General features: G+C 44.2%; 1 protein-coding gene and 1 pseudogene across 2 annotated transcripts; one reads left to right on the top strand and one right to left on the bottom strand.

Moving 5' to 3' along the window:
* The first annotated feature begins 22105 nt into the window (after positions 1 to 22105).
* SFXN1 (sideroflexin 1) lies at positions 22106 to 62135 on the top strand. Of its 2 annotated transcripts, none has more exons than XM_028102740.2 (11): positions 22106 to 22248; positions 34846 to 35020; positions 41981 to 42151; positions 42893 to 42991; positions 44350 to 44425; positions 45020 to 45105; positions 46465 to 46592; positions 48544 to 48593; positions 55568 to 55617; positions 56027 to 56074; positions 59977 to 62135. In XM_028102740.2, the coding sequence occupies exons 2-11, from the start codon at positions 34857 to 34859 to the stop codon at positions 60071 to 60073; spliced, it is 969 nt and encodes a 322-aa protein (XP_027958541.1). In that variant the 5' UTR covers positions 22106 to 22248; positions 34846 to 34856; the 3' UTR covers positions 60074 to 62135. The 2 variants fall into 2 exon arrangements, with proteins under 2 accessions (XP_027958541.1, XP_087879594.1); XM_088023468.1 differs by lacking the exon at positions 22106 to 22248 and adding an exon at positions 28924 to 29194.
* Positions 28828 to 31069, bottom strand: LOC114208598 (nuclear transcription factor Y subunit beta pseudogene; annotated as a pseudogene).
* Positions 62136 to 71916: the final 9781 nt, after the last annotated feature.

Below are 71916 nucleotides of genomic sequence, written 5' to 3'. Positions count from 1 at the left end.
CAGGGCTCTGCGCCTCTCCGCCGCACTATCCGCTAGCTCCCGGGAGCCCGTGGGAACGCCAGGCAGAGAGCGCCGAGCTGGCAGCGGCGGGCGCACGGGCCAGCCGGGTTCCCGCGGGGCACAGCCCACCCCGCCCGCGCGTCCCCTCCCCTGCCCTGCCTGGGGGCGGGCTTTGCTTGACAGGCAGAGTTGCGGGCGACAGCCGCACGTGGTCCGTTGGATGGTGCCGCGGGCGAAACGGGGGGCGGGGGACGCCCAGGTGAGCGCTCGCACGCCCTGGGGTACCGGCTAACGCGCGGACCCTCGGACCCCTGGACAGCACGCGACAGGGCCCGCCAGACGTTAGTACCTCGAGTAAGCCCGAGACGCCTGAAAGCGAAGCTCGGCCGACCGACATTCACTGGGGTCGACCCCACGCCCTTCCCAAAGACCGAAGCAAGCAGGGACCCTGCCCACTCACCCACGCACACCAAGCCCTGGAACGGCTGGCGTCCGACCTGCGCTGTCTCCAAGTGTCCCCCAACTAGGGTGAGGAATGCCCCGCCGGCGCCCGTACTCACCGCTCTCGGAGAGGGCTCGGCGCTGCGGCGCGCCTGGCAGGTGCGATCCACTGCGCCCGGAGGCCTCTCACTTCCCGCTCCGCGGGGACAGCCGGCGCGTCGCGGGCTGCGGTCAACGCCGGACTGCAGCCGGTGCCCCGCGCCGGGAGAGCGCCCCAACATCAGCACCACGAGCTCGGCAGGCCCGGGGCGCCCTCTGCCGGCGGCGGCGGCTTCCCACGGCCCCGCTGCACCCTCACAGGTACAGACCTCACCCGCACCGGCTCCCGGGTTCACGCGGGACCCGCGCCCGGACCGGCATTTCCCCGACCACGACTGCCAAAACCTGGAAAGGGGGATGCGTAGTATTCCTCATTTAGGACTCATTCTACTAAAAAATGCCAAGAATGAAAAAGTCCTTTTGCTGGCTCTGCATTCATTGAATCGGTATATTTTCCTGAGCACTCATTGTGTGCCAAGAGCAAGGGCGATAGGGTGAGCAAGATGCAAGCTTTACTCTCAAAAAGACGAGACAGAACTGGCATTTACTGAGCTACCTCCGTGTCCCGGGCACACACCTTACGTTGTTCACCCCTTAAAACAATCCCTTCTCATAGGCCTGGTCATCTCCACTTTGCCCAAGTGGAAAATGAGGTTCAGAAAGGTGTTCAAAGTTACAGTTAATGTAGGTGCTGGCTGCCTGACTCCCGCCTGCGTGTTCTTTTCACTTACGTGTCACTGCCTACTAGGGAGCTCAGGCTCTAGTGTCAGAGCCAACGAACTAAATAAGTAATTACCCACTGGTCTAAAATAGAGCTCAGGGCAAAATGGAGGCAAGAGAGCCCTAGTGGAGAAGGACCTCCCCGGCTTCTTCCCAGCTGCCCTGGACAAAGCCTCACAGGTCAGACTTCGAACGAATTTGTACATTAAGTGGCACCATCGCCGTGCCTTCCTGGGCAAGGGGAGTCCATGTCAGACTGCCTGGCTTCCCGCCCTTACCCTGCCCTGCGGGCTGTGTGGGCTCTCTCTTCCCTGGGCTTGGTTTCTTCCTCTGTAAAACGGTGATGGCATAGCAGGATTGTTCTAAGTATTAAATGAGATGATGTTTACAGAGGGCTTGGCACTGAGCCTAGATATTCAGCCCCCCATGGGCAGAAATCCCTGGGGGCTCATTAGAAAACCAATAGCCTTGCCTCCTTGAGAACCCGGCACCACATTGGAAGCTACAGTTTTCTCTGTAAAAACCCAGAACCTGAGTAATAATTCCATTAAATTAACCAGTACAACCTGCACCTTGGTTTTAAAGGAAAGGACTGTCTTCCCGGGGCAGACCATCCTGTGCCTCTGCCCCCAGCTCTGTGCGCCCACCATCAGCCTCGCCATCACACCCAGCAACACCATGAGTCATGAGTCAAAATCACAGACAATTTTGCCACACACGTGCCCAAAGAACCACATTCTTATAGAGCCGTAAGCCATGCCTAACATAATACTTCCAGATCATTTTCCTTAAAGCAGGCATTCCCCCACGCTTCTTGACTTCATCTTTCTTTCCCTTTTATGAATAAGTACAAATTAAACGTATGCTTCTGATTCAAGATGGTCATGTGGGCTTGAACATTTAACTCCCCACATTCTACCCACCCCATCCTGAAATGTTTCCCGTGCACTCCACCTGGAGATACACACGGAGGAGAAATTCAGCATTAACCCTGGAAAACAGGAAAAAAGTGAGGTCCTTTTTCCAAGATAAAGGGCAGATGGGATTGGACGAGAGGAGGGAGGACTTCCCTGGCATTCTCCATATGGGAAGAAAACTCCAAAGGAACACACTACCAAGATCGAGGTAACAGACGCTGGAGGCCAGGATAAGGCCAGTTGAGAAGTGCCCCCAATGCCCAAGTCCTCGCAGAGCCAATAACCCCGGCAGAGCCCACCGCTCTTTAAATTAAAACAAGGATGACAACTACAAACAGAATACCCAGACCCCCAGAGTCTCATCTATAGAAAGCCCAGTGGTGACTGCTCAGGTTCCAGATGGCATCACATTTAATGATATACCAGTCCACTGGCCAAAAAAATACTTGATATGAAATTTAACTTTTACCCAAAAGCTCGTTGGAAACAAACGACATTCATAACATACTCCTTCCCATCCTCATTTCTCTCAGGCTAGGCAGTTGCTCAAAAAAAAAAAAAAAAAACCTCTCTTTCTTTACTTGAAAAATCCCCTAAATTCTTTCCAAACTAGTCCACGCTGACCTCAGTCATTTTCTCTCAACTCATTCCCCGGACAGGTCTAGGTGATCAAATCAACATACATCACTTCTATAGTGGTCGAGGGGTCTTTCTCATCCACAAGTCAATGTCTGCCACTTTCAATGTCAGAACATCAAATGTCCTCCTTACCTGTAATGCACAAAAAGGCTCAGGAACCCAGCTAGAGAAGGAGGGAAGAACCTGTGAATACCCAAGGGGATGATTTTTGTTTCCTGTCAGCAGGAAACCAGGAGAGTTGAACAATTTCTCGTGATTCCAAGACAAACACCTGAGATCTTGTTCTAGCAGACTTAGTTCACTGATTTTTGAACATGATTGCCGAGGGAACAGAAAAGAGTAAAATGTAGCTTAAATCCCATGGTTGTTTTTTTTTTCTTTCACTTTGCAGAGTGTGAATTTCAGAGGAACTTACAATTTGGCTAGAGATTTCGGCTTTCTTCCATTTTTTTCTCTCTTGAAGCCAAGGTGAAACAAAGGCTTCCGTTTTGTTCTATAAAAATCTCCCCCACAAACATCAAGAACAGGAATATAAATGCAAGCAGGTATTAGCATTAGATCATGCTGGGAATGTAAACCCAAACACAAAAGCACCTTTATTTCCCAAATTGGCATGTCTTTTAAGCACCGCTGTGATTTATGCACTGCAGGAAGGAGGAAGTTAAAATGATGCTTTTCAACAAATTTTTAGAGTTTGTAAATCAATACAAAAGACACATTATCACAGGGCTATCTTAATCTCATAAAAGAATAAATAAACAACTGAACTGTCAGGTATAACAAAGATACATTTGGGAGGCTTTGGGATTATTAAAGCTGATTTTATACCAAAAATTACTGTTTATAATGTCAATGAAAAAAAAAGAATAAAGCTTGACTGACCTTGACTAAGTAACTAGAATGCTTGTTTTCTACCATAAATATAGCATCTCTGAAATTCCTAATCCCATGTCATATTTTCTTTTCCTATAGTTACTATACAATTCCAAAATCAACACGATTAAAAATTTTGAAATCAACAAACATTACTTGGTGTAGTGGTTGAGATATAGTTCGGCACACATCATGAGCTTTCTATTGTTGCATATGTTCCTATGTTCGTGGTTCCCTTTTTCCTCTCGCTCTTTTTCTACCTTCGTTAAGCTTAACTGAATAGTTTTTATTTTATCTCCTGGTATTGCCTTATGTTCTATAATTCTTTGTTATTTTCATGGTGGCTTTAGAGTTTACATCATATATAAGATTTTTATGATAGAATTTATATAATATAGATCTATATAAGATGCATGCATTATATATGAGTATATATAATCTGTATTATGTATCAGTATAGGATATATATATATATATCTTATATTGTGTCTTTTCCAAAGCCTATCTTCAAGTGATAGTATATCATTTCATGTATGTACAGTTAAGAATCTTACAATAATATTCTTCCATGTCTCCCCTGCCAGTCTTTCTTAATGCTGTTGTTGTCATACATTTTACTTCTATATGTGACATAAACCCTATTAATACAGTTACAAGTTTTCTTTAAACAGCTAATTATCTCATAGATTTAAATAATAAGAAAAAATATATTAGTTACCCCTGTGCCATTTCTTTTTTTTTTAAGACTATTTATTTGACAGAGACAGAGAGAGAGCAAGTACAAGCAGAGGGAGTGGCAGGCAGAGGCAGAGGGAGAAGCAGGCTCCCCACTGAGCCAGGAGCCCGATGCGGGGCTCCATCCCAGGACCCTGGGATCATGACCTGAGAGGAAGGAAGACGTTTAACCGACGGAGCCACCCAGGCATCCTATCCCTGTACCATTTCTGATGCTCTTCATTCTTTTGTGTAGATTCCTACTTTCATCTGGTACCATCTTTCTGCTTGTCAGAGGACAACCTCTGACTTGTCTGGTAGTGCAGGTCTGCTAGTGATTGATTCTTTCAGCTTTTGTATCTCTGAAAAGTCTTTACTTTGCCTTTGTTTTTGAGAGTATTTTTGTTATTTTTGTTCGGGTTAGAATTCTAGATCAACAGATCTTTCCTCTTAGTGCTTTAAGAGGTTGGCCACTGTCTTCTCACTTGTATTGTTTCCAGTGAGAAATCTGCTGTTACCTTTACCCAGGTCCCTCTCTACCTAACACGTCTTTTTACCCCTGGGTGTTTTCAAGATGTTTTTTTCTCTATCGCTGGTTTTGATCAATTTAATCAAGATGCACCTTCGTGTAGTTTTCTTCAAACTCTTGATGTGCTGGAGATTTTGTTGAGTTTTTCAGTTCTGTGGGTTTATAGTTTTTGTCTAATTTGGAAATTTGGGTGCTATTATCCCTTCAAGTATTTTTTTTCTGTCTTCTCCTGTTCTCTTTTTCAGGTGCTTTAATTACATATATATTTGACTGCTTGAGGCTGGCGTACACCTCACTGATGCCCTTCTGTTTCATTTATTCTTTTTCCTCAGTGTTTCATCTGGGGTAGTTTCTATTGTTGTATCTTTAAGTTCACTATTTTTTTTTCTTCAATGTCTAGTCTGCTGTTAATCTCATCCAGTGTATTTTTCCTCTCACATTTTGTAGTTTTTATCTCTATTAGTTCATTTTGCATCTTTTTTTTACATCTCCTATGTCCCTACTTTACTTTCAGACTCTATGAAATATACTTACAACTGTTTTCATGTCCCTCTTTGCTAATTCTAACCTCTATGTCAGTTCAATTGATTGCTGTTTTTCCTTATTATAGGTTGTATTTTTCTAATTCTTTACATGCTTGGTAATTCTTGATTGGATGCCACATACTGTGAATTTTATCTTGTTGAGTGCTAGCTAGATCTTTTAATATTCTTACCAAGATTCTTGAGCTTTGTTCTAGAACACATTTATACTTAAAGACAGTTTGGTCCTTTCAGATATTGCTTTTAAGGCTTGTTAGGTAGAACCAAAGCAGAGTTTAGTCTGGGGCTAATTATTTTCCATGACTGAGGCAAGATTCCTTTGTGTACTCTACCAAACATCTTGTGAATTTTGAGGTTTTCCAGTCTGGCTGGTGGCAACAAGAACTGTTCCTGGCCCTTATGAGTTCTGGATACTGTTCCCCATAATCTGCACACTCCCATTTCCTCATATCATGCACCAACTGGCTCTCTGCTGAATACTCAAAAGGACTCTGAAGGTATCTGGAGTCCTCTCTCTCTCTCTCTTTCTCTGCAGGTCTCTATTCTCCAATAGTCTGTTCTGCAACCTCTAGATGCCTTGGTGTCCCTAGACTTGCAGTTCTGTCTCTTTAACTCAAGGAGTCCACCAGATTCCACCTCTGTTCCCCTTCCCCACACCCTGGCCTGGAAATCCTCTTGAGTCAGTAAGCTAAGGTGGTTGTAGGGCTCCACTCATTAGTCTCCCCATCTCTCCAGGATCACTGTCCTTTGTTGCCTGATGTCTGGTATCTTGAAAACCATTGTTTTGTGTGTTCTGCCCATTTTATTACTTGTTCCAGATGGGAGGATCAATCTAGGCCTTGTTACTCCATCTTGTTTGGAAATAGAAGTATTCACACTTTGGATTTCAAATCTAAAAAAACAAAGGAATGTAAGCAGTCAAGGGAGATTGGGATTGGAAGTGGAGACTTGTTGGGTGCCTGGGTGGCTCAGTTGGTTAAGCGACTGCCTTCAGCTCAGGTCATGATCCTGGAGTCCCAGGATCAAGTCCCGTATCGGGCTCCCTGCTGAGCAGGGAGTCTGCTTCTTCCTCTGACCCTCCCCCATCTCATGTGCTCTCTCTCTCTCTCTCTCTCTCTCTCAAATAAATAAATAAATAATAATGAAATAAATTAAAAAAGGAAAACCCTCTTAAAAAAAAAGGAAGTGGAGACTTGTTAAACAATACTGATTTTCTTTTTTTTTCTTTGCACCCCAAAACTGCTACTGACCCATGCCTCTGGGCTGCCACAAGCACTAGATCTATCTCTGGCCCATGTGTTATTATGGCTCCAGAATTTTCCCTTTCCCTCGCCTACACCCCTCAGTCTTGAGAGATATATGGAATCAGTTTGGCCCCACATGGCCTTCTAGGGCTGTGGACAGAGTCAACTCTAAGAAAAGTTAGAGGGCTTACAAATGCCATCCTGCATTCCATAAATATTTATTGAGTGCCTATTATTGGCCAAGTACTTTTCTAGATGCTGAGAATGCAGCAGCAAACAAAGCAAACATCCTTGTCTCACAGAGTTTATATTTCTATAATAAATGATAGATACATTTCACACAACACAATATAAACTTGCTATGAGTTTCAATTTTGTTGAAAAAAAAACTCATGCTCTTACTAGCAAAATCATAAACTAAGACAGGCTAATTTAAGAAAGTTGTTTATACTGAGTAAATATAGAATCTATTGAAGCCCTTGAAAAGTCTTCTTTAGGCCATTTACAGAAAACATGAAGCCCAGGGGATACACTTTGCAGAGGAATTGCTGATTTGTCTGTTGGGTCCATGAGACCATATATGAGTGGCGAGCCTCAGAGAATCCTTCACAACAGAATTCATTAGCTAAGGCCCTTCTCCCAGACTACCTCTGCCATTGGGTAAGTTACTTCCCCTCCTCACCACATAATCACCAGCCAGTCTTACCGCCGCCCCCTGGCCGGCAGCTGTGAGAAGACAGCATGGGTGATGGAAAAGAAAGAGCAATGAGTCAGACAGGCCTGGCTCTGAATCTTGGCTCTGCTAATATCTAGCTGTGGGACCTTGGTCAAGTTCCTTCACCTTTCTGGCCTCCTTTTTCACCCCCCTGAAAATGTAAATACTACTATTTACCTTCCAAGTTTGTTGAGATTAAATGAGACCCCAGCTACAAAATGTCAGGTTGGTAGGTGGAGATTAGGAAATGTTCCCTCACTTTACATTCTGTCTTAGCAAACACTGTTTTTCAAGTGTCATTTGTTGAGCTTTGCCAGCTCAGCATATGGTAGCCTGCCCCTCTGTAGCTAAGTGGATGGACAATGATCTGAGGATGCTTTCTTCCTAAGATCTGAATCTTAAGCAGGAGGACAGAGAAGTTGAAAACATTTGGTGGTCATTCATCCCACTGGCCCTGACTGGACTGTTTCTGCTGTGAAATTTCATGTAACTCTTGCTCCCAGAGAGCGCTTTGCTCCCCATCCACTCCCTGGCCTATCCTGCATCTTCCCTTCTGTTCAGTGTTACCTTTCCAGGGAATTTCCTTTCATTTAGGTTAGCCATAGTGAATTTCTGTTGCTTACAACCAGAGAGCTCTATCTGATGAGCAAAACAAGAAGGAAAAAACCAACAAAAACCCATATTTCATGTTTTATTTGGATTTAAATCAACTAGAGCCACCAGTTTTACTTGCTTGGCCAACAGGGAGGAATATTAGACATAGGACATGCCAGAGTTTTCCTAATTAACAGAAGAGCCTGTATATTCTGTGTAACAGTAGGTCTTCCCAATGACTTATTTCATTTAAAGCCATCATTCCCTATAACAAACACAGTCAATTGATTAAGTGAATACATAGTATATTTACCTGCTTCCAGTGATCCTTAGAGTTGCCCCCACCACCCGTACCTGGAACCCTTGGAACTAACATGCGCTGAATCCCCACATTTTGGACACTGGAATTTATCTAATTGACTGTTTCTCCAAAGAGTAGAAGCATCCATCCCAGCTTTTGGAGGCTGGATTGGGACCAAGGGAGGCTTCCCGGAGAAGACAACCCCCAATCTCATTGTAAAGTAAAGGTAGGAATTATCCAGATGAAGAAGGAGGGAAAGGTATGTTTGGCAGAGGAAACAATAATGAAAAGACTTGGAGGAAGTGATGGTGTCAGAGAAGAGTGGAGAAACGACAGACGAGGCTGGAAGATGGCAAGACATATAAAGAGGGCCCAGCCCTGCTTTGGAAACCCAAAGTATTTTTAGGGTCAGTGTGTTTTTAGTCAGAGGCTTATGGGGGGTCTCAACATATCCAATAGGCCTTGTGTTCATGAGGCAGAGAAGCTAGAGCTGAAGCCCCCATATATCTCAGTGGCTCTAGTTTGGAAGACATGGAGAACTTTGAGGACTAAGAAGATGGCCAGCAACCTTACAGACAGAACCCTGGGGGCCTCAAAAGCAGGTTTCTTTTCCATACCACCCACAAGTTGTGCAGCCCCGGGCTTCAGCCACCCACTTCTCTGAAGCCCTTGTGTCACCAACTGTCTACTCAACATCTCCACCAGGTCATCCAGTTGTGTTCTTTGTTAGATTCGTCATCTTCCTTCAAAATTTGCTGTTCTTCTTGTGATTCCTCTCTTGATGGAAGATACCTCGACTCTCCCAAGCACCACAGCAGAAGCCTATGCATTACCTGATGTCTTTGCCCCCCTCCCTCCATGTTCGAAGTCGTACACTCCCACCCGTTCTTCTTCTTGGATTCATGGAGACATCTGCCCCCTTTTCTCTACTTCTATAACTACTCTTCTAATCTGGTCTCAACATCTCTCACTTGGTTACCACAGCCAGCCTCTTAATCATCATCCCAGCATGTGCCCAGGACACCAGTTGTAAGGTGATGGGTTCTATAGCTTTAATCATCAGAGACACTTGCGAAGTGGGATTAACAGAGATGAGCAGGATCGTTCACTGATCCCTCCACGTTGCTACCTGAGGCTACCAGATATGGTAGCAAATATTATTCACCACTTGTCCCTTTAAAAAAAAAATCTATTACTTCCTTACAAATTCTTTTATTAGGTCTTATGTTTCTTTAGGCATCACCCTGTTGGATTTAATTCTAGTAAAAGGAATTTTATCTGCAGTCTTGCAAAGTAATCCCTCCTAATTAAAGGTAAAGGGACAACAACAACAGCAACAAAAACTGGCACAGCTGTACCTGGGGGGAAACCCTAAACAAGACAGCCTTTTTGGGAAACAAGTTTAAATATAGTTAAAGGCAGGAAATATTTACAAGAATCTAACTCAGTTTTCTGTTTAATAAACACACGAAGGACTTCAAGTATCTATAAAATCTCTTTGGAGATGCCTGGGCTCAGGGCCTTCCCAGGGTAATGTACCTTCATTCACACAAGGCCTTTCATAGTGATTGGCCATCACAGGGAACACTACTCAAATTATCATCTATCATTGCTGGAAGGTTTATAAACTGCATTTTTCTTTGTCAGATGTCACTTTTTTTAAAAGTAGAGTTAGCAGGTTACCTAGAGAATATGAGACACAGGGGCAGAGCTTAGATCTCTAAGATCCAGGGTCAAATTATTGCAGAGCACAGCAATGCCAAATCAATGAGGTTTCTGACTCAAAGCAGTATAAAAATGTCATCTTGTATTTGATGTAATAGTAAGGGTTGTGTTGATGCTCCCGTGTGCTGAAATGAAACACAGAAGAATCACAGCTACTAATGCAACGGAGTAGGCAAGAAACTGATGTCTTTAGCGCCATCTATGGGCCAGCTCTGGTGGAAGTTTTATTGTCCTTATTTTAAATAGGAAGGAACAAGCTCAGTAATATTTGTCAATTTCTCTGACATCACATACTAATAAGAGATAGATCTGGGCTTCAGGCCTGATTCTATCTGATTGAAAAGACTGGGATCTTTCCAGTTTCTTCACATTTATGCGTTCATTCATTCCATGGGGATTTATCAAAAACTTACACTGGGTCAGGCCTCCATCACACACACAGTTTTTAAATAAATGTGGATTTATTTAAAATTTATAACTATAACTTGTTATGAAAGAAAGAAAAAAGAGGAAATAATATAGGCTAGGGTTGACCTTTTTGGTAGATTATATTATCATTCAAAATATTTGCTGTCCTTCCTTGGGAAAATATTATACTTCCCCAGCTCATTGACTTCAGGTTTGGCCATAGGACTCATGGTGCCCTCTATATAGGAACATTAAGCATCCACACCTTGTTGCACCAAGGAGTGTCCATGTGACTTATTTTGACTAATAGAATATAGCTGGAAGTGATGTGCATTTTTGTCAGGCAGATACCTTAAAACCAGCTCACAGTTTACCATTTCTCTTCTCTCTGCCCTGAGTCCACAATGTCCCAGGTAGAGGCTATCCATTGGTCTATCCCAGAGTGAAGCCTTTGTGGATCAAGCTGACCCTTGATGGACATGCTGTTGCTGTAAGCCACTGAGATCTGGGGGTCATTTGTTAGTACAGCACAACAAACCTACCCTGATTTATGCACCTTCTTAATTGAGGGTTGGTCAATGAAGAGTCCTTTGAGGAAGTAACATATGAGCTGACACCTGAGTGATGGATCCTGCTAGGTAAATAGCAGGAGAGGAGAACTTTCCAGAAAGGACAAAACAGCCAGTGCACATGACTTAAGATGAGAAAGAACTTGGTACATTTGAGGAAACAAGACCTGGGTGTCTGGAGTGGACAAGAGTAGTGAGAAATGAAGCTAGAGAGATGTCTGGGCTGGAGCATAGGGAACTCGAGAGCCAAGTGAGAAGGCTGGATTTCATTCCATGTGTGATAGGAAGCCACTGAAGGATTCCAAGCAGTGAGATGAAGTGATCAGATTCAAGTGTTATATATATATATATATGTGTATATATATATATATATACACACACACACACACACGAATGAAATATAATATGTATATGGAATAGGTTCGTTATACTGTTACAAAAGATGTATACAACAAAATTTATAAATGATACTAAATTATATAATACTTTTATAAGTTTCATAGAGGCAACTGATTTTTACAAGATGCTTCATTGATTTTTGCCAAACTCTTGTATTCTTAGCCCAGTTATGATTGCAATTAATCAACAAGTTTAGTTCTGACATATTAGTTGATATGGTAAAACAAAAGTGAAATAATTAAGATATGTGTTGGAACGTCACTCAGCCAAGAATGTGAGCAACTTCCATAATTGAATTAAATCTCTATTTTGAGCTCCCATTCCAGTGAGGTGGTTGAAAGTTTATCTTCATTAAAGTTTTACCTACCTTCCCATTTTCTTGGGGTTGCATCTAAGTTCCAAGGCCCATTGAGAGGCGGGCCCATTGAGCCTTCATTATTTCAAAGAGGCCACTATTTACACATGTATATGACAATGCAAATGTCAACATTTATATATCCCTCATTCCTATCTTCAGGACTCGTCAGGTCTGCAAGAGCTGTTTCCACCACTCATCCTTAAGAACCTGACAATCTCTATGAAGCTAAGATTCCATCTCCCTATATTCATTATAGGGTCTGCCAGAGAAGCAGGAGACAGGTTCCCTCTCCCTGGAACTTATTAATATCTGGATTTTCAATGCTCTCCCTCTTCTTTCCTCCACTTTTAGCCTGAGGAAATCATTCCCAGTCTCGGGGAGGAGTAAATCCCTACATTCCTTAAATATCCCAATCCACAGTTTAGTAGATAGTATAGTAAAAACTGGCTCACTCTTTGGAGAAAAATAAAGTTGAATCCCTACCTCACACTATATACAAAAGTAGATTCTAGATGGATTCAAAATCTAAAGGTGAAGCATAAAACTGCACAACTAAAGAATTAAATATGGGAGAATATCTTTATGATTTAGCATTTGGGGAGACTTTCTAAATCAAGACCTCAAAAGCTCAAAACATAAGGCAACAAGTTGACGGATTTGATTACATTGACATTGGCACAATTATGCCCCCAGCCAAGGGAATAAGGAGGAACTGGAATCCAGCATGGGCTCTGCTTAGGAGCCAGACAACCTGGGGTGGCTTCAGTCACAGATAGGAGTGGCTTTTTGTAACTCATTTGCCAGAGAGGGTGACCATAAAGACACTATGTGTGTGTCAGCTGGAGCCCCGATTCTGTTTCATCAATATTCTTCTCAGAAATTCCCATATCAACTCAAAGGTTTCTTTGCAGCCTCTGCTTTTGGTTTAGTCCTGAGGCTATTTCACTTGCCCTTACCTCTGCCTGGCATGCTCTTCCCCTGATCTCTGCATGGCTCCTTCCCTCCCTTCATTCAGGTCTCTGCTTTAACTGTCACCTCCAAAGAGAAGCCTTCCCTGAATACCCCTTCTGAATTACTACCCCCATCCTCACCTTGCTCTGTCCTCTTAACCAGCTTTCTTCATTCCACTTTTCGCTCCCTGAAATCCCATATGTCTTGGTTCAGTGCCATCTCCCCCACTGGAACGTAAGCTCCACAAAGGGAGGGACTCAGCCTCACTGGTGCCTGTCTAATGCAGGCACAGAGGAGGTGCTCAGGAAATATGAGGTGGGTGAATAAATGGATTGGATCTAAAGAGCAAGCAGGATATGGAATTCTTCTCAGAAGAGTTAAAAAAAAAAAAACGGAACAGCGAGTACTTAACCAGAGCAAAAAGAAATGTGAAGTATTATTTTCCCTCATTTTTGCCCTATTATGTTAAGATTAATTTGACTAATGAACCAGTTCCTTAAAACGCATAACAGAGTGAGTCAGCTTTCTCAGAATAATCAACATTGTGTTTAGCCCCCAGGACCTATTTAAAGACATAACTGGCTTCCAAGTGATATTTAGTGTTGCTTTATTTTTAAACAAAGAGCCAATTCATGATGTGTTTCTCAGATTCTTTGTGTGTGAGACATGCTGGGCTTTCACTCCCAAACAGGAATGCTTTTAGGATTATTGTCTTCATACTTGAGGAAGAAAAGTCTAAGGCCTGTCTACCTGTTGACTACCATCCAGCCCTTCAAATGAGCAGATGGCAGGTCAACTTTGCAGTTAGCACTTAGATCCTGAGGCAAACCCCCTGTGTCTCAAGAATGGACAGGTTACTTGGAATCAATTGAAAGATGATTTTGTTGCTTCTTTGGTGTCTGGTCCATCCTGTTACAGAAGCAGGTTCCATCACTGGCTGCACATTGAAGCTTTAGAAATCCAGATTGCAAGTCCCAACTTTTTAAGATTCTGATTTAATTTGTTTGGGGAATAGGGGGAAAAAAATGGGAATTTTTCAAAAGCTCCCAGGTGCTTCTAAGCCAGGGTTGAATCATTGTTTTAAAAGATCCCTCATAGGACTTGGGCAAAACAACATGAAATCTCACTGCCGCCAGTACTTTGCCTGGAGAAATACCCTTGGTTTCCCATTCGTCCACTCTGCTCCTCGGGCCTCTCTGCTTTGCCGGCCCCTCTTGGTCCTTGACCTCTGACCCTGACCCCATTCTCTTCCCTCTTTGGTGAAGGAACCTCATGAGGATACTCCCTCCAGCTTTGACCTCAACCCTGGTCCCAGGCAGAATTCCTGCATGTCACCTGGCTCCATACCCCCTATCTGGGTGGGAGAGGGTTACCCCTGCGCTTTCTTCACTCACGCTTGCCCTTTGAGATCTACCACCAGGTCCAGCCCATGCACCGAATTCCCTGCACGAGCCACAGGTCTCCCACCCACATCCAACTGGTTGGGCCTTTATCCTATGGTACATACTCTTCCCTCTGCAAAGAATGTTCTTCGGAGCCTCTTCACCTCACTTTCTCTTACTAGTCCTTAGAGTCCTGGTTCATCTAACCCCTCTGCCAGGAGCCCTTTCCTGACACATACCCAGAAAGGGCCCGTGGCTCCTCCCTCTGGACTCTGTGTCTGCTACTTAGACCACGTGGCCCCTGCCTGTGTCGTGCTCACTGCCTCACTGGACCCTGAGCTTCTCACCAGTAAGACCATGTCTAACTCGCCTCGGTGCCCAGAGTGCCTTCCTGGGTCCTAACCCAATGCAGCATCATCACAGAGCATGGCGAGTAAACCACTAAGCAAATGGGGCCTCGGGGAGAACTGGGAGATTTGGCTTGGCTTACAGGTGAATCTGTGTTGGGGCCACAAGCAGTAATTTATCATTTTTATTTTTAACCTTCTAAAGTTTAGAATTATCAGGATGCAGACTTAGTACAATACAGCTTTGTGTGCAAGGAGCAAATTAGTGAACAATGGCCTTGATCCAGCCAACAGATGTCTTTTGATTATCTTACCTGGTGTTTAAAATCGTAACTTAGTTGTCAACATTCAAAAGTTAGGAAATTCTACAGATTTTACAGATTTTGGGCTCCTCAGAAAAGGAGGCCCCACAGCGTCCAAATTCCCAGGGCCACAATTTGCGGGGCTGGGCAGACTCTGCCCCACCTGGTGGGTGTGCCCTGCTCCCGTGGCTCAGCTCCATGCTCTCTGCTGCTCTCATGACCACCCAGCTGACCCTCGAGGGCCTTTGAGCTCGAGCCCCTGATCTCCATCAACCTGCTGCATGGCTATTGGCATGCACTCCACCGTGTGCCATAGAGCTAACAGCACCTAATCTAGAGTTACAACAGCCGTATGGCATTAGGTAGATGACCTCACAGCTCTGAGCCCCTTCTATGCCTTCCAGCAGCTCACCAATGAAAAGAGGAGACAGACCATGATCACAGAAATATATGCAATGAAATAAGTACTTCAACGATATTAATACCAAAGCATGATTAATTCCAAAGATTCACACCAAAGCACCCAATGGAAAATACAGAAAGCACCTGGCAAATTGAAGGGCAGCTTCCTAGAGGAGGTGTCTTTTGAACTGGCCTTTGAAGGATGTGTATCAGTTTGTCCAAGAATAGAGACTCTCTGGGAGAAAGGCATTCCATGCAAAATGTGTGCAGAAACAGGAGGAAGAAAACAGCCTGGTGCATTCCGGACACAGTGAACTGGTAGATGTACCTGCAGTGGTGTAAGGCAGGAGGTGAAACTTTAATTTAGAGTTTGAGATCAGTATCAAAAAGCCTAGAATGCCATACCAGGGAGGTTGGACTTTATCTGGAGGGCAAAAACAGGCTTCCGGTTGCAGATTAACAGAGCTTCATATCTTGGAAAGATCACTCTGGAGGCAGAGCTTATGGGTCAAAGCACATCCACCAAACATTGAGAACTAAATGCAAAAAAAAAAAAAATCTGCTTTCATATCTGTAAGAAGTTTGTATATGAATGTTCATAGCAACTTTATTTATAACCCTAAACTGGAAACATTATAAATGTCCATTACCTAAAAATTGTGGTAAATTCTTACCAAACAGAGCTCTACACAGTGAGAAAAAACAAACCACAACTAAAACCAACAACACAGATAAATCTCAAACACATACTGAGGGAGGGACACCTGGGTGGCTCAGTCGGTTAAGCGTCTGCCTTTGGCTCAGGTCATGATTCCAGGGTTCTGGGATCGAGTCCTGCATCGGGCTCCCCGCTCAGCAGGGAGCTTGCTTCTCCCTTTGCCTGCCACTCCCCCTACTTGGGCACGCTCTCTCTCACTCCCTCCCTCTCTCTGACAAATACAGTCTTTAAAAAAACAAAACAAAACACATACTGAGTGAAAGAAACCAGACACACACACACACACACACACACACACACACACAAAAGCATATTCCGTACAATTCCGTTTAGATGAAGCTTCAGAACAGACAAACCTAATTAGAAGCGAGTGATAGAAATCAGAGAGAGCAGGTAATAGATATCAGGACAGTGTTACATCTGGAGTGGGAGTGTACTGACTGAGAAAGGGCATGAGGGAACTTTCTGGAGTGATTCAATTCCCCATGATATGTGAGAGTGGGGGAAGAGAGCATCGACCTTTATAGGAAAGGCTTCATGTTCTGCTGGCACATGACCTCAGCTCAGCTGATCAGATGCACCTGCCCAGCCAGTGGAGCATCCCTTCCAGTGATGGCTGCAGCAAGCAGTTCCCAGAGCGGAAGTTACTCTTGTGCAAACTTCAGTGTCCAGTGGTCAGGGTGGAGGCCAGAGTGGTGTGGTGGCATGATTTGGACAGGGTGGGGAACTGTGGCAGGCACTGTTCAAGGAGCTGAGAATACATCGGAGGATACAGCAGATAGAATCCTTGCCTTTAGTAGGACATTCTAGCTGAAGACACAGAGAAGAAACAAGTCAACAAATAAATAAACAAGGTCATTTTGGATAGTGACAATGCAGTAAAAGAAGTAAAAGAATGATGATCTCCAATGTGAATGGGAGAGGCTATTCAGACAGGCTGTCAAGGAAGGCTTCTCTGAGGAGGTGAGGTTTGACCTGATAGCATTCCAGGCAGTGAGAACAGCATATGCAAATGCCCTGAGGTAGGAATAAGTTGGTCTGTTCAGGATTCAGAAAGTTTGGCGATATTAATATGAACAAGGGGGAGAGTGGCATGTGGTCAAACTGAAGACATAGGACAAGACAGAGAATGAGGGTCCATAGGCCATGGTGAGGAGTTTTATTGTCAGTAAAACACATAAAACAGATTTTATTGCCAGCAAAATTGGGAGATACTGAGGATTTTAAAACAGGAGACGACATGATCTGATTCACTTTTTCAAAAGATCAGGAAATGGATTATTAGAGGCCAGAGTGGAAGTGGAGATGGAAAATCAGGTGAAGAGGAGCATGATGTTTAGTTTTCTGTGTCACCCGAGCCAGGCTACAGACCCAGGTACTCCAGGAAATACCTACCTGGGTACTGCTGCAAAGGTACTTTGTAGATGGGATTCACACCTATGACCAGTTGACTTTACACAGAGAAGACTACCCTCCTTAATGAGGGTGTGCCTCATCCAATCAGTGGGAAGGCCTTGCAAGCAAAAACTGATTTTCCCAGAGAAGTTCAGCCTCTCAAGACTGCAGCATCATTCCTGTCTGGGTTTCTAGGCTGCTCTTCTGTCCCACAAATGTCACCCTTGCCCAACCTCACCCCCTCATCACGTGAGCTAATTCCTTACCAGAAATTTCTCAATGGATAGAGAGAAGTAGAGATACATCCTATTGGTTCTAATTCTCTCGTGAACCCTAACTGATACAAGTAGTTCACCCCTCAGGGTTCCTGTGCCGACTAGAGCAGAGAATTGTGAAAAGGACTTCTCCGCGCCCCACTCACAGCGGGCACACGAATACCCTTACTGCCCTACCGCCTTTCTATAAGGTTCTGCTGAGCTGCTGGACACAGAATCTCCAGGGCCTTCCCTCTCCTGAGGAAAAAATCCCCACAAAATCAAATGCACCTGAGTGGATAGTGTATAAGAGTCCCCTCACCAGCTTGAGTGGTTGATGATACATCCGCTCAGTGGAATGTTCCACAGTCATTCAAATAACTAAGGACCCTTTCCGCAGAGGTCTGCCCTGAGGACACTCCCTGCCACCCCTCCCTGCTTTATTTATCCTAGCACTACCCACCATTCTATGCTGTACTCATTCACTGGGTTTACTGTTTGTCTCCTCCTTCAAGAATGTCAGTTGCCTGAGGGCAGGGGGTTAAATTTGTTCCCTTCAATGTAGAATCCCCAGTCCCTGGAACAATTACTAATATATAATTGGTATTCAATAAGCATTGATTGAATTAAAGCAGGGATGAATGAATAATGAAGATTATGACGTAATCTGAGAAAAATGTTTATGAACTCCAACTTGTTATTTTATTTTTGTTGAATAATAGTAAAGCAAAGTTTATTGAGCAATAGTATACAAAGCTCCCAAAGAGGGAGGGAACTGGAGAGGGTTGCGCTGAACTCTAACTTTAAATGAAGACGGCAGATCATAAAATATGCACATCACAATCTAACCACAAGTTCAGCAAATGCGTACTAAATCCACCGCATGCCCTTCATTGTGCTAGAACTGGAAATAGAACTTTGAGTAAGATCTTTTTTTTTTTTTTAATTTTTAAAGGGGTTCGTGGTCTAGAGAGAAGACAGGATACTAAGACCAGGGTGAAAGGCTGTGAGTTAAGTGACCACACGAGATTTATGAAGTGATGATGGAGCCATGAAGCTGGGACCCTGGCGACAACAGCTCTCAAGCATTGAGCCTCAAGTGTTGAGCCTTCCTGTGGCCAAGCACCCTGATAAGCTCTTCATATACCTCATCTCAGATCATCTCAACACCACAGTGGCTTTAGAAACAGAGAAGCTAAGGCACAGTGACGTTAAGGAGCTTATCAGTTTAGGGTCTCATAACCAATCAGGGCAGAGATGGACTCAGAAGCCAAGTTGGTCTGAGTCCAGAGCCTGTGTTCTTAGCACTGGGCCACGTGCTTCCATCATTTGTATAGAGAGTGGAAACTCAAGCACAGGATGAACAGAAGTTTGATGGGTCAGAAAAGAAAATGCTAGAAGAAAACTTAACTTAGGGGCGCCTGGATGGCTCAGTCGTTAAGCATCTGCCTTTGGCTCAGGTCATGATCCCAGGGTTCTGGGATCGAGCCCCACATCGGGCTCCCTGCTCCGCGGGAAGCCTGCTTCTCCCTCTCCCGCTCCCCCTGCTTGTGTTCCCTCTCTCGCTGTGTCTCTCTCTGTCAAATAAAAATCTTAAAAAAAAAAAAAACTTAACTTAAAAAAAAATCTATCAGGGACAGTGCTGAGGAAGAGCATGGAGTGTGTGCATGAACTTTTCCATTCTTTTCAAATTCATACGATTGTGTATTTATTTTATCATCATAAATACCTGCCTGATAAAATCTGGAACTTAAAGTTTTCACTAGAATGCTAATATAAAAAAATTGATTCTCACCAAATTCCCTGTTCTATTGTGAGAAAAACATCATCTTGTGATATACTCAGCAAGATCTTTCTTCAGCTCACTGAACTTTTAGTATGCTCAGAAATGTATCCCCTTCTTTGCTGACTTAAGCATTGTTTTATTTTTGCCATGCCCTGAATGGTTCAAAGTCCATATTAAAACGCAAGGGTTTTGCAACCTTTGTTGATGCAAGCCTAGCAAGAATTCCCCAGCACTCCATCTCCTCATCAACAAAGCTGGAAAATACAATCTTAGCTTCCGTACTATCATAGTTTCCAAAGGCTGTTTATTTGAAACAATGGTAGGAACACATGTGGACACTTACTTTTCATTCTTACATCCTCAGCTCATTTCTACTTCTTCCGTCTGCCTCCTACTTTTTTAGATTTAGTTGCACTCAGCTCAGATGTCACCATCTCTGTGAACCTCACCCCAAGTCAATCAGGAATAAAAATCTAACTGGAAAGAGCTTTGTGATTTAAAAAAAAAAATAAAAAAGAGTGTATGCGGGTGGCTTTATTGGCTCCCATAACTGGAAGCCCAGGAGCCCAGGTTGGTTGAGCCAGGGACTGAAATGATGTCATCTGAACTCTGTCTCTTTTGCATCTTTCAACTTAGCTTCTCTTCTGCAGAGTGGCAGAAAGCCACCCCGACAGACAGCCCCTGATCCACATTCTCCCAGCTCCATAACCCCAGTAGGGGCAAGGAAGGGGCATGAGATGAGTCCACATATAAATTCAGGACAGGATTCTGTTTGGTCCAGCTTGGGTCTTGTACCCAGGACTGTGGCGGGTGTGAGAAGATAAATGATTGACAATCTGACCAGAATCAAATGAAGTGAGACGGGGGAGCTCCCCCAAAATAAATCGGGACGCTGAGAAGGCAAAGAAACACAAATGATGGAATTTTTGATAAGGGATGTCCCCAATTCTCCACCTGCCGGTATATCTCCACCTATTTGCAATGTCATTTTACAGCTCCTCCCATCAGGAAATAAAACCTATTTTCCCCTGAATCTGGGCCGGGCTTGTAATTTGGTTTGACCAGTAGGATGAAGTGAAAGTGAAGGCATGTCAGTCCCAAGCGCTGGCCTTAAGAGGCCTTGAGTTTCCTTCCTCCTCCAAGTCCTCATAGCCCTTAGTCAAACAGCCCACATTATACTGTTGCAATTTTTATATTGAATTGTAATCATTTCTTGTAATTATTTGTTTACATGTCTATATCCTTGTCAATAAGTTCTGTGAGGGAGGGATTTTTTTTTTTTTATCTTTTTGAGCCAAACAGAAACTGGTTCAACATTCAGAGGAATTCTGAGGCTAAGGAATGCCACCAAAAAACTATTTGTGAAACCTATGCTGAGTGCCCAAATCACTGGCCAGTTTGAATATCTTTACTTATATATGGGGGCCATTTGTTTTTCCTGATTTTTGTATGTCTTTCCATTGGGTTATTTCTTCTTACTAGTTTGTAAAGGGTTTTTTGTAATATTTTCTGCATAGGTATTCTTTACCACATCCATGCATTGAAAATATTCCCTCCCAGTCCGTGAACTTCTCCCTTCTCTTACACTATCGTTGGTGAGCTATCAAACTAAACTCAATTTTTGAGTTTTCCTGAGGCTTAACTTTTCAATCTTTCCTTTATATTTTGTACTTTTTGTATTTATTTAAGAATGTCTCCTTATCCCACGGTCATAAACATACCCTCCTACATTGTCTGCTAAAAACTTGGGAGTTTGTTTCTCATACTCGGGTCTTTAATCCATCTGGAGCTGAGTCGTATATGATATAAGGTAGAGAGTCAATTGTCCCAGTATTATTTAGTGAATATTTATCTTTGCCCCCCTCACTTGGGATGCCAGCTCAGAGCACATTTCTATATGAGCAGGGTCCATGTCAGCTATCCCTATGTGGCCGCACTAAACTATTTGTTGATCCCTGCACGAACACACTGCCTCCCTGTATTTATAGGATGAGTCACTCCACCTTACTCTTTTCTTCAAAATTGTTTTGGCTATTTCTAGTTCTTTATTTTTCCATATACACTTTATAGTCATCAAGTTGTACATACACACTCAATACACTAGATTTGTCAGAATTTGGTTTGGAATTGCATTGCATTTATAGGTTATTTGAGGAAGAATTTATGACTTTAAAAATGGAATCTTCTCCTCCATGAATATGATGTAATTCACCATATAGTAGATTTCATCTGCCCCCAAGATATACCTAAGAACCCAGTAATTCTCACCACCTCATCTGTATCAACCGGATCCAAGCCAACCCTGTAGCCTCCCTCCCGGCCTCTTTCTGCCTCCACATCACCTCCCCTATGGCCTGTTTTCCACACAGTAGCCAGAGCCATTCTTTTAAAGACATAAGTCAGTTCGTGGCCTTTGTGCCGCCTAAAATTGCTTTGTGGCACCACCGGTGCCAAACTCCACACTTTGGGAAACACGGCTTTCAGTGAACAAATGAGTGAGTGAATGGGTGGCTGCGGACCCTTTGCAAGACTCTGGCAATAAAGAAATGATCGAGTAAGGGGTGGTCCCCTCGGGGAAACCCAGATGGAAAGCAATGGCATTGGCCTAAGCCGAGTGCGCCTCACAAGCGGCGAGGAAGAAGTTGGGAGTTCACCGCGGTGACGGAGAGCGGGGAGGAGACAGCCGCGAAAGCGCGGGCACGGGGGAGCGCGCGGGGCGCGGCGCGAGGCTGGGCGGAGAGCTCCGCGACTCCGGGTTGGGTCCGGGGCTCCACGCGGCCGCCTCGCTCCGCACGGGGACGCGCTCCGAGGGCGCGCACCGGGCCGCGGCGGCGCACGGGGCCGCTCTGGCGGGAGAAGCGCTTCCGGTGGCGGCGCAGACGGCGCTGAGTGAGTCCTGCGAGCGGCGCGGGCGGTGGGGAACGGTGAGTCGCGGGCGGCGGGCCGGGCCGGGTGGCGAGAGCGCGGAGGGTCGAGGGCCGGGGCGGGGGCGCGCGTTCGAGGGTTGGCGGCGCGGAGACCGCCCCCCCCCGGGCGGGATGTCAGGAGCCCCCGCGCCGTGCCGGGGATTTCGGGGCCGGGGTTGGCGGGGGGGGGGGCGCACCTTGGGGACCCCTACCCTCCCGCTGCCTGGCAGCTTCCCCGCCTGCAGCAGCCTGACCTGCCCCTGAGGTCCCCCTGAGCCCGGGTGGTGGAGTGCGTCTCGCCCCGGATGGGAAGGGGCTCACCCATCCACGCCGGCACGCGCCCTGCCACGCTGTGCCCGGCGGCCGCGTGACGAAACTCCCCGCGGTGAGGACACCCAAAATGGCTGCCGCGGGGACAGGCCACCGCGCTACGGGCGCGAGTGATTGCCCGGCGACCGGGTGTTACCGACCCCCGTGCCCCCACATTCCGAGCTCTTGGCTTCTCCTCCTGGCGCAGAGCGGGGCTCCGGGGTCAGAGAGGAGACCACCTGGCCCCTGCCCTGGAACCCGCAATCTTGGAGGAAAGAGATAGGTGAGAGAGTGGTCCTGGACCGACCTTGCATCTCCATGCTCTCTTGATCTTTCCCACATGTCACAGGTCTCTAACCTTCCCAGAATGACAACCAAGGCATCCACTAAGTGCATGCAGGTGACTTAGGTTCATTGACTTTTACATTCTATCAGCCCTGTGAGGTTCTTGGTTTTGCTTTCATAATCCCGATGCAAAAGCTGGTACTCAGAGAGGTTGAGTGACATGTGCAAGGTCACACAGTTGGCCGTCTCTAGAGCAAGGCCAAGTCTCAGCTTAAATGTTACTTGCTCAAAGATACTTTTCCTTGACTGTGTTGTCTAAAATTGCCCCCTCATGCAGGCATTCTTTGTTAGACTACTCCTGTGATTTTTCTTTCATACCATTTGTCATCAGTTGAAATTAACTGTGTTTCCTTGCTCGTTTTTTTCTCATCTTGCGACCAGGGCCTACTTTTGTCTTGCTCACCTATCCATCAATTGCCTGTACCAGGTAGACCCTCAATGAATATTTGTTGAGTGCCTTAATGAAAAAGCCTACTTCTGAGTGACTTCAGAGCTCAGGCATTCAACCACTTCATGGACACCTGCCTTCTGAACCCCAACTGCATTTTGTTTGTACTTTTCTCAAACTCATAATTTCTTCTTCTGCCTTGCCCTCTAGTTTTTGACTTGGGCACCTCTTGATTTTCTCTTCCATTGTCCATCCCCAGTTTCCAGGCGTTATATAATAGGTGGGAAGTGGGTATGCAGGTAAATAAGGAGCCTTTGCCGCTCTTATGGTGCTGGACTCAGACTTGACATACAAGATGCATGAGACGAGAGCGGAACTCTTTGGGAGGATGAGTGGAAGCTCTACCAAGAAGTTCTGGGAACTCAAGCAGGTCCTTTCTTCCTTTAGGACTGCAGGTGTCTAGCTTGCAAAAATGACAGTTTGGAAGGAAAGATCTATCTGTTCCTATCTCGCCTAGCCCTACGTATAATTGCTCCAAGTATGCATTCAAGTGTTAGATTGGGAAGGTTTTTAAGCCCATGGGCCTTCAGGAAAGGGACAGTATCTGTGGTTGTAGTTGTAAGAGAGGAACCTGTATAGCAAAGCTGGCTATACTTCAGGGTCAGTCAGATACTTAGAATGCTCTTAATACTCTGTAGAAGTTTTATGAAATCTCATGTAGATGGGTATAGAGAGGTGCCAACTGGGAGGAAGCATTCCCCCCACCCTTTACTTCCTGGGGAAAAAGCTTAGAGGACATCCAGAGCAGCAGTAATCTTAAAAGCCTGTCCATCATCCAAACTTTTTGCTCTCCAGTACCTTAGAATAAAATATGGCATCTACAGCCATCCTACTGTGCAAGCAGTGGTCAGATGTATTTAGTTGGAATATAATCATGGGTGGAACTGACCTTTTGTGTGAGGTTAAAGGTGAAAAATCAGTAGCAATAAGTCATAAAAAAAAAGGCTGACTTATCTAGAATGTGAAAAATTATTAAGTTAGAGTACGTATCAAACCTATACGTAATTATACAAAGTTCAAAATTACTAAGTTTTTAGTTAACTATTACTTTGTCAAATGTTTTCAGAGACATTATATGTAATCTGATTTGACTCTTTGAAGTGGGTAGTGAAATAAATACTCAACTGAATTCATCCAAAATACTACAGTTTGGTAGTATTTTAACATTTTTATAGGCTGATGCCACCATCTCAAGTAAAAACCAGTTAAAAATAATGGATGAGAACTTCATCCATCCTAAGAAAGTGATTAAGAAACCCAAGCCCAAAGTTGATCTTAAGGACTGAAATATGGCCAATGATTCCATTGTCACTGGGATGTTCTCAAGGTAACCCAAGAGTGAGGTCTGCATTGTGGGATGGGAGATAGGGGGTGAGGAGGATGCCGGCAGAGAGACAGGCAGAAGGCAATAATTCTCCATCTCTTCTTGATTCTAGAAAAGCCCCCTAGAATAGAGAAGAGTATGCAACAGAAAGCCATTGATGAGTGGAAATTCGCTTTGAAGGAGTCTAGGTCTTTTTTTTTTTTTTTTTAAAGATTTTATTTATTTATTCATGAGAGACAGAGGGGGAGAGAGAGAGAGAGAAGCAGAGGGAGAAGCAGGCTCCCGCTGAGCAGGGAGCCCAATGCGGGACTCGATCCCAGGACCCTGGGATCATGACCTGAGCCGAAGGCAGATGCTTAACCATCTGAGCCACCCAGGCGCCCGAAGGAGTCTAGGTCTTTGCCCAGGATTCAGCTTTCTGGTCTGTAATTTGATCTCCTGTGTGGCCACGCCTATGAGAAAGGAATGGGGTGTGTGGACAAGCAGCCCAAAGCTAAACAAATTAGTAAATGTGCTATTTAGGCTCCTCTAGTTAGGGTGATTGCCAAGGGCAATCACCTCTTGCCACATCACCTCTGGCCTCCCAAGGGTCAGAAGCGTGGCGGAAAGTCAGACAGAAGCAGCGCTTCCAGGCTCTGCCATCTTGCGGGTGATGCTTGATTTTTCTGAGCAGCTCTACAAATAAGGGACGTTTTCTTGGAGGACTGATATGAGGATTTGGCATCTCATAATGCCTGGAAAGCCTAGTGTCTGGCACATAATGGGTACTCAGTCATGTACCGCAGACAGTGACGTTGGCCGGGTGTTTCACACCTGCTTGGCCCTAACAGGGCCAAACAAACAGGGCGACCTGGCTTTCTTACCTCTTTCAAACCTCTTTCAAAGTTGTTTTAATTACTAGCAAATTTCCAGTTTAATAATTTAATTTCCATTGTTAATTTTTAGTCAGGGTTAAAGGTCTTTGTTAAAGAGTCCCTGATGAAAAGCACATTCTCTGCTAACTTGTTACCTGCAAAATTTTGGAAGAAAAATTTTTTGCCAATTTAAGCATTTTCTTGGCATGTAGCTAAAGGTTGGAAAATAAAGTTTATCTTGGAAAAAAGTGATTTTTGTTAGACATTTCTGATCATCTTCTTCAGGCAGCCAAGCTCCAGTCCATTTCTTCCCCAACCCCATCACCAGCACCACCACCACCACCAGCCACTGCATTTATGGGCAGGACTTCAGCCAGTGAGGACAGGAGCTCCCACTCATGGGGAACTGGCTCGTTAGACATATGCCCTACCTTTGTTTAGCATTTTACAATTAATAAAGGTTTAAAAGCTATCTTGTACACCTCAGCTTACTAATCTTACCAACTCTGTGAGCCAACTCTTTCCTCTATCTTATAGATAAAAATATTGAGGCTCAGAGATGTGAAGTGACTCACCTGGTGACATGCCTAGAAAGGAAGTGACATAATCAGGAGTTCAGTCCACACTGCGTTCGGTCCAGTCCAGTTCTGATTCCAAAGGTTGTCAGAGTAGGTGCTCACAGGACCAGGCCACAGGGCAGGGAGCTAGCCTCAACAGGAACCTGCCAGAAAGAACAGGCCGAGCAACCAGCATTAACAGCCAGGGAGTCATCTAAACATCCGTACTGGCCCTGCAAGAGGGTCAGCATCATTCCGCAGCTGGCAGGAGATTGGGTCATTGTTTATTTATTATTTTTATGTTCTTTCCAGCATAATTCTCCCAAACTTACCTAATCATAGGATACCCCTGGTGTACTTCTTAAAAATCTAATTCCTAGGCCCCACCAGAGCTCTACTGAATCAGAATCTCCAGGAAAATACTTTCCTGGTCACAGCTGCTTCTCCAGCAAGCCGGGTTCTGGAGCTGGACAACTTAGGTTCACATTCTGCCACCCCTACTTACTTGATCAAGTTTGCTACCCACCCTTGGAAACTGAACTATTGTGAGGGTTAGATGAGATAATCATACAAGAAAAGCTCTTAGAATATAAGGTTATTAAATTAGTGGTTATTATGAAGTAGTATCCTAATTTTGTTGATAACGATCCAGGAACTTGGAGCAGTGGGCTAATGTATACAAGGTCACAGCGTCATTGGTGGAGCTGGGATGTGAGCTCAGATCTGCTGTCTCCACAAACACGGTCGCCTGATCAGTACACACCACTTCCTTCCTTCCCTCCATCCAGGGATCCCCAGTTACAGAACAGTTGGGAAGGTACAGCTTGGAGCCAGGAATTCAAGCTCAGCTCACCAACTCGTTCAGTGAACTTATTTGGAAACGAAACTGATCACCATTGCCTAATCAGTGTAGACTTCACCAGCCATGAGGCTTATATGTGGTGGGAGGTGGTCCTGGGCCTAGGAACAAGGGGGTGGTCTTTACCCTTGCATAGCTGTGCACTGACTGTGTGACATCTAACCTACCAGGAAGGCAGAAATGCCCTCCCAGAAATGTTCATGAAGATTGTGATGTAGTTTAAATAATGACTTGGGGAAAGATGGAGTTCATTAACATTGCCAGTAGGCCTATAATGTCTTACTGCGTTAGGAGTAGAAGATCTTTGTCATGGCGCTCATTTGGGCTTTAAAAATTTATAAACTTGGAGTTAAGTACATGGGTGGTGCAGTCGATTGAGCGGCCACTTCATGGTTTCAGCTCAGGTCTTGATTTCAGGGACATGAGATCAAGCCCCAAGTTCGGCTCTGCACTCAGCATGGAGTCTGCTTAGGAGTCTCTCTCTCCCTTTGCCCTTCCCCCCACATGCCTGCTATGTCTCTCTCTCTAAAAATAAATCTTTTTAAAAAAATATTTATTTATTTGAGAGAGAGAATGAGCAGGGGGAGCAGCAGGGAGAAGGAGAAGCAGACTCCCCACTGAGCAGGGAGCCTGACACAGGGCTTGATCCCAGGACCCGAGCCGAAGGCAGTTGCTCAACCAACTGAGCCACCCAGGTGCCCCTAAACATAAATCTTAAAAAAAAAAAACCTTATGAACTCTGCAACTTGGTTATTATGGATTTCAGAGCAGGCTTACTCCATTGAAATAATGGTTATTTTGAAAAGTGCATGGATTTGGATACCAGAGTCATTCAGCAAGACTAGTGATCTGGTAACTCAGTTGAAGAGTTTATCATCAGAGTTAAGTGATGTCCATACAGAGTAAGCTCTATGTGTGAAGCATGCCTACAAGTTTTTTGGGGGAAATTTAGGTTGTATTCATTAAAATATGATTGTTTTTCAACTTACTGTTTACTGTGTGTTGGGTCTTTCCAAACCCAGGATCAAGCCAGGGTTAGACAAGAGAGGCCTTCAGTGGATATTGAATGCATAAAGTAATTTTATTTGTGAATGAATGAATAAAAAGACTTGGAGAAATTTATTTTGATGAGGCTGAGACTATTTATAAACCTTAGCCTAGAGATTGAATTTTAAGTTATTTTCCTCCTAAGAAATTATTTCTGTCCCCTTTCAGGGGTCAATTAATGAATCAACATATATAATATGTAAAATAATCTCTTTAGAAATCACTCGTTTTTTTTAAGATTTTATTTATTATTTGTCAGAGAGAGAGAGAGAGCACAGGCAGGGGGAGCGGCAGGCAGAGGGAGCAGGAGAAGCAGGCTCCCTGCTGAGCAGGGAGCCCGTTGCGGGGCTCGATCCCAGGACCCTGGGATCATGACCCGAGCCAAAGGCAGAACCTTTGGTCTGCGCCCCACCCAGGCACCCCTAGAAATGACTCATTTAAATGCAATCTAATTCTCTAATAATTAATGATCCCAGATAGCCACATCCTGAGTTCATTGTAAGTGATTTTGTCTTTAAGTGATAAAGCCTTGACTATCTTCTGATAGCAAAGTGATGTCAGTCAACCACAGAAAACTTTTTAAAATCTCACTTTTTTTTCCTCTTACAAAAAATATTTTAATACCTTTAAAATACAAATTTCTCTATAAAATTACTCATGGAAAAGATTTTTAAGTCAGAATTAACACCTCAACTGATGAAACTTCAGGAAGCTCCTTACAGCTATTTAAGTATACAAGCAGGTCCCAGCCATTTCCCAGTCATGCCTCTGTTCTTGACTCTTAACAGCCTCTGTCCCTCTTTAGCACCCCCTGTTCCATCAGTTCAGATCATGAAAGCTGAATCTCTTGAACATCAGAAATGTGCCAAGATGATGTGGTGTAAACCATAACATTTTACTGTTGACCATCTGCAGTTATCAAACCAGCTGGTAACTGGCTCGTAAGTTCCTGCTGGGGAAGCTCTTCACTTAGTCCCCCTGTGGCTGTGATGCTCCACCCCTCCTGTCTCTCTTCATGGCCTCTCCGAATTTCGGAAGATGTTTCAACAGTTGCGCACAACTGTCAAAGCCTCAGGTAGACGTGCAAAGGGAATAGCCTCCCACTGAAGTCTTCTGATTCTCGACATGGCATCTTTCACTCGCTTCCGGTGTGGTAAAGCTGAGCAACTCACACATTCTTGAACACAGTCTTTGGTCTCCTGTGCAGTCTGTCCCTTTAAGGTATGGCATTTTTCCTTATCCATGCTACTTCTGCGATCCAAAGATATATATGTTGTTCTCTGAAACTTTTTTTTTTTTTTTGAGAGAGAGGAAGAGAGCATGAGCAAGGGGAGGGGCGGAGGGAGAGGGAAAGAATCTCAAGCGGACTCCACACCCAGCACAGAGCCCAGCATGGGGCTCCATCTCACCACCCTGAGATCATGACCTGACCCGAAATCAAGAGTTGGGTGCTTAACCAACTGAGCCACCCAGGCGCCCCTCTCTGAAACTTTCTTTTGAAACATTTTGGCTTCTTGATCATTCCTGCTGTCCCCAGTATGATCATAAAGTTGTACAACATAATGACTTCATCCAGTGTTCTCTGCAGAAATTCCTAGTTGATGAGTACCTGTTATAAAACTGCCAGAACTATGTGCTCAGCTCTGTTGGAGAACAACTCTCTCTAAAGGTGTCTGATCTTTGACCAGGCTCACCCTGGGCAGGGTGAGGGACCAAGCCCAGGAGCCGCAAACCTCCAGACAGCTGCACACTTTATGGCTGAACCAGACTGCGATGAAACCAAACCAGTTCCTTCCTCTCCCACCCCTGGGGACTTGCCTTCCTCTTCACAAAGGTGCCTGAAGTGGCTTTGGCACCCCCACCCTCTGGCCCAAATAGTTGCCCCCAAGTATGCAGGGACCAGTGCTGCCCACCAGCCAGTGGGCGCCCAGGACACAGTGATTTGACCAAGCAGTCAGGACCTGCCATGGCCCAGCCAGCAGGTGGAAAGGGGGCATGCCCCAGGGACCCCCCCACATGGTGGCAAAGGCCATGTGGGCACATTCGCCCTGAAGGTGGCTGTAGGGTCAGAGGCCCAGGTGAGCTTCAGCCTCCTCCCTCAGCCAGCTCCAGGTACAAAATGCAGCATGCCTGGGATGCTGATGGGAGGGGTCCCCAGCAGCACCTCAGCGCCCCCTCCTCCAGCAGCCTGACTCAGTGCACAAAGAGCTGCTGCTTGGTCCGCAATCAGAGCACCCAAGCTTGGGGATGGACAGGAGGGAGATGAGTACCCCAGGGCCTTGGTGGGACCACTCCTGGTCCCACTGTTTAATGTGGAATAGGACACAAATTTTTAAAAAAGAAAAAATGAAAGTAGGACTCCTGATTATAGAAACTGGTTGATTTATTTAGAGTTGAGAAAGTGAAGTGTGCTTGAAGGTTCATGCATGAAAAGGCTTGTCTAATTGAAACATGGGAGTCACAGTTAATAATTAAAATTTTACCTGGCTTGAGATCAGCTGTCTTTGTAAGAATGTTAATATGGCATTCCTGAGTAGGCTTTATGTTTTTGAAATTCGTAGAGGCAGAGACAGATGATCAAGGCTAGTTGGTATTTCGTATACCAGTATATAGCGTTATTTGAAATCCTTTCTAAGTAGGGAAAATAGTGCTGTATTAGTTTCCTAATGCTGCTATAACAAATAACCGCAAAGTTAGTAGTTGTAAAATAGTACATTAACCTATAGTTCTGGAGGTCGGAAGTCTGAAATGAGTCTGTGTTACTTTTGGAGGCTCTTTGCCTTTTCCAGCTTCCAGAGGCTGCCCACACTCCTTGGCTCACTGCCCCACATCACCCCAATCTCTGCTTGTCTCACATCTGTTCCTCGGACTCTGCCTCTCCTGCCCTCCTCTTTCTCTTGTAGGGGATCTTGTGATTACATCAGGCCCACCGGAATAAGCCAGGGTAGTTTCCCAGTCTCAAGATCCTTAACTTAATCACACCAACAAAGCCCCTTTGCCACAGAAGGTGACATATTCCCAGTGTGTGGGGATAGGATGTGCACATCTTGGGGAAGAGGCACTACTCAGCCTACCAGAGGTCCATACAGGGCCCATCGATGTATGCCTTCAGTGTTGAAGTTTGGTGGGCTTGGCCTGGAGTCTGAAGATCAGCCTCCTTCTTCTCTTGCTGGGTAGATAAGGGTTAGTTGGGAGCAACATCTCAGATTCTTACTTCCGTCTTCTATAAAAATGGTATGGTATTCATAGAGCACACTATCATGAGAACTGAGATAGAATGTTCTGCCACGGGCACATAAGTAGGGGCTTGCACTCTTAGGCAAGCATCTAGCCCAGTTCCTTGCCTGTAATACAAACTCCAAACATGTTGAGGTTCATTTCCCCCATCTCTCTCCTTTTTCTTTGCCTGTTAAGGAAAGACCTTGTGAGGCCTCCACAGCCCTCTTGCTCACGTGCTCCAGAGTCACCACAGGCTCCTTGTAGTGCAGAACTTCACAGTGTCAGTAGAAATGTTCGCATTAGAGGGAAAAAGAGGGCCTCAAAGAGACCAGTTCTGTGCGGGCATTAGTTGGTATACTTTGAGGGGAGCATGGCTAACAGAAAGTGGTAGAGGAGAAAGAGGGAAACTGGCAGACCAATGCCCAGGAGGGCAGTCCTGCTGTGGTCCTGCAGCTTTTCTTCTGCCACCGACACCAGTCACACCACCTGGGCGGGTTATCTGCCCCCCCACCCCCCCACCCCCCCGGGCCTCTGTTTCCTCATCTGTATGGTGCAGTTAAAAATGGTAGGTCTTTTTAAAGACCCTATCCAGCTCTTATGCAATTAGGACGTTTTGATTTTATAAAGTAACCAGGTTTTAAACCCAGGTCCTGTTTGTGGCAACTTGACCCAAATGTCGCTTTCTATTTCACAAATTGGAGATGGTCTGTTATGAAGAACTAGGATTCTGTGACTGCAACGTGTTAATTTGGGGGATGATGTATGTTAGGTGTAAAGGACAAGTAGTGATGGTGAGGGTTGTACTTGAAGGCAAGTAAGATTACTTGGTACTCAGTTTTATGAGAACAGTCTGTATCAGATATCTACCAGGGAACACGGTGATTGCTGAGGCCTGAGGAGCAGCATAGGCAGTCCAGAGAAACGCCAGGAAGGAAGCCGCTCCAGCTGCACATACAGCCACAGCCTGGTGCCCAGACTGCAGGAGGGCCGGGCCAGAGCGCCGGCACAGTCCCACGCCCGGCCTCTTGCTAGGCCTATGGAATCTGAACCTTGAGACAGGAGATAGTAATAGTCTTTGCAGAGGGACGTGTGATGTGTGTGTGCAGTCTCTCCCTACTTGCTACCACCATGGCTCAGAATTTTTAGAACTTGCAGAGACGACCATCTCTGCAGTGTCCCCCTCCCCTAGGCTGGCCCCTCAGGGTTGTATGCTCCTCTCTTCACTATCCCAACATGGGAGTCACCACCTACCAAGGTGTTCTTCCTTTTGGCCAGTTGGACTACGGAGAGGCTGTCTTGCAGGACACCATGCTCTCCTTGCTTTTTCTCCTGCTGGTCACTCCTTGTCAGCCTCCTTTGCTGTAACCCCACCTGCTGAATCCACTCCATTCCCTGTGGGGCACTAAGGAATCTCAGCAGGGCCCCAGGTCTCTGCAGACATGTCTAAAAACTACTGCTGTCCTGAATGAGAATTGGAGATTTTGTTTTGCTTTTTTGCAAGTGTTATAAATAACACATTTGACGTATTCTAATTCGAAATTTAGACATTTCTCATACAATGGTACAGCTACTTTGATGTACATTGTATTTCTTGTATCCCTGGACTTGATGCCCATGATGTTGATGTGTCCTAATTTGAAATTCAGATGTTTCTCTTACCACAGCTCAATCAGCCAAAACCCAGCAGGGACAAACCTGTAGTCCCACAAAGTCATGCTCATTGGTTTCTTGCATTGAGGGAGACCGCAGACCAGGGGAATAGAGTGTGTCTCGCCAACAAAGGAGGAGATAAAGCTTTCAGAGCATCTTGGAGAACAGTGGACTTTCAGGGAAGCTTTAGTGAAGCAATATTTTGATTGGCTTAAACCAGGGCTGGGTGTTGAGGTCTAGACTGTGATGTGGCCCCACTGCTCTGTTTCCTTGGAAATTACAAAGTTAAGAAAATTGTGGAATTGTCGTGTCCAGAACCTCCCTAATCTGAAGCTCCACACCTGTGCTGGAAATCCAGGCTCCTTTTCATTGTCCAGAGTGGGATGTTTCATTCTTTCTGTTTTGAATTCAAATAGCAAAGATTATAGAAGACACAATGTCTTGGTGACATAAGAAAGCAGTAGTCATCCAAAGTAGGGCAGTCTTATGACACTTTATAGCTGAGACCTTGGGGGCGATAGGGTTTCCCATTAACCTTACAGCTGGCTTTGTCCTTGCTTGTTATTCCAGCTGTGGCTTTATGAGTAGCAGGGCTGACTTTCTCAGTCTTACTGACCAGCTATTTCACAGGCACTGGATCCCTCACATCTCTTGTCTTAACATGCTCGAGTTTGATCCAGTGGGCTGTGATACTTACTAGTTTGAGATTTTGAGAAAGTATAAATGACAAGAGTGCCTAGCATCTGCACCTGGCATCTTAAGGTACCTAAGAACTTGAGAAGCACTAAAAAATAACTTCATGAAAAATGACCTGGAAAAGAAGGCTGCTATTCGAACTGATATTAGAAATGTAGGGAAGGGAAACAGGAATAAAAAAGCAGTGGTTTGAAGCCTTCACAGTGTTCGATCCTTCAGTCTGCTAGTGTCACACAGAGAGATCTAGTCTAAGGAGATCACCAGCTTTGAGGGAAAAGATCATAGACAAGGATACATTATTTATCATGGTGAAAAACTGAAAATAATTTAGACATTAAAGGTGTTGTTACATACCTAAAATGAATATTTAGTGCCATAGGGAGTGCTCATGAAGTAAATGCAAAAAAAAAAAAAAATCAGGAAATTACAATACAGAGTATGATATCAACTTTATTTTTTATTTATATGATATGTATAAAAAATGTCTGCAAGGCATTACCAAAACATAAAGGATGGTTATCTCAGTGTGGCTAAATTATCAAAGATTTTGGTTTTTTGTTCTATATTTTCTACAATAATACAGTGCAGTTCTAAAAATAAGTTTATATCACTCAGAGAAAGAAATTAGCTACTTTTGGGAAAACAGTAATGGTTCTTAGCTATAAAATAGGTATCACATGAGGGAAATGATACGCTACAGTGTTACTCATATTTGTGGGTTTGTCGGAATGTGTTTTTCCCACCATGTCCCTGTTGGATTGAGGAACATAAGTTTGCATTTTTGTTTGGTGGTTTATATGTTGAACAAGGCTGAGTGAATCTGAGTCTTTTTCTGATTGTGGAATTTTCAGCATGTAACCAATGCTTTTTGCATTATTAGTCACTTCTACCGGTAGAAATAACACAGTTAGTAGACCAGAAGGGAGTAGTAGTTTGGCGTCGGTTGTCGTACCCAGAAAAGGGGTTTCAAACTTCAGACCCTGTTACTGCTGATGTTATTTTTAACTTTTTCTATTTCTACTTTTTCTAGAGTATTTCTAGGCTTCCAAAAGTTAAGGAATGATGAAATACCATGTATCTATCTGGAGAAATATGTGGGAAATTATTGAAATTTGGTTAAGATCAGTTGGGATTTATGGACAGAGTAACTTTGGAGTTAGATTGTCTTTCTGCCATTTATAGCAAAGTTATTTTTATAAAGAGGAATGTACATAAATCTTTAGCTGGAAATTAATGTGACTATAGAGTTTCTAAAATGTGTAGCAACATTGTAAGTCTTGACTAGACTTGTCTTTTTGACCCTCTAGAGTCCAGGACGATGTCTGGAGAACTTCCACCGAACATTAACATCAAGGAACCTCGATGGGATCAAAGCACCTTTGTTGGGCGAGCCAATCATTTCTTCACTGTAACAGATCCCAGGAATATCCTGTTAACCAACGAACAATTAGAGAATGCAAGAAAAGTAGTGCATGATTACAGGTAACATAAATGATTATACTTTTTGATTAATACGGTAATAGGTCATCATGTTAACCTATTGTCTTTAAACCTTCACTTAGTGATTTTACAACTTTTTTTTTGCAATGGAATCCTCTTTACCAAAAAAAAAAAAAAAAAGGAGGAAATAGGAAGACGTGTTTTATCCCCTGAGGCTGAGCCTTAATGCAGATATCTGGGGTTCACAGTGACCTGAAAATAAGACAGCCATCCCTCCAACTCCTAGGTACCGATCTGTGAGGTCCCCTTTCCCAGTGCTCTGCCTCCTCCTCTCCAGTACGTCCCTGGGTCTGTAGCCCCCCGTGCATCTTTCTGTCCCCAAATGGAGATAACCTCATGCGGAAAGCAAGCTGTCAAGAATTAGAGTAGGTTGGTTGCTTCTGAAATAAAGCCTCAATGAACAAACCTCGCAGGTAGGAGCTCAGCTAGAAGGATGCTGGTGGCAGGTTTGTAGGTTTGGGTTGCAGTTCATCAATTCAGAGAGCCAGTCATGACATCAGAAGACAGATGCTCTAATAAGGCAGTGGTCACAGCCGTCTCCATAAAAGACCACATAAATATTTCAGGCTTTGTGGGCCACAGAGGGTTTCTGCCCCGTAGTTTTCTTTATTTTTTGTTTTTGTTTTTGTTTTTAGGTTTTTATTTTTTTTTTTTTTTAAAAACAATCCTTTTAAAAAATGAAAAGCCACTCTTTGCGAGTGAGGCAGACAGGCCATAGACACTAGTTTACAGCCTCCTGCTCTGGGGGAGAGTCAGCCACTAGCTGAGATCTGGAGCCGCGTGGGTGCTCTGCCACCTTAACACGCCGTGAGCAGCGCCCGTGTGGGGTGGGGGTGGGGGGGGGTCTTTGACGGTCACGTGGGAGGTTAGGGAAGGAACCAAGGGCAAAGGGCAGTCTGTAAAGTTGGTCGTCAAACACTGAGGCTGGCCAGATCTTAGCATGGGCCAGCACATCAGGAGAGGAGAGCCGAGCAACAGGACTTCTTGGAACCTTATGTGAAAGTACTGAAGAACAGGCAGAGGAAGAGCGAAGCGCATGTCAGGGATTCAGGAAAGGAAATGTTCAATGAATCTGGAACAAAAGACATAAAAAGGAGAGGTGCAGAGAAAAACACAGCAAGAGGAGTTGAGAAGAAGACATAACAACATTGCAAAGAAGCTAACACTGTAAGAGCAAGACGGGGGCAGTGGGCGGCACTAATGGCTCTGTGGAAAAGGAGAAACAAAGATGTGGAGAGTAAACCCGAGACCGTCCTCCAGTGGGGAAGAACAGATGTTGGCACACTTTTCCCACAGAGGGCCAGGTGGCAGATATTTTCTGCCTTGCAGGCCATACATTCTCTCTTGCATATTCTTGTTGCTTTTTGCTTTTTTTTTTTTTTATTTACAGTCCTCTAAAAATGTAAAAACGATTCTTAGCACAAGAGCCATTCAGAAACAGGCCATGGGCTATAGTTTGTCAGTTCCCAGTACAGACGTGGAAGTGGATTGGGGGTTGCCAAGAAATGAGGGAAAGACTCCAGAGGAGCTTGCAGGAATGTTTGGGGAGATGAAAGTATTCTACACCTTGATTCTGGAGGTGGCTACACCACTGTACTTTTTCCAAAGCTCATCAAATTGTACTCTTAAAATGGGTGACTTTTATTGCATTTGAATTATACCTCGGTAAAGCTGATTTAATTTTTTGAAAAAGAAGATGCTTCCCAATTCATTTGCAACACTGATACTCTAAATGACAGAAGTACACTGAAAGAATACAGTGGCCCATCTTGCAAATTAATAACGTAAAAATCCAAAATAAAATACTAGCACATCAAATCCAGCCTTTCATGAAAGTATGAACAAGTAGGATTTCTTCCAGGAATAAAAAGTTGATTTATTTTAGGCCATCTATCAATATAATTTATCAGATTGAAGCAAGAAAGTCACTCTTGATAGATGCCCAAAAGAAGGTTAAATTATCCATGTGTTTCTCAGAAAATAATTAATCAGCTAGGAATAATGTACTGTATTTCTTTAATATGGTAAAGAATACACATCCACATCAGCAGCCAGCATCCCACTAAATAATGAAACAGTAGAGCTGAATGAACTTCCCAGACAGTTCTGCAGAAAAGCCATCCTGTGGACTATTTCCCCCCAATACCAGAGCAGGAGAGAGAGAGAAAGAAAGCTAGGAAGGGAGGGAGGGAAGGGAGGAAGGGAAGGAGGAAAGAAAGAGGAGAGAAAGTGGCTTCCATAGTCAAATCTGGAAAAGTTTACAGCCCATTCTTTTTTTTTCCCTTAAGATTTTATTTTTAAGTAATCTCCACACCCAACATGGGACTTGAACTTACAACCCTGAGATCAAGAGTTGCACTGACTGAGCCAGCCAGGCGCCCCTACATCCTATTCTTAAGGGTGTCAGGGTGTCACATCCCATTTAATTCTGAAAAATTCCAAGAAGTATTAGAGTAAATAAAGCCGTTAGTCTGTTTTCCCAAACTTGAACATGGGCCTTTTTTCTTTCCCATAACACCTTATAACATCTAAGAACATGCCCCTAAAAATTTTGCTCTAGGAGGCATTCTCTTTAAAGTTAGAAGCAAGTCAGGGATACCTTTATCTTCACTATTGTATAACATTGTTCTGGGAGCCCTAACCAATTCAGTAAGACATAAAAAAGAAATAAGAGGGGCGCCTGGCTGACTTATCAGTGGAGCATGGGGTCCTGAATTTGAGCCATATGTTGAGTGTAGAGGTTGCTTAAATAAACTTAAAAAAAAGAAAGAAAAGAAGATGTACAAATCTTAAAAATGTGAGACAATTTCTTTCTCTTTCTTTTTTTTTTTTTCAAAAGATGATTTTCTCACCAATCAACTACCAGTGGAACAAATAAGAGAATATGACAAGTAGACTACACAAAAAGTCAGCAGTTTCCTATACATCAGCAGTAATCAATTAGACAATATTATTTTAATACCATTCATAAGACCAAATATATATATACACCTATATATAAAATATCTAGGAATACACTTACCCGGAAATGTGAAGCAGTTCCAAGCCCACTTGGGGGGGGGGGGGGTCATTAAAAGAAGCCTTTGATAACTGGAGCAACATGCAGTAAGTCTGGATAGAAAATCTTTTTTTTTTTTTTTTACGGATTTTATTTATTTATTTGACAGAGACACAGCAAGAGAGGGAACACAAGCAGGGGGAGTGGGAGAGGGAGAAGCAGGCTTCCTGCAGAGCAGGAAGCCCGATGTGGGGCTCGATTCCAGGACCCCGGGATCGTGATCTGAGCCGAAGGCAGACACTTAACGACTGAGCCACCCAGGCGCCCCTGGATAGAAAGTCTTAATATGGTAGAGGTGTCAGTTCTCTCCAAATCAATACAGTTTCACTCTAAATACAATTGTGCTCACCTATAAAATTGACAGAATAATTCTGAGCATTGTCCAAAAAAATAATGAGCATAACTCAAGGCACTTTTGAAAGAGGAGAGACCACTGTTCTAACAGGCATAGAATGGACTGTCAGTTGGAGGGTGGACATCGGCCCCACAAGGTGAAGATGGTGGGAAGTCCATAGAAAGCCCCAAAGCAAATAGAAAGCCCAGGAATGGACCTTCAACTCTATGGTCAACTAATCTTTGACAAAGCAGGAAAGAATGTCCAATGGAAGAAAGACAGTCTCTTCAACAAATGGTGTTGGGAAAATTGGACAGCCACATGCAGAAGAATTAAACGGGACCATTTCCTTACACCACACACAAAAATAGACTCCAAATGGTTGAAAGATCTAAACGTGAGACAGGAGTCCATCAAAATCCTAAAGGAGAACACAGGCAGCAACCTCTTCGACCTCAGCCGCAGCAGCTTCTTCCTAGAAACATCGCCAAAGGCAAGGGAAGCAAGGGCAAAAATGAACTATTGGGACTTCATCAAGATAAAAAGCTTCTGCACAGCAAAAGAAACAGTCCAAAAAACCAAAAGACAACTGACAGAATGGGAGAAGACATTTGCAAATGACATATCAGATAAAGGGCTAGTATCCAAAATCTATAAAGAACTTATCAAACTCAACACCCAAAGAACAAATAATCCAACCAAGAAATGGGCAGAAGACATGAACAGACATTTTTCCAAAGAAGACATCCAAATGGCCAACAGACACATGAAAAAGTGCTCAACATTGCTTGGCATCGGGGAAATCCAAATCAAAACCTCAATGAGATACCACCTCACACTAAAATTAACAAGTCAGGAAATGACAGATGTTGGCGGGGATGTGGAGAAAGGGGAACCCTCCTACACTGTTGGTGGGAATGCAAGCTGGTGCAACCCCTCTGGAAAACAGTATGGAGGTTCCTCAAACAGTTGAAAATAGGGCTACCATACGATCCAGCAATTGCACTACTGGGTATTTACCCCAAAGATACAAATGTAGGGATCCGAAGGGGCACGTGCATCCCAATGTTTATAACAGCAATGTCCACAATAGCCAAACTGTGGAAAGGGCCAAGATGTCCATCGACAGATGAATGGATAAAGAAAATGTGGCATATATGTACAATGGAATATTATGCAGCCATCAAAAGGAATGAGATCTTGCCATTTGCAACGACGTGGATGGACCTGGAGGGTGTTACGCTGAGCAAAATAAGTCAATCAGAGAAAGACATGTATCATATGACCTCACTGGTATGAGGAATTCTTAATCTCAGGAAACAAACTGAGGGTTGCTGGAGTGGGGGCGGCGGTGGGAGGGATGGGGTGGCTGGGTGATAGACATTGGGGAGGGTATGTGCTATGGTGAGTGCTGTGAATTGTGTAAGACTGTTGAATCACAGATCTGTACTTCTGAAACAAATAATGCAACATATGTTAAGAAAAACGAAAGAGAAGAAGATAGCAGGAGGGGAAGAATGAAGGGGGGTAAATTGGACGGGGAGACAAACCATGAGAGATGATGGACTCTGAAAAACAAACTGAGGGTTCTGGAGGGGAGGGGGTGGGGGGATGGGTTAGCCTGGTGATGGGTATTAAAGAGGGCACGTTCTGCATGGAGCACTGGGTGTTATGCACAAACAGTGAATCATGGAACACTACATCACAGACTAATGATGTAATGTATGGTGATTAACATAACAATAAAAATTTTAAAAAATTAGAAAAGGGGGGAAAAAAAAAGAAAGCCCCAAAGCCACACCCAGCATTCAAAGAATCTCAATCCATGATGACTATAGCATTTAAATCTTGGTGTTAGGGTGGCAGAGCAGCCAATGGAAAAGTCAAGTTAAGCAAGTTTCACACTTTCATATCTTAAGATAAATCCCAAATAAATTAAAAACCTCAGTGACAAAACAACCAACAACAACAACAAAAACCCTGTTACTAAAGTGCAAGACGTAGAGGTGAATATTTGTATGACCCTGAAGTGGGTCAGGCCTTTCTAGTCAGCGACTTCGTTTGTTCCTACCTGACTACATCAAGATAATCACGTTCAGGGGAGCAGCTAACAGAGCTAACAAGATTAACCCACAGCAGGGCAAGTTTCCGTGGGATCCGCTTAAACCGTGAGGGCGCTGCCACCACTGACAATCAACAGACATGCTTAAGTAGAGAAAAGGACAAAAGGCGTCTTTACAGCCTCAATATTTTACATAACTCTTGTCTCAGCAAATGGACTCCTTTGTTTCTGATTAATCTTGGATGCAGGGGAAAGATTTATTTATAAGGAGATTGACTTCCTCATCCTTTACAAACGGAAAAGATTAGAAGCAATTAAAGTGCCCAACAATAGGGATTGGGATAATCTATTTTACAGTCATCGGTGGAAGACTGGAGCATTTAAAAGGATGATGTGTTAGTTTCCTAAGGCGGCTATAACCAGTTACCACCAACTGAGTGGCTTCAAACAACGGAAATTTGTTCCATTGCCGTTCTGGAGGTGAAAGTCTGAGACCACGGTGTTGAGAGAGCCATCTCCCTCTGAAGGCTCTAGAGGAGAATCTTTCCTCCCCTCTTCCTGCTTCTGGTGGCCTGAGGCGTTCCTTGATGTTCCTTGACTTGGAGCTACATTATTCCAATCTCTGCCTCTGACATCGCAGGACCTTCTTTGTCTGCACGTGGCTGGCTTATAAGGGCACTGGTCATTGGATTTAGGGCTCACCCTCATCAGCATGACCTCGTTTTAACTATTATATCCACAAAGACCCTGATTCCAAATAAGGTCACATTCTGAGGTTCTGGGTGGATGTGAATTTGGGGGAACACTATTCAACCCAGTACAGGTGATACAGAAGAAGTTCTAAAGATACAGAAAAGCGTTTACAGAATATTACTCATTTTAAAGAGGTGGTCATAAAGCAACAGGTATGGTGTTTATAGGGATCCTAAGTGGCATATACAGATCCTGCAAGACCGTGGCTGTGTCTTCACAAAACAGTACCAGTGGAAATGAGTAGTGAAAGGCTTGAATGATTTTAATTGCACTAATGAATGTCTGTATTTTCTAAATTTTTAGCAATAAACATGTGTTTCTTTGATAACAAGATAAAATAATGAGCCTTTCTAATCTAGGGTTTCAAACTGTAGGTATAATTAATTAATGTTCTTGATTGCCACAGCTTTTGTCTAATTGGTTGAAAATATTATAGAGTTTGCAAAGTTCAAAATACATTTTTAAATATGTCATTTAAAACAAGGAATGGGAGGCTGAAACTTTGAAATATCAAAGTTGAATACTTCAAGATATTTTTGGTTTTCAGAATTACAGACCAGTTGAGATACATGGGTTTGAAATGTTCATTGTGTTTACTGTCTCTTGTGTCCCTAAAATTTCACTGCAGGCACAGTTAGGTAAGGGTAAACTTAAAAACTGTCTAGCTACACGTCTCTAGAGCACCGGTGAGCTATTGGAAATGAACAGTTCCCTTGTTATTTCTTGTTTCCCTAGGCAAGGAATTATTCCTCCAGGTCTTACAGAAAATGAATTATGGAGAGCAAAGTACATCTATGATTCAGCGTTTCATCCCGACACAGGTGAAAAAATGATTTTGATAGGAAGAATGTCAGCTCAGGTTCCAATGAACATGACCATCACAGGTTGTATGATGACATTTTATAGGTAAGTCATGGAAATGTAACAACAGTTCATTTTATATGACAGAGCTTAAAGTACATTTTTGTGTGTAAATAGTTTTATTGAAATAAATGTCATTTCACATTGAGTTCCATTTTATATAAATGTCCCAACTCTAGGGGGTTGCTTTAACTTTTCCCGGTGCTAAATAAATACTATTCTCTCTGTCGTTCAAAAGGAGAGAGACTGATTTTTTCCTCTAACTCTTAACTTCCAAAAGAAAATGAGATGGAGAAAGAAAATTTTAAAAGTCTCTAAACATTCTCTTTTAAATCCATTCATAAGTCACAGATGTAAGTGTAGATGTAGCCGTAGACGCAGACGTGCAGGCTTGCACGTGCCATAAGGAGGAATCAGGACTACTTCACCTGCAGACAGCTGGCTTTTTTCCCTAAGAGAAGGGGCCTGACGTTTGTTGAGTGCCTACTGTATGCCAGGCTCTCTGCAGATTTAAGATCAGATTTAAGGAGGATGACTTGATTCTCACCATAGCCCTTTGAGCTTGTGCTTATCCATATCCAAAGAAGGAGATGTTGAGGATCAGAGGGTGCACATCGGCCCCGCCCCTCAGGTTCCAAGCTTTCGACGCAGAACGCAGGGTCTTTGACCTAGCGCTCTCCTTCCGCAGTCCATCTCCTCTGTGGTTACTGGTGTTCACATTTTCTGTTCTGCACAGCGGCTAGGTCACAGACGATGGCCGGTGTGTGACGGATCGCTCTGTTTTAGGACGACGCCGGCCGTGCTGTTCTGGCAGTGGATTAACCAGTCCTTCAATGCCGTGGTCAATTACACCAACAGGAGTGGAGACGCCCCCCTCACTGTAAAGTAAGACTGTAAGAGTTCATCGTTCTGTACACTTGCCCAGTGTGCATTTCATCCGGTGGTGTATAAACTGTTGATACTGGTCAGAACATCGTGGGGCATATTTTCCAGTAGCGTTTCTTCTCCTCCCTTCCCATCAAGATGACCGTCTTGTCCAGCCTGCCTTCACAGACATGACTCTTGCCGTTAGGGACCCTGGTAGGCGGATTTGTCTCCCACGCCCTCAGGCTCCGCATGCAGAACACAAGGTGGGCAGTTGAGGGCCGGGCCGTGGCAGACGACAGGCTGTGCCCCTGTCTACCCTGAGCCTGGGGCCAGGTAACAACATCAAAAGTAGCAGCATCAAGAGTGTGATCTCTGCAGAAACCAAGGGGACTTTTATTTAGGATTTGTCTTTAAAGAAGCCATCTATAGAGCCAAACAGAAGGTGAATAGGTTTAAAATGTTGCCTCCTGTAAAAAACTCTTTGGACTGGCTGAAGTGATTAGTGAACCAAAACTTTCAGCTCAACTTGGAGAATACTTCAAAGTGTTTTCTTTTTTGTCACTTTAAATGGCCTCTAACAGTCCATAGTGTTCTCTTGTCACCATATGGAACAAAGGTTGTGGAAATCTGCCACCGCAGTGTTTATCACACCTTCATTTCTTCCAACCCTTTGAATTAAAACTTATTTTATTTATTTGTATTTATTATTATTATATTTTTTTAGAGAGACAGCATGCAAGGCAGGGGTACGAGGTAGACAGAAGTAGAGGGATGGAGAACCTCAAGCGGACTCCACACGCAGCACAGAGCCCAACGCGGGGTTCGATCTCACGACCCTGAGATCATGACCTGAGCCAAAATCCAGAGGCAGATGCTTAACGGACTGAGCCAGCCAGATGCCCCTAAAACTTAATTTAGACAGCTGTGCCTAACTGCCTGTTGCAGATGGGACTTTTAGTATTTCGATACAATAAGTTATAATTTTAAGAATAGCAGTATGGCAGTTTTACTTCCAGTATGTGTATTTATATTTTGAGAAGTACTTTTTATTTAGGTAGACATGCTGCCCACGCTTAGGCCAAGATGCTGTTCCCTGCATGCTCACAGCCCCTCGGTCCCCTCCCCCCACCAGCACCTCCTCCCTACAGCTGCTGCTGAAGCTGCTGGTCGGCTTGCCTGTGAGGAAGGCCACTCTGCCCAGGGCCGCTTGCTTCCCGTCTGCATTTGGCCGTTTGTAGAGTGATAATGAGTGTTGTTTTGTGGGCTCTCCCTTCTTAATCATGCTCTTTCACATCGTCCCCTCGTTTCCTCAAAAAATGTCGAACCCAGGTTTCCTGACGTGCACCTGTTTTTCATGCACTATTCTTTCTTTTCAGTGAACTGGGAACAGCTTACGTTTCCGCGACAACTGGTGCTGTGGCAACAGCTCTAGGACTCAACGCATTAACCAAGGTACTCGGATTTTCATTTCCCTAGCAAGGCTTCTTAATTTGCTCTCATCCGCCTGGCTCAAGTCTCTTGATTATTTCTCAAAATAGTTCAAGTCCTAGGACTTTCTTATTACCATCATTATCTTTGCCTGCCTATCTCAGTTGGGTCTTCCAGTGAGTTTCAGAAAGGCTGTCACCAGCACCCTCTGCCAAGCCCCTGGCCTGTCCCTGGCACTGCATCTTACGTGCCCAGTGCTCCCCAACCCTGGCTGCCCACTAGAGGCTGTGTGCCGAGGAGTGTGCCCACACCCACACCCACACCTCTGGAGAGGTGGAGACGCCAGCGCCTGAACTCAAGACCCTGCGACTCCAAAGCCCCCCAGTCTGTCAGCCAGGCCAGTCTGGCTGACGTCTGGGAAGCATGTCTTGTCCCAGTACGCCCGTGCTGGAAGTCGACAACCACCACCAGGGAACAAGTTTTGAAAGTACCCTTGGCCTGAGTTTCCATACAAAAGAGACTGTGTTTTTAGCAGTTTTCAAGGAGAAATAAGTATTTGCGTTCAGTAATCCGGGCAAAGTAAAATAATGCTTTTGGGATTTTTTTTTTTTTCTGCAGCATGTCTCACCACTCATAGGACGTTTTGTTCCCTTTGCTGCCGTAGCTGCTGCTAATTGCATTAATATCCCATTAATGAGGCAAAGGTAAGATTCATATGCAGTCTTAGAAAGGACTGGTGCTTGACAGTAGAGTCTTAAAATAATTAGTTGTGTTGAAACTTTTAACAGTTCATTTTAATATTTACAGATGGAATTATGTGGGACCTGGGTTTGCTTCAAAGTAATCTGGCGTGGGCACAGGGATGGGTCCATTAATGAAACAAGCTTAGCCATGAGTTGCTAATTATTGAAGTAGGCTGATGAGTATGTGGGGGGTTAGAATACTCTTTCTACTTCTGTGTAATAAAAAGTTTAAAACATATATCTCAAACTAACATTTAGTTGTTGTAGAGCTAGGCAAAGAAGGTCTATGCACAGAAAGTTTATTCTCTAAAATAGGTACCCCCACCACCCCAGAACTGTCTTACTGGGTTTAAAATATTAATCTACATTTTTGGAAGTATTTTATAGAACTGACAGAAATTAAAAGAGAAGAAAGAACAAGAAAAAGCATTTTGGAATGGATAACAAAAAACGGTAACAATAGGAGCTATAAATTTTAGTGTTAGTAATCGCTTCTCGGCCTTTTGGCTAAGGTCAAGTGTAATTTTAGTGTTAGTAACTGGCATTAACTATCCAGTGGTGCCATATACTAGTGATTCCTGGGTCAGTATAGTTAATTTACTTAGTAATGCCATGTATTATATTTGTCTTTCGTTTGGGAAGTTGCTCAGATTTGCATGTGAGCATAGAAATTAGCCTTATCTTTAAGTTAGCATATTCACCCTTTGAATTATATTGTTATTAAGAAATGCAACACTTTTTTTCATGGAGTTTACTAGTGTTATTTTCCTTTTTTTTTTTTAAGATTTATTTATTTGAGAGAAAGATGGAGAGTGAGCAGGGGGAGGGGCAGAGGGAGAGGGAAAAAGAATCTCCAGCAGACTCCGCACTTGATCCCACAACCCTGAGATCACCGCCTGAGCTGAAATCAAGAGTCGGTTGCTCAACCGAGGCTCCCCATGTTACTTTACTTTTGTGCCTACCACACAAGGATTAGACTTTGTTCGTGGTATTTAAAAATAGACCTGTTAGGGACACCTGGGTGGCTCAGTCGGTTAACCATCTGCCTTTGGGTCAGGTCATGATCCCAGGGTCCTGGGATGGAGTCCCATGTCGGGCTCGCCTGCTCCTCTCTCTCCCTCTGCCCCTCCCCACTGCTCGTTCTCTCGCTCTCAAATAAATAAAATCTTTAAAAAATAAAAATAGACCTGTTAGTGCCAAAACTGACACTCAAGCGGGTGTTTGGATTCAGTAGGGACTTGGTCTTCCATAGCACAGTGCTGTTTCCAGCGGTTTCATGAAGGTATCTGTGAACTTCTTTGCCTGTGTTTTGCTCGACAGGGAACTCAAAGTTGGCATTCCTGTGACAGATGAGAATGGGAACCGCTTGGGCGAGTCGGCCAATGCTGCAAAACAAGCCATCACACAAGTAGTTGTCTCTCGGATTCTCATGGCAGCCCCGGGCATGGGTTAGTAGCTCTTTGTCACCGAGCCCTGTCCATAGTCTGAGGGGCGGGAAGCCACGGCGAAACTTAAGCAGGGGAGTGGTGTAATCCTTGGGCTTTAGTGGCATGACATCGGGGGCTGTGTCAGGAGCAGAGTGAAGAGGGCCAAGAGTGATGGTTGGAGACTGGCCAGGAGGCTGGCATGCTACAGCAGGCCAGTGATGGGGCTGGTTTGGACCCGGGCGGTGACAGTATGGGCAATGAGAACTTGAAGGCAAAGAATTTGATTTTCGTAAATCTTGAGAAGAAACTTCTAAAGGTTCTTGAATCAGAATAATTTCTACTGAAGATTTATTTGAATCGATTAGAAACCCTTGGAATACAAACCAGGTTGGGTTGGTTAGAGCAGCTATTAAGATGTATGCCAAGCTTCTACTCAGTTTTGTCCTTAGGGCTTGGAGTCACCATGACCCATGGCCAAAATCTGCATTGTATGTAACCCACTCCTAGGGCTTCCTAGATCCACCCTTAGACCAAAGGCTGAGAGAAGATTCTCAGACTTACTCAGGAACCCGGGCCTGGGAAGTCTAGTGCTCTTTACAGAAAAAAGTTGAAATTAGTAGGATTAATTTCATCATCTAAGCTGAATGCAAAATGCACTTGGCTGGGTGGCTCAGTTGTTAAGCGTCTGCCTTCGGCTCAGGTCATGATCTTGGGGTCCTGGGATCGAGTCCCGCATCGGGCTCCCTGCTCCGCGGGAAGCCTGCTTCTCTGTCTCGCACTCCCCCTGCTTGTGTTCCCTCTCTCGCTGTGTCTCTCTCTGTCAAATAAATAAAATCTTTTAAAAGAAAGAAAAAGCACTTGGCTATTAACCAAGCTCTCAAAAGAAGCACACTTAATCGGTTGTTGTCAGGTTGTCCTGCTAATATCTTTTGTTGTCTGTAAGTTCCTTTTGTCATTGTGAATCTCATCAGCGTACAAGTAGGAGTAGGGACATCATAGTGGCGTCAGTTACAACCCCAGGTAATTCAGAGTATCCGATTTAGCCACCGTTAATTGATTGAACAAAGAAACCCCTTGGCGTCCTCATGAAACAGCGGTACATGCTGTGGGAGTGGGTGCACTGTGGGAACCAGACACAGACGGGGGTCCCCAGGGTCTGGCGCCAACACGCCCACCATGCCCAACTTCCACACCTGCCTACATCAGGCTTGCAACTCCGGCCTCTGCCCGGCATTTGCTTTTGGTTTGGGTTTTGTTCTTTCTCATTTTGAAATCTGAGGTTCCCCTTTGGAGCTCAGCAAGCCCAATGGATCTATTTCTGGAGGCTTGGTTATTTTAAACATTATTTAGTCCCAGAGAAGAAACACAGCCTTTCTGTCCCAGTGGAATCTATAGAGGTAATTGCCATATGGAAGTGGTTGATGTGACAGTTTAGTCTGATAGAAATTGTGAGTAAATAATAAATGAACTACCACTACCCGAGGAGTTATGTACATTATTGTCTCCAACCATCACAGCCAGTTTGATAGAATTCTCCCCATTTTATCGATGAGGAAAACAGAAAACTGAAGCTCAGAGAAGTTAGGTAACTTTTCTTCCTCAAGGCATGAATCTTTTTCTTAAGGCAGAATCTTTCTACTGGACTCCATGTGGGATGGATGCCTGGGGGAGGTGGCATTTGTTTAATTAGCACAGAGGGGGAAAGTTTCTGATGTTTGTACTGCTACATATTTAAAGTTAAATGTAAAGTTCTCTTCCAGATTATAAAATTTTCTGGCTGGTAATGAGCATTACATTGTTTTTAATTTTTTTTAATGCTGAAGTATTTTAAAGAATTATTGCAAATAGTTTCACTCTGCCAGTGTGAAAATAGCCTAAAAGTGATGTAAGCCTTTTGTAAAATGGTTAAAAAAGATGTGAGCTGAAAGTAAATCTTAAAGAAAGATTTAAGTGGGTGTGTCTTTACTTGCAGCCATCCCTCCATTTATCATGAACACTTTGGAGAAGAAAGCCTTCCTAAAGGTAAGCAAGCCCCAGTTCTATTAATCTTTGTCTCAATGCTTTCAGTTCCTTTTCAGACTTCAAACAATACAGAATATTTCCTACACAGTGAGTAAAGAATCTGAAGGCCATTGGCACTTGGGCACTTACGTAAATAAAAAGATGTTTCTGGGAACATTTTATTTCTGATCTCAGATATTTGAGAAAGCTTTCATAAATGAAGGTGGCTGCCCATTCCTCTTGAGAGGTTATACTCAGTTACCCCTTATCTTAGTCATCACTTGGATGCCTAGCTAGGTGATAATGAAGAGAGAGTGTGAATTTGGAACAATGTGTTTATAAGTCACTACACATACTATCAGAAATGAAAAGAGTTTGGAGTAGTAGCTTTGTAGGACCCTGAAAAATAGTGCCCGGTGTATTTTTCTTTAGTGATCATATCTAGTAATTCATTAATTTTATCAGCCACCTCCCTTCAAGGTCACATTGGGACCAAGGACTCTCAATGCTTCTACATTGCTTTTTGTAGCTTCCTGGTTTAAAGAAATAGTGTTCATGAGTCACCGTCATTTTCCAGTTCTTTCACAAGTGGGCTACGGTAGAATAGGGTGACTCACTTGGCTCATGCGGTTTGGAAAGTGGCATTGTTAGATCTGCCAAGAGAAAAGAGCCACGTTCCTCGCTGGAGGAGCAGATGTGTTGTGAGGAAGACCACAGTTCTCCTGGGGTGAATTGTTTTGAGTCTTAGAAACAGAACTGTAACATCGAGGGAACAATATAAAGCTTTAAAAAGGGACATAGTTCACAAGCCAAACACTTCCTGAATGATTTCATTGATTAGGAGTACTCTAAACGTGCAACAGGTATGTTCACTGACCTATATACTCCCCATGCGTCCCAGAAGGAACGCCACAGTCAACACTAAGTGGACACTTCATAAACACTTTCAATATAATAATGTTCTTAGAGAAGTAAGCCAGAAAAGTCTGCTATGAGGAAACAGTAATGTTGAGTGCCTCATTTGACCCATGTAGCCAGGTTGTCACCTGTCAATGCACCAGCCCCACCTTAGGGAAAGGGGTCCCTCTCTCCAGCACCTTCTCTCCTATTCTTTCTCGGGTGCTTTGGGCACATGGAAGAATTCTACTCCCTGAGCATCCTCCTAGCAATCTTACACGGTGGTGTGAATTGTGCAGTCGTGTTGTCGTGGCTCTGTAGCAACTGAACTGTCCCCAAATACAAAACAGTTATATATATGTGGAAGCAGTAAAGCTATTGGTATAGGCTAAAATGTCATCGTGGACTCGTCTGACATTTTACCTACTTCACTAAGCTCTTCTTTTGAGAATTAATGACAAAGTTTTGCCCAAATCTCTTTCTGGTGCAAAGCTTAGGAAAGGATTAACTCTTAAAAGCTGCTAATGGATTAGTTTATGTACTGGAACACTAACTATATCCTAAAACTACCAAATTGTATACACATTTGAAATTCATCAGCTTTGACATCTCCGTGATTTTCAGATAATCTGAAAAAAATTAGTGCTCTTTCCTCTGTCCATCCCTGCTTTGCTTATGGGAAGTGATTCAGGCTTTGGAGGAAGAAACCTATTACGTTAATTTAAATGGGGTTTGTCAGTATCACTCTCCAGGATACTAGTAGGAAGTGGCCCATCCAGTACATCCATAACTTTGCAGACATTGACTTGATGCCCTGCGTTCTTCTCTACCAGCCCTTAATCTGGGAAGCCATTAGGATTAGGATTCTAGTAGTTCAGCGAGGGTATGTGTTGACCCAGGCAACCTGTTGACTTGCCTGGTTGTTAGCTCCTAAGGTAGTGGCATGCCAGCTTCAGGAGCAATGGAGGATCAAAATAAACCTAACCCCCGCCGCTCCCCCCCCCCCCGGCTGAATTGAAGCAAAACTCGAGTTTTTAAAGCAAGACCAGATGCCCAGATCAGTTACAAGGCTTGGAAATTGTCATCTGATGTGAGTTTGTCTGACATAAAAGTGACAGCTTTTGCAAGAGAGGAGTACTAAGTGTGGCTCATTCACCAACAGTGCAATGAGGTTATGATTGTCTTGAATCTACTGGTAACCGTGAAAGCAGATGGGAGGCCACTCTTGGTGGCAGCATCCCCATTGCTGAGGCCTACCCAGTCTTTTCTCTCTGACTCTCAAATGCCACCCAACACCTCTTTAGCAGAAGGATCTCTGCAGCCTGCCTCTGGATTGGAGGCTCTGAATCTCGCCACCTGCCCCTGCGGGTGGTACTTTATTCTGCAGTCCGGCCCTGGCCTGCGGGTATTGGGCATACTCTGGCTGCTAACATGTGTCCTGATCATGACTGGGGATTCCAGAAATTCTGTGAGAAAGTCTGCATTTGAAGCTCCATTAATGCTGAAAAGTTAGGTCACTGGGGAAAACACGAAATGAGGTTGGTACACTCTTCTCCTAGTGCAGGTGTGCATTGGCGCTCCTGGGGTCTCAGCATTGTTGGAAAATTTGCCAGAGTTACTCTGATCTCCAAGTGACAGACACTGGACAGAAGACCCAGTTGGGCATCTGGCATTATTTTCTTGCTCTGACAGATGGAAATTGCTGCAGATACAGCCTAATAACTTTCTCTACGTGAAGGACCCAGCAAATGATACAAGCAGTTAGCGCCCCATTGCCACTCTGTATTGGCCTTTTTCACATTAATAAATGAATGCATACTGTGTTTTCCTCCCCCACCTCAGTATACGGTTTTTAGCTTTGCTTGATACCGTATACGTTAGTGATAACTTGGAGATGTGCCACCTCACCTGTCCTTGACGAAGCAGCCCTCTGTCTGCCCCACTCTCCAACAGTGAAGGGCCTCACCGGGAGCTGGGAGAGACCACTGGCCTCAGAAGCCCCGTGGCAAGGTCGGGAGTGGTGGTCAGAGTGGCTGACACTCAGTCCCAGCATCCCACCAGCTATAGGGGGTCTGGTTGTAGCTGTCCTGCTCCAGACCTCAGTGGAGGATGTTGCTTTGAAAAAGGAATGGCGGACTGTTGTTGAGCTATTCGTACACACATACCACTCCCCAAGTGCAGCGTGGCCTTACCCTGAAATACTGCATTTTGCCCACGTAGAGAGTTCCATAGGACTTAACTGATAGTCTAGCTATTGCTAAAACACAGGCAGAGGTGGCTTGTATTACTATCCATACATTTCCATCTTCAGAGCACTTTCACATGCATCAGGAAAGGCAGGCTTTACCGTGCCCCTTCTACAGAGGCTCCCGAGATTGTTTCTACAGCAGCTCCTGATGTCCACGTGGGTGGTGTCTGCCTCGCTTGGCCCCCTGCTTGTTCCCACAGCCCCAGTGGCTGGCTGTGCCCCTCTGTAAGGGTGTACTTATCTGGGCTTTCACCTTGGACATGACCAAACTCCTCTGCAAGCATGAAACAAATTGAACCTTCTTGGCTTTTTTATTAGCACTGAGCTTGGGGAGCATTCAGTGTGATTCGTCCCTCCCCCTATCTTTCCCCAAGTGGGATGCTGGAAAAAAAGCATCAGCAGTGGGCATGTGACTCCCAGAAATCTTTGCAATAAACCAGAAAGCTCGCTGCTGAAAATGTGGCCCTTCGAAGAATGGTATTCTTGAAGAATAACTCCTGTGGTCTCTTTACCTTGCTGGCACTTTCATTGGGAATAAGTCAAGTTAATATGGTTTGGGTCAGATAATAGTTCCTCATTCCTTAAGTTCTACTTCTTCCATATTCCCTTTAATAAAAGTGGACTGCTCTGTCTACTCTGTAGGTTTTTCAGGACTTTCTGTTAATTAAATGTGAGTGTAGCATTTATTTATCCATTCACTCATTTATTTATTTCCTCACCTGCCCTTTGCTGAGTGCCTGTTATGTGCCAAGCAACGTGCTAGGTGCTTGAGTCATAGAAACGGCTTGAAAGCTGCTCACAGGGACCATATAGCACAGTGATGGGAAGAGGCACAGGGCAGTGGTTCTAATACTTGGTGGTTACAGCACAGAGGGAATGGAGGAGGTGTCTTCCTCAACTACAGGGGGTGGCAGAGTCTTGAAGGGGACGGCTCAAGGGTACATGCTTTGCAGAAGCTCAGCGAGGTCACACAGCCTGGCTTATTGGGAGACTTGTGGATGAGTCAGGTTGCCTGGCATGTGGGCCATGTATAGGGAATTGACTATACCATATGTAAAAATTAATTCCCCATGGTTCGTAGACTCTAAATGTGAAAATCAACAACTGTGAAACTTCTAGCAAAAAATATAATAGACCATCTTTGAGATCGAGAGTTAGGCCAAGATTTCTTAGAGACAACACCAAAGGCAGTCCATAAAAGAAAAAGTGATAAATTGGACTTCATCAAAATGGTAAAATTCTGTTTTGTGAAAACTATAAAAGATGAAAAGACAAATAGACTGGAAGAAAATCTGTACAAAGCTTGTATCTGATAACGGATTTATATCCAGAAGATCTAAGTCACTCAATACTCATTTAAGAAAACAACCCAAATTTTAAAAACGTGCTGAAGGTTTGAATGGACGTTTCACCAAACACATATCTGTATCAGATGAGCACATGAAAAGATGGCTCAATATCTTTATTTACTGGGGAAGTTCACATTAAAACTACATGAGCTACCACTAAACATCTACAGGAATGGCTAAAACCAAAGGGACTGACCATAGCATGTGTTAGTGAGGATGCGGAGGAATTGGAACTCTCATGTCTTGCTGGTGGGAATGAAAAATGGTACAACCACTTTGGAAAATAGTTTGGTAGTTTCTTAAAAAGTGAAATAGATGCTTACACCATCTGATCTAGCCATTCCACTCCTAGGTGTTTACCTAGGAGAAATGAAAGCATATGTCCATAAAAGACGAATGGTTCACAGCAGCTTCATTTGCAATAGCCAAAAACTGGCAACAACCCAAATGTTCATCAGCAGGAGGATAGATTATCAAATTGTACTGTATCCATGCAGTGGAATACCTCACTCAGCAAGGAAGAGTAATGGCCTATTGATACATGCAACCACTCGAATTAATCTCAAAACAATTACACAAAAAATAGATACCATACATAAAATTCTAGAAAATATAAACTGACACATAGTGGCAAAAAGGAGATCAGAGGTTGCCAGGGAATGGGTGCAGGGTTTAGGGGAGAGAGAGGAATTGCCAAGGGCACAAGGAATAAGGAAAGCGTTACGGGTGACAGATATGTTCATGACCTTGATCGTGGGGATGGCTTCATGGCTGAATACGTGTATAAAAACTGCAAATACTTGCAGTATACTGTATGTCAGCAAAGCTATTAGAAAAAAGATCTGGCAGAAGGAAGACTTTAGGGTCATATTACTTTTTGAGCTTTTACCTCTTGAATATATATTTTTTACACTTATGATTACTGTCTTTAATTCATTGAAACTTTCATTTACAGTATCCTCTGTTTCACGATTTTAAGTGTGTGAGTATGTAGGGGGAGACCAGACGTCCACCGCTCACTAAGTGAGTCTCAGTGCTATTTAAGTGCTATTTAAGAAGTAGGGGTGAATCAAGCAGATGGGGTGCTGGAGAGGAGTCGGGAGACTCCGGGACGACATCCAGGTTGGGTGAAGTCAGAGTTCTCCAGGATCCTTGTCATTACTCAGAGCCTTTCCATCGAGACCTTCGGCATGAGCCACAGTCCGCCTTCTGCTCATACACATCCTTCTTTGAGATTCCTCGCAGCTGTTCCCTGGGATAAGAGGTTAGCCCCATTTGCTTCAGACAAGAGCGCACTTGAAATCAGAAGGCCACTCTCAGGGGCTCAAGTTCATCCTCCACAAAATCTCCTTCAGTACTTCAGTCTGCCTTCCCATCGCCCAGTGCAGGTGTCACATCTGGGAAGTGCTGGGGCGAGGATGTACATCTCCTTACGGAAATCCGTCATCATCACACGGGGCCAGTTACCCAAGATACAGTATGTCCTTTCTTGCTGTCCTTTGAGGGCTGGGTCTGTCCCCTCTTGATGACATTTCTCCCTTCCTCTCTAGTACTTGCCTCTCTCCCCTCACGTTAACCTGTATGACGTACCTTTTTGCCAGAGGAGTCTTCTCGGGGACCAGGGTACGCCTCTCATGCAAGCTTCCTTGGGATCATGATCTTTTAACAGCCTGTGTTGACTCTGCACTAAGTTGACCGATTTCATAACAACCCGTTCACGACTCGGCTGCCGCTGTTTCAGGGGCCTTGTTTCTAGAACCGTCTATCCCATCGTTCTCTGTATCGCATGTTTTGGTACCACTCCTTTTTGAAAACTAAAAATCTAACAGTGCTTATTCTCCAAAAGACCAACCAACTCATTCATTTCCATTAAAAAAACAAAAGTGACAGGCACAAATTTTCTTTGCCAGCAGTAGTTTTAACCATATTGACAGCAACTAAAAGCAAGAAAGGGAAGCTGCAGGGGAGGAGGGAAATGTTTGCTGGGTTTCTGCTACACTCTGGGCACTGTCCTGGGTGCTTCACAAATGTTACCTGGCACATCTCCCACACACTTTCAGGCAACTATTGCGATCCTCATTTTGCAGCTAAGGAAACTGAAGCTTGGAGAGGTTGGGCTCTGCCTGCCCCGTCCCCACAGTCGGGCACCAGGCGGCAGGGCAGAGAGTTGAGTACAGGTTTGGCTGTCTTCCAACCTGCGCACCAGGCTGTACTACCTCCCCCGCAGGAGGTAATGATTCCTCCACGTGTTCAGAGCCAAGCATCTCTCAGACGATATGTGCAAGAGAAAGAACTGAGAAGCCACTTGATCTTTGCATGTGCATTCATTGACCAATCAAGGAGGCTACAGGAAGTCAGGACTAACAAACATACTTGTTGCAGTGTTACCCCCAAATTTCACTAATCCGGATCTTGTAACCTGGAGAGTGTCCTCCCTATTACCAGCGGAAGAAATTGTCTCTGTATGAAAAGTATTCAAAATAATTTCTCTCTCAATACAGAGGTTCCCATGGATGAGCGCACCTATTCAAGTTGGATTAGTTGGCTTTTGGTGAGTGGAATTAATTTTTTATAATTAATTTCTTCTTTAAAGGTAAATACACAGCATATGAAAGGTGAAGGAATGGGCAGATAATGTGGGACACAAGTTTTGAAAGTGAGACCATCCCAGAACATCTGGAACTTACGGTCCCCAAAATTAGATAGAAGTAAAAAGAAACCTACAATGTTTGGGACTATTTGTGTGATTCTTTTTTTAAACTCCTGATATCTCTCTGATGTTTTTTGTTTAAATTATCCTGACAGTCCTTGGTAATAAAATTACACAAACAGGACATATTTTATAAGGAAATACGATGCTCGAAAGAAAGGGGATTGTTATAAAAGTAAAATAGAAGAAGAATCTGAAAGTCATCCATTTGAAAATGCTCTGATTTGTCTTTTCTTTCCTTTTTTTTTAGTTTGGTATTTGCTACACCTCTATGTTGTGCTCTGTTTCCTCAGAAAAGGTATGTATTTGCTATTCTTCGGAATGATCACGAGTTTTAATCCTAAAAACCAGTTGAAGACACAGGTGCTGTTATTCCGTTTCACTTGAAGGGAAGTTGAGATTCAAAGATTAATGAAGCCGAGTCTCTAAGAGGAAGAGATAGAGGCAGAAGTCAAACACACATCTGTTTAATTTCAGAACTCTCTTTATCCCGCTCTACCATTACATTTGAAAATGCTTTATTCCTTTGTAAGAGTCAGGTTAGCTCTGGTACAAATTTGCTTTTATAAAAAATTTAAATAGGGCTTCTTGTCATCCGATCCATTGGCCAGTGCGGCTACAACACAGACGTGTTCGAATTTAAGGTCCACCCCAGGGACCGCGGTTATATGCACTTTGCCTCGGTGGTTGGTTTATTTGCAGCCCCTCTTCCTATTTAGTTTCTTGCCTTAAAATCCTTATTGTGTACTTTCATCACCAGCTACCCTTAAATCCTGCTTTTGATGTAAGAACTGGATTGATGGGCATAAATCAGCATGGGATAAATCCAGGTCTTCAGCCTCTTGCTGACCCCACGGAAGCACAAAGAGGAGCATGTTGTTTGTTGTTTGGCCTTTGTCTAAGGGTCTGTAATACCCCGCATGCGCCAGCAGGCCCAAGACATAGGGTCTTTCATGCCCGAGGCTTTCAAAGGATGATAAGGGCTACTGGAACTAACTTTACCAGGTCTGTGCCACCTGATAAAGCACTCCACCTTTATCTGCTCTTTCACATCCATCTTTGACTCCTACTGGTCTTAAATAGGGCATTAAATCCCAAGGAGAGGGAGCCTCGAAATTACCTTGATGCCTAGAGGCATACCCCCTGGGAGGGGGCAGGACCTTCAGAATTTATTCTCTAAGCCCACTACAGGTGCATTTCCTCAAATCCAAAGAGGGGTAATTACACCTATTTACTTTTCAAACCCCAGAAGCTCAGGACTTAGCGTAAGAAAAGTTTATTCCAGTGTCCAGCAGTTGACCTTGTACTCAGCGACTTAGAAATTGTGTATGTGAAATGCTGAGGAAAACACCTACTACAAGGTAAGCTCTTAATAAAGGTAGCTGTTATCATTTTGAGATTAAAGGATTTGAAAACCCATAAAGGAGCTTCCTACATAGGCCTTGGTTTAAATGAAGCTTATTCCTGGTTTTTTTGCTTATACATTTGTTTTTCTTTTTGATGCTTACTCATCAGTTGGATAGAATAGGATTACTGATATTCCTTGGTTCATTACACACTACCCTCATTGGTCCAAGCATGACCCTATTTTGTTTACTTTAATGATATAATGAACATCCATGAATCCACTGCCCACTCATAAATAAAAATATTGCCAATGAGTTATATGTTTTTATAGGTTCTTCCCAGCCCATACCCCTCCCTCCTGCAGATTTAACCATTATGCTGCATTTCATATTTATAGTACAATTACATTTAAAAATTATTATTATATATATGTATATATACATACATATATATATATATTCCCAATGTTGTTTAGTTTTGCCTCTTTGGGAACGTTTTAGGCAAGGGTGTCATGCTATATATAGTTTTCTGCTACTCGTTCTTTTTTATTCAATATCATGTAGCTAAGTTCATTCACTGTTTACTGCTGTATAATAGTCCATTGTATAAATATGCCACGATCATCCATTCTCCTGCACACATGAGAAATAATGAAAATGCTCCTTACCAGAATTTGTGGGAAGCAGGGCGCCTGGGTGGCTCAGTTGGTTAAGCGACTGCCTTCGGCTCGGGTCATGATCCCGGAGTCCCGGGATCGAGTCCCGCATCGGGCTCCCTGCTCAGCGGGGAGTGTGCTTCTCCCTCTGACCCTTCCTCCTCTCATGTGCTCTCTCTCTCTCTCTCTCTCTCTCATTCTCTCTCTCAAATAAATAAATAAATAAAATCTTAAAAAAAAAAAAAAAGAATTTGTGGGAAGCAGCAAAAGTGTTGCTTTGAGAGAAATTTATAGCTTTAAATGTATATATTAGAAAGGAAGAATGGCTGAAAATCAAGCACTGAAGGTCCAGCTTAAGGTCAAAAAGGAACAAAAAGAATAAACTGCAAGGAAAGAGAAAGGAAGGAGATAAGGAATAGAGGAGGACCCGGGAAGTCAAAAGTTGGTTCTTGAAAATAGTAACAAAATCATCATGATGTCAGTCACAACAAAAGGAACAAATAATAGTATGAATGAAGAGAAGGTATAACTACAAATATTACTACAAGTATTACCAACATCATTATGGCAGTAGGTTTGAAAACAGGCAAATGGGCAAATTCCTGGAAAAATATTAACAATACTGAAAAATCAGAAAGTCTGATTTGGCGTATCGCCATTAAGGAAGTCGAAGTTTTATTTAAAATTCTTCATACAAAATAAACACAAGAACCAGGTGGTTCTGCAGGTGGAGTTTACTCAACTGCCAAGAAACAGATTACTCCAGTTTTAAACAAACTCTTCCGGAAGATTAAAAAAAAGAGTCCCCCCACCATCCAGGAAGGTTTGAATAACTTTAATTCCAAAATCAGAGTTGGCCTTTATAATGTATTAATAGTAATTATGAGTACCTCTAGATCACTGGAAAAACAGGACCAAGATTCAGTATAGCGTGTTGGTTAGGAGCGCGGCTTTGAATCTCAGGTGTCCCTCCAATTTCCTTATCTGTAAAACTAGGATAATACCTGACTTTCAGAGTTCTTATAAAGATGAAAAAGCATAATATCTGGTCCAACAAATGATCAGTAAGTCATAACCATTATCATTAGCAGTGGCATCATTTTAAGACTACCCTACATCCCACTGTGTAGAACATAACCATGTAGGTACATTTTTTCCCTATATTCATAATATTTCCTTTTCTTCTTTTTTTTAAAGATTTTATTTATTTGTTTGAGAGAGAGAGAATGAGAGATAGAGAGCACGAGAGGGAAGAGGGTCAGAGGGAGAAGCAGACTCCCTGCTGAGCAGGGAGCCCGATGCGGGACTCGATCCCGGGACTCCAGGATCATGACCCGAGCCGAAGGCAGTCGCTTAACCAACAGAGCCACCCAGGCGCCCTATTCATAATATTTCTTTTATTTTCTTACATGTTTATATATCTATTAGCCTGTCTTTTTTTTAACCTCATGTTTTCCCACATCTCAACTATATTACAGAACAATTTTTTTAAAAGATGAATTACATATCAAAATTTTACCAGGTTTTCTGGTAGTAAGCATTATGGACAATTTTTCTTCATACTTTTATATAATAAGTATGCATTTGTAACAAAAAAACAAGCTTTAATCCATTCAAGTGCTTTTTTTAAACACATAAAGCAAAGACTAACAAGTCATTGCTCAGTGGTGTGTGACTATGAGGGATGGTTTTTTTCTTGTACAGTTTAGTATTTTCTAAAAGGCTTGCAAGAAGCATGTATTCTTATACAATGGAGAAGAGCATATTAATGCAAGTGAATTTTTAGTGTTAAAAATTCCAGTAAGTACATATGTCTTTTTTTATTAATGGTGAACATTTATATTGTTTTCCTTGGGGAAGTGGCATGACCACACACTGTTTCCCAATACCAGCAGGGGCTGAGAGTCTTGTTGCTTGCCTTCTTCCCAGCCATGAACAGTTTTTAAACTTTTAATCATTTTTGAGCTATTAAGGTGCATTTCTTTGATTATTAGCAACAATTAATTTTCCAAAAGGAACTGGGCATTCATTTTCAAGGCACAGGAAGCATTTTTCAAGCAGGACTCTGTCTTACAATACCAGTCATGATTTGGGGAGCCGGCGGGCGGGGAGGACACGGCCTTTCTCTGCTGTGTGTCCAGATTCCGGTTCCCTACTCTGCCCATGTAATTAATCGTGTCGTTTCTCCCTTATCCCAGTTCCATGTCTGTGACAAGCTTGGAGGCTGAGTTGCAAGCCAAGATCCAAGAGACCTATCCTGAATTACGACGTGTATACTTTAATAAGGGATTGTAAAGTAGCAGAAGAAACTCTACAGCTTATCCCATCTACTGCAAACCTGGTGAGGAAAAGCCTGTTCGACCCGGGTTCTCCCAGTTACAGAAACCTTTTAAAGACCCACATTAGCCTTTTAGAGTCAAGCTGCTACTTATAGCACAGCACCTGGTATGGGCCAGGCGCCTGACACCTGTTGGCGCCCTTACATTTGAATCATGATATAATTTACAGAAATACCCTTCCTCTAGCTTTTATAGTCATTGTTTTTCAAGGACAATATACCAGCCCTCACCCAGAGTTTTAAAAAGCACTGCTAGGCATAGAGTAGATGTTCAGTGTATGCTAAATAAATATGTATTGATTATCAGTGAGTGAAAAGGAAATCTGTTTGAAATACTGAGTTTTTATCCCATTCTTGTTTCAAATCACTCAGCAGTGATTGGGGAAAACACAAAAGCTCTGAGGCTAAGCTATGAAAAATGACTCGTGAATATTAAGGACATTTGCTTCCACTTTGGGCAATGGGCAACCCAAAGTAGATGATGAGTCTTTTGGATTTATAGGAGAAAAGCTCTTCCGTCTACTTCCCCAAAGTCACAGTAATAGAGAAGTGTGATCAGCTATCCCTGCTGTCAACAACTATATGCATTCATATTGCTGGTGGATTTCTTTAGTTGGCTCTTAAATGTATTCTGTTTTACATTTTTATGAAGTTAATCTTACCTTGCACTTGTTGACTTTATATTCAGTTATTTACATCAGATAATCAAATAACTGAAATATACAAATGTCAAATTTTGGAAGTATATTCAATACCAATCCTGTATGACTGGGTTGAATCTGGTTGGTTTGATTTTTTTTTTTAGAAGTGAGGGCACGGTTCCAGCTAGCTACATGTCTTTTCTTGTCATTCTCATAGACCTCTTTGGCTTTCAGAAAGATACAGAAATAATGTATATGTGAATCAGTGACTGAATGAATTGTACTTGAATATTCTGTACTACATTCCACCCTGTTTGACAATAAGGAATCCATGGACCACTGTTTACATCATCTGTAGTAGCTTCACATATATTTAATGTAACAGATTATGTTTCAAGTCTGAAGATGTTCAAGCCATATGCTAGGTGGTTGTTCTGTTGAGTGAGGCCACTCAGTTCAATTGTAATTCAGAGACTTGTAAGTGAAAAAAAATGTAGAAGCTAGTTTTGACAGATTTTTCCAGACAATGTGACCAGACTGAATTTCCTCATAAAGAAAAAATGGTGTGCCTTGTGTCCGTGTTTCTCTTTTCTCTGAAAGAATTAATGGATCTGAAGCTTGGGGCCACTCTGAGCCTTCCTTTGTGCCACCAGAATTTTCTCATTTAGATTTTCTGTCTTAAACCATTTGAGGCAAAATAGCTTCCCCATTACATTCTGGCCTTGGGTGTATTTTTTTGCCATAGATGCTTCTCTTTAAAAAGTGGTAAGAGCCTGAAATTCAAGGCAGATCTCCATGAGGTGCTTTTAAGGGTGCTTGTAAGGAGAAACCGAGGTCCCTCACAACCTGCCCCGGCTAATCTCAGTATTCTTACCCCCCACCCTCCCCACTCCCCACCCCCCTTCACTGGTAGCTCCTTCTCAGAATCTTAACCTTCACTGAGAAATCAATCAACTACTGGCTTGAAGATTGATGAACTAAACTTTATACACACCAGGGAGGGATAATGAACATGGAGATGTGTCTTTTTAAACATTATTTATTGAAGCTTCCAACTCTTGATGCTTTTATATAGAAATATTAACTGTATCGTTTAATCGTGGTTTATAAAAAGGAACAAATGAACCAAGATTGGCAATTTTGCTGATTTCTTAGAAATAACCTTTTCTGGAGAAAAGTCCACATGAAGTGCAATGAGCTTATAACGGTAAATAGTTATTCATATTTCTATTAACATTATAAAGAATTATGATTGTGCGTATTTACTGACTGGCAGTTTTTATTTCAGTATTAGCACAGTGCCTCGCCAGTGTTGGAATCAATGTATTATTTCAGTTCAACTGGATGGAATGTTAAATAAACTCAGAATGAAAATAAATTCTCTCTTTTATTTGTATGTAAAGGGTAATGCAGTTTTTATGTCATAGTTGATGGTACCTTTCATTCCGACTTGACATCGGGGTACCATCAGTAACTCCCAAACACTGATAGTTTGTATTATGCCTTCAGCAGGAAATTCTTTCCTGTTTTTGGCTCCCAGTCTGCCACCTTCGTGAATACCGTATGCACAGAGCACATGCCCCCTCCCAGCCCCACACAGTGTAATTCCAGGAATGTTTATTATGAGCACAGGGGAAAGTGTGATTCTGCTTTAGATGCTGATAACGAATACCATTGCATGTGGTGGGGAGGTAAATTCCCTCTCAGATTGTCTGTCAGATTCTAATGTGGAACTAGCCTTTGACATAGTTCACAGAGAAGAATCTCAACCCAAGATTGGGGAGTGCCTTATGACCAGACTTAATAAAGGGTTTTACTACCGTAACTCTGTTCGTCACTTAAAAATGAGTTAACTATATTCAAGAGCTTGGGTCTAGAAGTCAGAGCCGGTAGAATCTTGGTTGTACCCAGTTTTAAAATACATGTGTTTAGGCGACTGACATTCTCCATAACTTTCAGCTTTGTTTGTTTGCTTTGGCTTTGGAGAAAATAACTGAACGTGCCTCATAGAATCATTATAAAGATGAGCGAGACAATCTCTGTACAGCAGTTAGCATATTGCCTGGCACACAGTAAACTCAGTGAATGGTCGCCCAGTGTGTTATTTGTTCTAGAGACACCACTTGTGCATTCAGAATACCAGTTTACCAGTGTTCACGGTAAGATTTTAGAACCCCAGCAACTTCCCCAGAGATAACCCCCAACCTAACTAAAAATACAGATTAAAATGCTCAGGCAGAGACTTGAGTCCATCCTGTTAAAATGCCCGACAACTAAGGTTTTGCCTGAATGAGACAGAGGTAGGAAAAGTCTCTACTCGCAGATGAGAAAACCATGGCTTCCAGTGGTGAAGTGCAAGTTCAAGGCCACTCCTGGTCACTTGAAAACTACAGTGGGAGCCAAGATCTGACACCCAGGCCTTCAGCCCTCTCCAAAAATGCAAACAACTGGAATACTCGAATAAAATTAGTTTTTCCTTTGTGTATGCAGAATTTCACTGAAAGCTGAAGAAAAATAAGCTTATGTTTGGCAGTGATGAATATAAGGTGTCACTTCAAACATAGATACTCCAAGCATGGTCCATAGACCGAAACATCCAAATTTGCTAGAAATGCAAGTTCTGGGGCCCCACCCCCAGACCTACCGAACCAGAACCTGCAGGATAGCAGGAGCCCCGTGCACTTCACAGTGTGAGAAGTTCTGCTTGTAGCCATATCTCGGGTGTTCCCAGAGATCTGAGCATCATTGAGCCCATTTCAAGCTCAACTTACAGTTTTCTATGAATTCGCATATCTTGCCCCTCACCAGATTCCAAGGAAGTATCAAGGTTCGATGTCGACACACTTAGGGACACAGTATCAACAAGCTTACCAGGGCAGAGATGTCCGTTTTGCCCACTGACCTAGAACAGTTGGTACCAGCCAAGGGTCCACGTGATTACTGGGTTCACGCTGGACCCTTTCCAGGAGTCTGAAAAAGCATCCTCCCGTTTCCTTGCAGAACAGAACCCATTTTGTGTCACAAAGAGGAGGTCATCACCAGGTTGTGGAAAGTCGGGGAATGTGAGCTTTTCTGGGAACGGGGCCCGAAACAAACACTGTCTCTGGAAAGTGAGAGGGGAAATGGCTGTCAGCAAGTGAGCTGCAAGTATCGTTATGAGGCACCCCTTTGTCGCTGGGGACGTCACTGCCCCTAAAGTCTCTGGAGCAGAAAGTACTTGGGACGATACACATTTAATCCTCAAGAAGCCTGTCATATCCCCATCTCTGAAGAGAGAAGGAATTGGAGGCTCAGGGAAGTACCCTAGCTTGTCTTGGTGTCACACAGTGGCCCAACCACCATCTCAATCCAGGCTGTCAGACTCGACTATTTCCCACTGCATTTCATGGATCCAAAGTGGGCGGTGGTGGCAGCTGCTTCCCCTCCTCCTCCCCCCCTCCTCCTCCTCCTCCCCCCTCCTCCTCCTCCTCCCCCTCCTCCTTCCTCCTCCTCCTCCTTCAGTTTCTTCTTCCTCTTCCTTGTCCTCCTTCCCCTTCTTCATTTTTTTTGCATACATCACTCCTTGTCATTCCCCCGAAGGTTTCCTCTCCATTTAAAGGTGGGGAAACAGACTTGAAGAAGTAGAATCACTTGCCACAAATCTAACCTGGTTCATTCGAAGGACTATGGAAGATGACTCACATTCCCACATACGCACCCACACACGTACAAGGTTTGTGGGACCTATAGGTCAGCGAGGTCATTTTGAGGTGAGGGTCCTGGATTAAAGTAAGAGTGAGGAGCAATGGCTCTTAAAATGTGGTCCCTGGACCACCTCCAGCTGCAGCAGCATCACGGGAACTAGAAATGCGTGTTCTCAGGTCCTTTCCATAAGTCCCAGCCAACTTTTAGCAAGCCCTCCGAGTGAGTTTGATCCACCCAAGGTTGAGCCCTGGCTGATTGTTCGGATGATTGCTTCAATTGAATTCAGCTCCGTAATCTCAACCTGAGCTTCCTCATCTGTGGGATGAAGATAACCCTCCTTCCCACACTGGGTACTTGTGAGGATTCGGGGAGTATTAACAAATAGGCAGCATCTGGCCTGGTGCCTGGCACAGTGCACGCTCACCCAGCACATTGTAGCTAAGCTTCAAATGTGTGATCCCCGGGGCTGAAAGTTTGGCAACACTTCGTTGGTGATCTTGCTGGGAAACATGCGAGTGCATGACGGCAGGTGGGTGTGCAAGTTGTTATGATAGTTCTGCATGACAGTTTGGCAGTATCTATCAAAACTTACAAAAGCACATGCCCTCTTTTAAGCAATTCCACCGCTAAGAATTAATCCCACTGACGAACACAGTCGGGTTCATGGAAGGCCTGGCTACTCCCAGGGGAGCCATATGGATGCAATGTGTCAGGCAAAAGTTGGAGGAAGGGGGAGGTTGGAGGGTGTTTCCAGAGAAATTGCTAGGCAGGAAAAAAAAGAAAGTATACTCTACTGTGGGGTAATCCAAAATACAAGAACACATTTTCCCTTGGGAACTTTTTAAAATTCTGATTTGGATTCTTGAAAGATAGATAAATGGATTAATAGCAGCTGATTGGCACAAATATAAATAAGTTGAGAAGAAAGGCTATCTCTGATGGGATTTTAAGTGATTTTTAAATTTTCTTTTATTTTTTCTGACTTTTCAGACTTCTTCAGAGTTCAGGACATAATAAATAGTATTTTTAAAACCTCTGTGTGTGATAATCCCGATTTTCTAATAAATGCACTGATATGTATAAAAAACAGAAGGATATACACCAAAATGGTTAACCGTTGTTGTCCCTGGGTTTACAGGTAATCTGTATTTTCTTTACAATTTCCTGTATCTCACATTTTCTGGAATGCATCTGTATTCATTTTATAATCAGATAAACGTCAAATTCAGGCTGATGAGTAATGCCATGGCTTGGTGCCTCACAGGACCATCGCCAGCGCCAAGCAGGCTCCCCAGTTTCCGAGCTCCGGTGGGGAGGGAGCCGCAGTGCTGAGAGGCGCCGCTAGGGTGCAGCATTGCCCGCAAGATCGCACGGCTGAGCAACTCCCCCCCTCCCCCCCCCACCTCCACCCCAGGCGGAGTGCGGGTGTCCCAAGACAACCGACTGCGGCTGGGGCCGCCCGGCCCCAGCCGGAGTGGCTCTCTTAAATTCCGAGGCCAGCTCAGGAAGAGGGCAGAGAAAGCTAGGAAAGACGAAGAGATGGCCTGGTTTGGCATGCGACAGGCAGGAATGGATTTAGCCAGTGAAGCACTTGACCGGGGCGGGCGGGGATGGAGCAGAACCCAGAACAATGGTAGACCGGCCCAGTGCGTACCCTCAGGCCCATGAGTACTGTGACACAGGCCAGTGACAGCAGGAGGATGAACCCTGAACCCTGCTCGGAGAGGGGAACTGGGAATCAGGGAGGGCGTTAGGGAGTGGCACATCAGCAAGATGAGTAGGAATTACTGAATGGGAGCAGAGAGGGGGCAGGAAGAAAGCCAGGGCTTTTGGTTAGAAGGAACAGTCAATGGGAAGATCTGGAGACCAGAGAAAGTGTGACTTACATACTGTGCTTGTGCGTGCAAGGGAGGGAGCTTTCAGGAAGATGCTGCCAGGTCCGGGATGGGTGGGGCAGGTAGGAAGAGCCAGCCCTTCAGTGCTCAGGGAAGAAGCGTGGTCTTCATCCTGAAATCCCGGGCTCCTTCTGAAGGCTTTTGTGCAGGGGAAGAAAAGTAGGCAAATCCTAGTTCTGCCACTTACTATTTTGATGATATGGGAAAAACCAGCGCCCCTCTCTGAGCCTCAGTTTTCTCCTCTGTAAAATGGAGATAGTAACACCCACTCTATGGTCTTGGGAAGCTTAAAAGGGGTAAATGGAGAACCCAAAGTCCTGACTTTCCTTCCCTTGTCTTTTTATTTTATTGCTATTTCTGCAGTAGCATTCAAATGGAAAAGCCAGACAAACAGGCCATTTCTAGATTGTCCACGGTGTCAGCTTGGCAAACATTAGTAGTCCAGAGGAGTCATCCGGCTAGCTTCTAGGGGCAGGAAATCATTTCGTCATGTGTGATTGCAATCAAGAACACATTCTGCCCTCTTATTCCCATTTATAATGAAAATGTATTTTAATCATGTGCAATCTCCAGGAAAGATGGGAACACAGGGAACGGTTTAGAAAAAAACATAATAAAAAGCTAAAAATAGAGATAAAACTGGCTACTCTATTGAAATGCTAAAGGACACAACCTCCTGACACAGACTAATAATGCTGGTTCTTAATGCAGGGGTGGGGTAGGGGGTGCCAGGACCCAATCTCCCCTCTCCCCTCACCCCACAGACCTGGAGCCCTGTCAGGTGAACTTTCCAGGGTGGGTGCAGGTGTGGACAGGGGCAGGAAGCACAGAAGCACAATGGACCATGTCTCTCTCTAGCCAGGGCTCCTTACCAGAAGAATGAGTCCCATCGGGAAAGTCCAGTGATGATGCCCCAGTGAGGAGAAAGAGAATCTGGAAGTGGATCCCACTTCCCCGACGAACTTCCAACTTTGCAAGGGCAAAATCTGGACGGTGGAGAAAAAAAATAAAGGCATCCCAAGCTGCTGGGCAGAGCCTGACAATAAAAGCTGGAGGGAAGAAAAGGAGGCTGAGGGCAGAAAAATGTGGACCGCAGCTCTACATCGGGGAGTTGAGAGTAGGGAAGAGAGGGTTTGGGGCACAGGGCACAGAGAGGGACAGCTATGGGGAAATGCATCCTTAAAAGTCCACTGAGTATTAAGAGGGCATCCCATTTCAGTAGGGTTTCTCAGGCCCGGTTTCACTCCAGAATCACCTGAGGAGCATTTCCCAATTCCTATTGCTCAGGCATCATCCAAACCAATTGCATCAGTACTTGGGAGTGGCCTGGGGACTGGCATTTTAAGCTCCCTAGGTCATTCCGAGGTGCAGCCAGGATTGAGAACTGCTGTTCTGAAGATCAACGAGTTCTTTCAAATGATTTAATGACTTTGGGGGTGCTGGGTGGGGTCTTCAATGCACTACAGTGTATGAATGTCCTGCACTGAGCTAACACTATCATCGAAATCCACTTAACCACAAGCAAGCTCCCGTTTTCAGAGATGGCTAACATTCATCGAGCAGTTATTTTGCCTTTCACCACCTCAATCTCACAACACCTGGTGAAATAACCACTTCACAGATGAAACTGTGACATTGCAGGCACTGGCCAGAGAGCAGCCGGCTAAGACGCATGGCAGGGGCAGACCAAGCTCAGGCACCTGGCTCTAGCCTCTCCTGGCCAGTGTGCATCGCTGCCCCTCGAGTCCTGCCCAGGCCCACCCTCCCCTCAGCCTGCCTTCCGCCTGAGGGAAGAGCCAGAGCCAGCCTCTGACACCCCCTTCACCCCCAACACCACAACCAAGACTCCCTGCGGGGCGGCCTGGGCGAAGGAACCTGCAACAGTGCTGAATGCCAACAGTAGATGGCCCAAGACTGCAACTTACTAGTTCTGGAGAGCATGGCTCTGAACAGACTCCAGCAAGAATGGAGCTGGTGATTTGGAAAAAAATAAAATGAAGCTTCTGGAGCCCCACAGAGTGCTCAGTTCGAGGCACAGACCTGTTCCTCGGTTTATTCACATCCCAGCAGCCACCCTGCCTCCAACTTGCTCTCCCCCTCCTCACCCTGCTTTCTTTCAAGCCTCAACCTCTCTGGCCAAAAAGGTCTTTACCTTTACTACAAAAATACTACATGCTTAGAAGAATAAACCAAGAGAACAGAGAAGCTGGTAAAGTGATAGCTTCCCTTTTCTTGTTTCCTAATCCCAACCCCAACACCAGCACCTCCCGGGGACAACTTTATTCTTTCCCCTCAAAAAATCAACTATAGATAGTTTTCTCTTTTTTTAAGTTTTTATTTATTTAAGTAATCTCTACACCCAATGTGGGGCTCAAACTCACAACCCCGAGATCAAGAGTCCCATACTCTTCCGACTGAACCAGGCAGGCACCCCTACCGTGGATATCTTTCAAGGCGACGTAGATAGATCTTCCTCATTCCTGTTCAGAGCTTTACAGAATTTCAAAACATTTATTCCTATAATGTATTCATCAGTCCCCTATCAATGGACATTTCCATTATTTCCACGATTTTGCTCTTACCAAAAAAAAAAAAAATGCTGTTGTGAATATTCAAGTGTGTAGCTTTCTATTCTCTTAACACTGTTTCTTTAAGAGAAGTTCTTAGAAGTGAGATTAGCCAGGTCATAGGATGTGGCCTTTGCAAATTTTGATAATGATAGCGATGAGGGTGATGATGAAAGCTGACTATATTTAGGATTGATTTTGATGTGCCAGGCGTTATGAGCACATTTTACTCACTATTTCATTGAAGCCTTTTATCAAGTCTATAAGATAGATTCTATTAGTATCCTCATTTTTCATGCAGTCACCTTGCGGCCCACAGAGGTTGACTCCCTTGCCCCAAATTACACAGCTAGTAACCAGACTGTCCTCCAAGAAGAGAGGGCCGGTTTTCACTGTAGCAACAGGGCCCATTTCCTGGAATCCTCCCCAACAGAGGCTATAACGGTCTTTGTAAGGACTAACGATCGAGAGCTCCCTCTTTGCGCTTGCTTCTCACTCCTTCAGGCTGAGTATTTTCTGTTGTCTCCACCGCTACCAACCTATTTTTAGACCACTGTCTCCTCCCCCTTGGACCAGAGCCTTCACTGGCTCCTGCTGCCAAGCTTCCCCTTTCCAGTTCATCCTTCTCACTATCTGAACAGGCACACCTTCTCCCGAAGCCCTCCGACAAAGTTCTGGTTCCTCACTCTGACAGTGGAGGCCCTACCAGTCTGTCCACGTCAATATTCTTTCTCTGGCCTTCCTGTCCCCATCCCATCAGCTTTCACAAACCATGCCCATGTGCTGCCACATCTCTGGGCCTGTGTATGCTCCATTCCCTCTTTCTGGAAGCCTTTCCATCTTTGATATGCCTGGAAAACTCCTACTCATCCTTCAAAGCCCAGTAAAAAATGGCCCCTCTTAAAACCAGGAGAAACCGGGGCGCCTGGGTGGCTCAGTCGTTAAGCGTCTGCCTTCGGCTCAGGTCATAATCCCAGGGTCCTGGGATCGAGCCCCACGTCGGGCTCCCCGCTCCGCGGGAAGGCTGCTTCTCCCTCTCCCTCTCCCCCAGCTTGTGTTCCCTCTCTCGCTGTGTCTCTCTCTGTCAAATAAACAAAATCTTAAAAAAAAAAAACAGGAGAAACCAAGGAGAATACCAAAATGTTAATAATGACAGTGATATGGCAAGTGATATTTCTTTCTCGTATACTTCGTTTTCTAGATGCTTTGCAATGAGTAACTTTTTTACTTTCATAATTAGAAAAAATAAAACAATTTTAATTTTTGAAACTTTCTCAGTTGAGAACCTTTCTCAGTTCTCAGAACCCACACCTGTACAAGTTCAACCCAACTAGGTTGAATCTAAGGTTTGAACCTTAGTCTGTGCTTTATAAAGTAGTGCTTCGGGGTCCTGACCCAAATCATCCTAAATTACTCTCAGAGAGGAATTTTGGCCTTGCCTCTTGTTATATGTGGGTCAAACTAGGTGTCCTTTTCCTCTGAGAAAATTCCCAGGGTGGCTGTCATGGAGTTGAACCTCTATAAGTGGTTGCTGACTGCATTAATTAATCAACAAATAAGTCAAGCACACACACCTTGGCTGACTTCTAAAGCATAAGCTCCTCGTGCATCTGAAAGAAGACTCCTCCCTGGTCTCCCCTCCCACAGAAATTAGGGGTGGGCCTGCCCTCCAGCCAGCCCTTACCTTAAGTGACCATTTCAGGGATCCTTGGAGGTGCTGCTGGCTGAGAGAGCAGACATTACATATGTGGCTCAGCAATGGGTCTGTGTCCCACGGCCAAGTGTGGGAGGCACGGTTTGAGAGACAACAGATGGAAGAGAGGCGTCAGCTCCACTCTGCACTGTGACGTGAACTTCTGACCCCTCTGATCCCTTGTGTGACCCCAGGTGTGAGGGGCAGCCTTACAAATTATGCAGCAGCTAGGAACCATATCTTGTCCTCCTTGGGGGGCTTTTAAGGTGTCAGAGAATTCACTCTTCTCCCTGGGAGGTGTTCATATGGGTACATGTGTATCGGCTCTCTATTGCCGCATATTAAACGACTCCAAGCAATGTCTTAAAACAATGATGATTCATTACTTTGCCTGATTCTGTGGGTTGGCAGGTGATTCTTCTGCTGGTTCACCTGGCCTCCCTCACGTAGCTGCGTCGGTTGCCGGAAGGTCCAATGGCCTCCTCCCCTGCCTGGTAGTTCATGCTGGCCGTTGGCTGGGACACCTTAGGGCCTCTCATCTCCCAACAGGCTAGCCTGGCTTCCTGGCATGGGTCTCAGAATGGTGTTCCAAGAGGAAAAAGTCCCAGTGCACAAGAACTGAGGAAGCCTCTGTTTACACCCTGTTTGCTGGTACCCCACTGGCCAAAGCAAGTCATGTGGCCAAGACCGGCGTCAGCCGCAGAGGAACCTTAACCCCTGCCCCTCGGTGGGAACAGTGACAGAGGGGACAGAGCTGGATCCTCACTTCGCTGCCGGACCAGTGAGGTTCTAGAACGCACACAGGTGGGGAGATGTCCAAGGGAGTGGATTAGGATGACAACCGCATCTGCTCCAGAAGCTGGAGAGAGACCAGAAGAAGGACCGACCATCTTCCTCAGGAAGCAGCAGACCAGAAAACTTGCCTTTCAGTTACAAGAAGTGTGTCTGGCCACTGGTCTCTTGCCACAACAGCCATTGGGACCCGGCTCTAGCTGAGGCCGCAGTGTTCCTGGAAGGTCCCCGCCAGGGACGGGACATGGCAGGGACACTCGGGCCATTTCTGTCCAGTGCGAATCTTCTAAAAACGATCTTGGCTGCATTGGCCACATGTCAGGTCTGTACCAGCGGCTGAGGGGTTCCTGGCCCCTCCCCCACCTTCATCTTTCGTGGGCCCTTGGCTCTGCTACGATTATTGAGCAGTTATCATGCCTCAGCTACTGCGCTAAGTGATCTGTGTGCATTGCCATTTATGAGGTAGGAACCGGTATCAGCCCCACAAGTGAGGAGCAGGGAGCTTATATGGCTGGCCTGGAGGCTCTC

This window comes from Eumetopias jubatus, unplaced genomic scaffold, assembly GCF_037043125.1.
Source record: "Eumetopias jubatus isolate StellerSeaLion01/CBP00866 unplaced genomic scaffold, mEumJub1_p1.0 scaffold_5, whole genome shotgun sequence".
In the NCBI taxonomy this organism is placed as follows: Eukaryota; Metazoa; Chordata; class Mammalia; order Carnivora; family Otariidae; genus Eumetopias; species Eumetopias jubatus.
This window is presented reverse-complemented; position numbering and strand designations above follow the sequence as displayed.

Coding starts and splice junctions, on each gene's coding strand:
- SFXN1 (XM_028102740.2), top strand. CDS start 34,857: ATGTCTGGAGAACTTCCACCGAACATTAACATCAAGGAACCTCGATGG. Junction 35,021..41,980: donor AAAGTAGTGCATGATTACAG/GTAACATAAATG, acceptor TTGTTTCCCTAG/GCAAGGAATTATTCCTCCAG. Junction 42,152..42,892: donor TGTATGATGACATTTTATAG/GTAAGTCATGGA, acceptor GCTCTGTTTTAG/GACGACGCCGGCCGTGCTGT.